Source organism: Sminthopsis crassicaudata, chromosome 6 (assembly GCF_048593235.1).
Source record: "Sminthopsis crassicaudata isolate SCR6 chromosome 6, ASM4859323v1, whole genome shotgun sequence".
In the NCBI taxonomy this organism is placed as follows: Eukaryota; Metazoa; Chordata; class Mammalia; order Dasyuromorphia; family Dasyuridae; genus Sminthopsis; species Sminthopsis crassicaudata.
The window spans coordinates 253,448,722-253,518,046 of NC_133622.1; the positions used below are offsets into that span (position 1 = coordinate 253,448,722).

The 69,325-nt window shown below is 52.8% G+C and overlaps 1 protein-coding gene across 2 annotated transcripts; it reads left to right on the forward strand.

Moving 5' to 3' along the window:
- The first annotated feature begins 13,259 nt into the window (after positions 1-13,259).
- On the forward strand, positions 13,260-43,258 carry TPCN2 (two pore segment channel 2). Of its 2 annotated transcripts, none has more exons than XM_074276690.1 (25): positions 13,260-13,500; positions 19,741-19,805; positions 21,117-21,193; positions 28,185-28,362; positions 30,147-30,263; positions 30,472-30,578; positions 31,061-31,133; positions 31,908-32,007; positions 32,646-32,711; positions 32,913-32,977; positions 33,182-33,279; positions 33,939-34,020; positions 34,378-34,464; positions 34,923-35,042; positions 35,199-35,258; positions 35,747-35,875; positions 36,157-36,206; positions 36,695-36,794; positions 37,339-37,410; positions 38,363-38,439; positions 39,313-39,394; positions 39,486-39,568; positions 40,093-40,174; positions 41,451-41,545; positions 42,082-43,258. In XM_074276690.1, exons 1-25 carry the CDS (start codon positions 13,371-13,373, stop codon positions 42,158-42,160), a joined length of 2,274 nt encoding a protein of 757 aa, XP_074132791.1. In that variant the 5' UTR covers positions 13,260-13,370; the 3' UTR covers positions 42,161-43,258. The 2 variants fall into 2 exon arrangements, with proteins under 2 accessions (XP_074132791.1, XP_074132792.1); XM_074276691.1 differs by having other exon boundaries at positions 13,313-13,500; positions 28,262-28,362.
- The last annotated feature ends 26,067 nt before the right edge of the window (positions 43,259-69,325 follow it).

Sequence of the window (69,325 nt, forward strand, 5' to 3'; positions counted from 1 at the left end):
GAGACTGCATGTCTTCCTTCACAATCAATATGAGACTGTAAAATATGTTTCATAAAATGTATGTTAACTAATTGATTGATAAAGAGATTGCTCAAGTTTAAATAGTCTTGATAAAAGATTAATAATTTAGAAAATTTAAAGGAATTGTTTTGGCTCTGTTTAACTTAAAGAAACAGAGAAGCAGTAATGGAAAGTTGGGAGAATTTTTTTAAATGAATGCATTTTTAAAAAATCTTAGCTAACTAAAAAACAATGGCGCCTTGTGCAAAATGAGGTTTGGTTATTGCACCTAGCCATTATGAATCAAAATTGATTGGGTTGATAATGTTGTAATAGTAATAAATTAGAGAACTAATCAGTTCTTGAATGTACAAAGGGGTTAATAAATATTTATATCTATCTCCCAAGGTTATTGGAAGAAACACACAATTGTGAAGTGTTTAATATAGTGCCTGGTTTGTATAAAGGATGAGCATATTTAAACTTTGTAGGAATGCAATTGAAAAAAATATGCTATGTCTTCTAAGTGCTTTTTTCTAATGGGCATAGAATGTTAACAAAATTGAGAAATTATAAACTGAACATTTAAAGTATTAGTAAAAATGGGCTTAAATAACTTTTAAGACATAGAAAAAGCCTGGCATGTGGTAGGCACTACATAAACTTGAAAATGTCAGGCATAATAAGATAAATTACTTGAGAATGATGATGAAATACTTAGGAAAAAACAAAGCTGGATGGATTTGGAGTACTTTAAATGCGTGACCAAATAAATAGTCATTTGCACAACTATAGCTTAAATAATCTTGTGGGCTCCCTCACATTTTTATCAATAATTTTGATGACTTGTAGTTGACTTGATAAGGAAATGAAGTCAACCCATTCAAGAGGCAGGATGCTTGATCCTAGAATCAGAATACAAAAAAAGATAAGAATGCTACATTCTCATATTTATCAGATCTGCAATCAGGTTCAAGTCACTGAATTATTTTGGTTTTGTTTCCTTTCTTGTTCAATGGGAGGGACAGACTCATTGCATCTTGAGGTACCTTCAAACCTATGATCATATGGATCATATGATCCTATGGACTTTCTAGCTAGAACACTGGATCAATTATTTAAAAAAAAAAAAAACTGAAATTAAAAAGAAATTGATAATTGTCTACTTTTTAGGTATTAGGCCACGAAGGTAAAAGTATACAAGACATTGATGAGGAACTTTCAGTTACTAAGCATATATTAATTCTTTAGTTCTAAGCATGGTACTAACTGTTGGCAACAAAAAGAAAGGCACACGTACATACTACCACACACAGAGTAGATCCTTCTCTTCAGGAGCTCCAAGTCTAATGGTGTTGAAAACATAGGAAAAAAAAAAAAAACTAAGGAAGAAGCTAAAAAGGAATTCAAATATGAGAGGATTTTGTGAGGATCAACAGAGATAACATTTATAAAGCTCTTAATATAGTGTCTGACACATATTAGTCACTTAATAATTCCCATTTTCTTGCCTTCCCTTTTCTTCTTGCCCAGGATCACAGAGCTGGTGGCTCAAGCCAGATCTCATCTCCATTCTTCCCATTCCAGACCTTAGAGCTTTCTCCTTTGTGCTATAGTAGGCACCTGATAAAATGTTTGTTCAAGCCCTAGGTACTCATGCAAGGGAGGTGGGGAGTTCTGCTTTCTCTTCCAAGAAGGTGAGAGGGGGCTGGAGCTAGGCTTGGGGCAGAGGGCTCATTTCAAGGGCTCCCATATATGAATATCTTGGTTCTTAGTCTCACAATGAGGTCTCCTGACCGTTGGTGTGTGTATTGTCCCTCATCCCATCTCCCAACTCTTGCTCATCCCTCAGGGCCTTTGAAGAATCACCCTGAGAGGCTTCCCACCCAATAACTTAAGTCATATTCTGTTTGGGGCAAAAATGAAGTCTCATTTCCATTTCTGTCCATTGCGCTGTCGGTCATAGTCCCATTTCCCATTTGTGGAGAACACTCACGTGGATGTCCCAGCCCATGAAGCCCTGCTCCTCTCAGATGTTCTGGGGGGAAAACAAAGAAGGACAACAAGGGATATTTCCAGATTTACTCCCGTCAAGAAGTAGACTCCTCTTCCCCCCTACCTCTCTCTGGGATGCAATCAAGTGGCGTCATAGCAAAGCTTACTCTGAGCTTCCTGGAAGAAATGAATTGTAATCTAGTCTCACACCCTTAACCAGTGAAAGGATGGTTTAATATGGAACTTTTCCCTATTTCCTCCTTCAGAAACCAGAGCCCTGTAGGTTATTCAGTCAGGCTCTAAAGAACATTGCTGATGGATGAGATTGTCCAGACCTGCAGGTACAGGTCATGGCCAGGGGAAGGGGCATTGGGAGACCCCCCGCCTAACTAGGTCTTACAAAGAGAAGTTTCTGCTGCGACTTCACCACTATTCATGGTTTGACTGGGTAGAGAGGGATGGTTTTGCCCAGGTACCTGATGGCAGCTGAACCTCCTCATGCCCTCTGGACGTGGAGTTCAGGGCCTTCAACCCACCTCCTCGTCCCCCTTCTCCTTCATTGTTAACCAATGAGAACTGATTTCCCAGTCTCAGGCACACCCCCTTCATCTAAAGGCTTTTTAAGCATTCAGTGCTCTCCAAGGAGCATTTTTGGTTTTTAGAAGGGCTGCTGATCTCAATCTATTATTTACTAGTCATAGTTAATAAATTAATCATTAATAACCCAAAAATTATGTCTCCCGGGCTTTTCATCAGTCAACAGCAGCTGTGTGATGCTAGACAAATTAATCACTTAACATCTTTCTCCCTCACGTTCCTCAACTGTAACTGTAACCTGACTCCCGACCAATAATAGCGTCAGCCTCCCAGAGTTCTTGAAAGGATAAAATGATATAATATTTATAAAGCACTTAACATCGTGCTTGGCACATAGTAGGCCTTTAAAATAAAAACTTGCTTCCTTTTCCTCTTCCCCCTTTTCTCTTGTTATTGTGACAGTTATAGAAATGAGTCTTCATGAGAACTTTAGGGGTACACTTGTCTCTCCTTTCTTCTCTGATTACACTCCAACTCACCTATCATTTTTCTCTCTCTTTTCTGCTTCCTTTATTTCATGGGGGATTTGGCTTCCTTATTCAAACCTATATGAACAGGCTTAAGTCTGGACTGAACCACTTCATTCGATGAAATAAGCATTCCAAGAAAAGCCTTCCCTTCCTTCTGGGGACCATATTACAAAGTGCCTGAAGATTGGGGACTGCTCCTTATCTCTAAAAGAAAAGAGAAAATTTCAAAACACAGCAGCAGAAACTACAATGACTCCCATTTTCCAGGACATGGTTTTCCAACTGTGCCCATTGAGCTCAGTGTAAATGTAAATATTCATAACTCAAAGATACACAAGTATATTCATCTGAAAATAGGTTTATGTCCAGATTCCCACATACAGATATAATAATGACATATATTCATAGACATATTACTGCATATATGTATTAATGTACACATGTATTTGCCTCCAGAGAAATCTTCAGGATATCCAAGGATGACAACAGAATTATAAGGGAAAGCTCTAGATGGAGAATTTCCCTTTTTCTCTCCCAGGTTCCTGATGACTCCTAAGCCTGGTCCTGCTGCTGGAGCCTGTACCAGACACTGGGTTCCATTTCCAATTCTTGGAATCCCTGTCAAGACCCAGTTCAAGCACCCCCCCATTTTCTAGAGGTCCCACTTCCCCAAACTATCTTGAGTTCTTTTTTGTAAATATTTCCTAGAGCATGCTGTGTGAACCTGGGCAAGTCACTTAACCCCAATTGCCTCAGAAAAAAAAATTCCTATAGCTACATATGTTTGTGTGTGTGTGTGTATTATATATATATATCTGTGTACATACACATTGATGTATAGACACATATATACATGCGCACACGTTTACTCCATCAGAAAGGAAACTTCTGGATTTTTCTTGTTGTCTTTTTACCCTCAGCACCTAACATAGCACACAGGTGCTTAATAAAGGTTTGTTGATTGATGAATTTTAAGTCTTTGATACTGTCCCTTGGATTGCATGTATGTGTGTGTAGATCTTTGAGCCTAGCCCAGTGCTTGGTACTGGGGACCATTTAGTAAATGTGGAGTCTGGTAGTGAAGAGGAAACCCCCAAACTCTGAAAAACTTCCTTCCACTCTGCCTCAGTGACAGGACTCCACCCCAAGCACAAACAGTTTCATCTTTATCTGGCTCAGTCCAGAAACCCATTGAATTCAATTCAAATTCTAACCCTGGCTGAAACCCAGCCAGGAGCCAACCTGGAACTCCACCCACGAGTCCCCTTCAGCTTGTAGCCAAAGCCCCCTAGTATAAAAGAGCCAGACTGGAGCCCTCTCTTTTCAGAGGTTCCAAAAACGGCAGCCTTACACTTGGCATGCCAAGGATCTCTGCCCACTGGAACCCTGGTTCCGATGCCCTCTTATCTCTACCTTCAACTTTACTAACCAGACTTTAACTTTAACCTCTTTTATCAACCTAGGTTTTGGGGTCTGTAAATTCCTTTACAGGGGACTGTGTGCCCCCACTAGACCTCATTTAACTCCGTATCCTTGTGCTGAATCAAAAGGGGTTGCAGGGGAGCGCTATTTGACTCCCTGTATCCTGAACCTGCCACTAGACCTCAAACCCTAATTTCATTTAGGTACCCCAATTCTAGAACTCATCAGTAGCATGTCCGCTGTCTGAGTTCTAGGACTGGACGGTGGCTGATAGTGAAAGAGCCACAAGACTTCTCATGTGGAATTCTGAAAAACAGCACCTTAGGAAGCGAAAGTTGGCCAGTCAGAATTTGGGCCTGAGGTCTGGAGGGCCTGGGGTCCTAGAACTTCTGGGTCAGAGAGGTGATGTAATATAGCTTCTAAGAGAGAGAGAGGCATGAACAATCCTGTCTGTCAAGAATTGTAGAGGATTAGTAATCCTCAGGCCCTCTGATCTTAGAGTAAGCCTCCTGACCTAGAATATAGTATTTCTTTCCCGAGATTTTGGGAAGATTTATTAGTGATCCTCAGGCCCTCTGACCTAAGAAGTGCTCTTACTCTAATAATCTGCCTGTCAATGATGTCAAAGTCTCCAGGCCTTAGGGTAGTCCTGGGTCTGCTGGTCTGTGATAACCAAACTCCTGAAACCACCCCACAAGTGACACGAAGCTCTAGAAATCTTGCCCTATAAATCCATCTCATGTTCTCAGGTCCCTTGCTAGTCTCTTCTGGGTCCTACCCCGCTACAACTGGTGATACAATTACAATAAAACTTTGGCCCTGATGTGGGTTCAAGCCTGCAAATTCTTTTTCTCCCCTGAGATAATTGGAGTTAAGTGACTTGCCCAGGGTCACACAGCCAGGAAGTGTTAAGTGTCTGAAGTCAGATTTGAACTCAGGTCTTCCTGACTTCAGGGCTGTGCTCTATCCACTGGGCCACCTAGCTGCCCCAAGCCTGCAGATTCTTTCGAGATACCTCACGACAGCAGTCTGACTTCAACCTTTTGGGGTCCCTTTCCCAACCTCAACAGAGGGATGCTTTGGGCTCTCTATTCAAGGAGAGATAAAGAATTAGAGACTCTTAGCCACAGCTAGGGAGTGTGAAACAAGACATGGAAGGTAGATTGGAGTGGAAGAATGGAAGTTGAATCTGGGGACTAGAGGCTGGGCTCAGAGATGTCTCCATTGGCTTCTCTCTTCATCAGAAAAGACCTTGAGAAAAGGTGGGACCCCTTAAATGCATTGTTGAGGATTATTTCACCAGTCCAGAGGCACAAATTCGGACCATTAATCTTAGTTAATGATTGAGCTATGAATAAGCAGATTTGAGTTGGGAAAGGAGGCTGGCTAAGACTATTCTTGGATTCTGCCCTCAGAGACAATCAGCCCTGGGGAAACTTCTCTATCAGCTGGCCTTTCTCTACCTGTTCCAAACACTTCTGAAGGAGGGGCACTGAGTTAGGCCCCAGGGGATATCCCATGGAAGGGATAAGATGGGAAGCTACTACCTCCAAAGCTGCTCTGAAAAGAAAAGATTCTCTTGGTCTGCAATAGCAGCTACCTACCCATCAAAGAGATTTTCATTGATTAATTCTTTCATTCAGACCAATTAAGAGGCTATAGTATAATTGATATACATATATATATATATATATAAAATATAGTTATAGTATAGCTGTAGAATATGTGTTTGTGTATGTGTGTGTATATTAGGCATATATTAATATATGTGTGTATGTATGTATATGCACATATGTGTGTATATGTATATATACATATATATGTGTATATATACATATATATATGTATATATATGTGTGTATATGTGTGTATATATATATATATATAGGATAAGAATCTAGTGGAGAGATGATTAGGGCCCAAACTTGAGCTATGATTGTGTGAGCGAAGAAAAGAATACAAGCGATCGTTTTGGAGGTAAAATTGACAAATCCTGGCACTTTTTGGAATATATTGGGTGAGAAACAACAAGAGGTCCAGTGTGACAGGGCCATGAAAATTAGAGATGGGGGGATGACTGGAAGGATGGTGGTACACTTGGCAGAGACAGGCACAGTAGGAGGAGGGGTGGATTTGGAAAGAGAGTTCATGAGTTCAGTTTTGGACATGTTAAATTTGAGTTGTCTGTGGGACACCTGGTTTAAAAAGTCCAGCAGGAAAACAATTGGAGATGCAGAAGTGGCACTCAAGAGATTAAATGGGGCCATATATATAGGGCTGAGAGTCATCTGCTGAGATGTGATCATTGAATTAGTGACAGTTGATAAGATAGCTAAGGGAATGTAGAGAGAAAAGAGGATTTGGTCCAAGAGTTTGGGGGTTCACCTGGAGTTAGGGGGAGGGATCTGGATAAAACCTAGTGAAGAAGACTGAGAAGATGTGGTCAAGTAGTTGGGAAGAGAATTAATCCAGTCAAGTCAACAAGCATTTATTAAGTGCTGGGGATACAAAAGGAGACAAAGACAAGGAGTTTACAATAGACAACATGCAAACAACTCTGTACAAAGAAGCTTATCCAAAGTAAACTGGATAAACTCATGGGGAAGATACTGGCATTGAGGGAGACCAAAAAAAAAAAAAAAAAAAAAAAAGATTTTCCATAGAAAATAGGATTTTAGCTAAGGCTTGAAGGTGAGCCAGCCATGGGATACAAGTGGTGAGAAGGGAAGAAGTTGGAAAATGGAGTGTTTTCTTCGGGAAATAGTGAGAAGGTCATTGTCCTTGAATTATATTGTATATTGTGGACTGTGAAATTCCAATCTGTAATGAAAGTCATTGAGGACTTATGAAGGAGTACAGGAAATCCTAATTAATTGACTCTAAGTTCTTCCTTATGATCAGGGACACCTCTGCTTAAGGAAAAAAAATGTTTGTATAGCCATTGAGAGAGAACCAAAAATAGAAGGAGGCAGCACAACTTCATGACTGGTCAATTCTAGAAGTGAGGAAATTTATGATTGGCTAAGGATGATGTCCATTAATCAGAATCACTGTCAATAGGCCTTCCACTGGTCATCTCAGGAAGGTCTTTCCAGAGTCCTAAAACCCCTTCAGTGACATCTCAAGGCCTCCCATAAGTCATAAGATCTTAGTGTTTGACCCACAGGAAGTTGTGGGTTTGAAACAAAGGTCACTAGGGAGTAGATGGCAATGATTCATAGGGGTGATGGGATATTGCACCAGCTTGTAAATCTTGTTATGGCATATTACAGTGTGGGGATGGGGGATGAGTAGGTAGTGAACCAATTACACTCTTATTCTATATCTAACTAACAATATGAAGCCATTTGATAAATCAAATACTCTGATCATCAATAAATAGTAGATTAATCATTCATAATTCTTTTCCTAAAAGCATTAACTAACATAATTACCTCAGAATTAATTATTTTCTGCTTAATATATAAATATTGATACTCATCAAATCACAACAAATAAATACTGATTAATTTGAGTAGGGGTATCAAAATTACCACAAATTGGAGGGGAATAAGCTGTAAGAAGATTGAAAAAGTGGGAAAGGATCAAGTTATAAAAGACTTTAAAAGCCAAACACAAGATTGTCTAGCTGACTATGGAGGTAATAGGAAGGCACTGGGGCTTAATAAGTTTGTGGGGAGGGAGGGAGTGGGTAATGAGGTCAGATCAACACTAGCATTTACATAGCACTTTAAGGTTTGCAAAACACTTTTGGAATATCTCATTTGATCCTCCCAAGAACCCAGAACATTTTGTGCCACTATCATTCCCATCTTTAAGGAAGTCTGAGGCAACCAGATTAAGTGACTGGCTTAGGGTCACATGGCTCCATCTAGTTTTTCTTAGGCAGCTCTTTTTGGCAGTTGAAAGGAGAAGGAACGGAAGTCACTAGGCTAATACTGAAAGAGGAACAAGCAATAAAGATAAGAAGGTAATCAGTGGTGTCCAAAATTGCAGGAGTAGCCTGAAGAATGGGAAGTGGGAAAATGACATTGACTCAGCACTTAAGTGATCATGAGTCACTTTTTAAAGATCACTTTTTTCAGTGGCCAAAAATCTATTTTTTTCTCCCTCTATCCTTCCCACCCCTACTGAAAAACAAACACAAAATCCTTGTGATATATATGTAGAGTCAAACAAAACCAAATCTTGCATTGGCCACGTTCAAAATGATTTGCTTTAGTATCTTGGGTCCATCACATCTCTGGCTATCACCTTGTTCAGAGGGCTTATGTCTTCCAAAGTTGGCTTCACAATGTTACTGTTGCTGTGTGGTATGGAAATGGTGAGGGGTCACCATTTAATAAAACAGCTGGAGAGAGCTCTAGAGAAAAGCAAAGTTTATTGTACATTCTCTCGAGAAGGGCGTTCCACCCTTCGAGCAGACCATCAAAGAGAGGAAGCGCCTTCTGTGGGCAGGACAGCCCCTTTAATCCCTAACGCAAAACACCTCTTCCCACCACTGACCCTCATCCTCATTGGCTGAGAGTCTTACATTCTAAACGGGAGATCTGCCCATGAAATTGAACTTGACCAATAAGTACATAGTTGCCCATATTTGGCTGATATAGAGAGGAGATATCATGAGAGGGGAAAGCAATTATGCTCTTGACTCCATGTTCAGAGTCCTTCAGGCCTACTCAAACTCTGAAGTAGATGAAGCCTTACTTGATTTTCACAACTGTTTTGAAAGATCTCACCTCATCTCATTCATTGCTGTATAACAGTTCTCCTACTTCTGCTTACGTCATTCTGCATCAGTTTATATAAAGCACCTCAGGTCTCTCTGAATCCAATAATATTCCACCATATTCAAATGCTTTAATTTGTTTGGCCCATTTCTCAATTAATGGACATCACCTTTAGTTTCTAATTTTTTACCACCACAAAGGGCTTCTATAAATACTTTTGTCCACAGACAAATGTGGGAGAGAGCAGTTTTAGTTGAAGGATGAGTTATAAACTGGATCATGAGGAGTTTAGAAGAGAGAAAGAGAGAGGAAGCAGAGGCAATAAGAATGGACAGCTCTTTTTAGCCATTGGACTATGAAAGGAAAAAGAGCTATAGGCTTCTAGGGAAGCCTATATACTATACACTTTTTATGACAATTTTGGGGACGGAGAGTGGGTGTGTCTGAAAGCAGCTAGGAAGAAACTAGTAGATAAGGATAGATTGGGAAGTAGATGGGAAAGAATGAGATCTAGGGCACATTTGGAATTGATGGTTTTGTAGAGGAAATTATCAATTTCAGTTATCAATTAGTGAGCAGCTCAAGGAGAGAGACTTGGTTTTTAGTTGGGTTTTTTTTTTTTTAATAATACACTATGTCGTACAGTAGGTAATTAATAAATGTTAAATGACTTATCAGAGACTGAAATAAATGAAGAGTAAGCAAGAAATATTGCCAAGGGACTCCAAAGTATGGAGAAGAGGAAAAGTGGGAGTTTTTCACAGGAAGTGGGTTCTTCTATCTTCTCATTAAAGCAGGAAGTCAAGGCCACAGAGGAAAGGTGGAGGCAGGGGAAGTTTGAGGGCAGAAGAAGAGATTTGGAACTTCTGGTGTGGAGGCTGAGATGGAGAGTAACAAAGAAACTGTCTGAGATGGCCAATTCATAACACCACTGATGCTTCCCTGTCCTGTGTGGCTTTTGGATGTGTCTTCCTATTAATCTGTTACCCATCAACTTTTGCTATTATCTGTAAAAATGAGGATATTGCATCTGAGTGGAAGCTGTCCATGCTGAAGGTGTTCAGGGATCAATTTTTAAGAAAACTCAAAAGTAGATATTGATGCTAGGGGGAAATTCCAAAAGAATGGAAATAATTCCATTTAAGAATTTTAAATCTCCTCTATCTAAAAATAGGACAATTAAGAAGGTACCAACAACAATTGAGTAATACACTCCCTTTATTATTTCTATAAAATCTTTACAAGGAAAATCTACACATGCACTGAGGGCCGTCTTGTTGAAATTCAATTCAATTGGTAAAAGTCTCCAGTTCTAGGTCTATGAACCATACTAGGTCAGAGATTGTGGGGTTTAGTTCTAGATCATCATCATAAAGCCAATATCTAAATAACGTGTTCTTCAGTATAAAGTTGTGTTTATTCTATACTGTAGTCTATTAAGGGTGCAACAGTATTATGTCTTAAATTTTCTAAGCACTTGCTATATGTAAGGCCTGTGCTACCGTTCCAAGCACAAAGCCAAAGATGAAAAGTGCTGTCCATTCCACTGGGGGCACATTATAGACACAGGAGAGTAATACCAAATATAAATGTCAGTGGGTGGGAGGAAGCAAAAGGGGGAGTGGGGAAAGCTGAGAAAAGTACTGGAAGAGAGAGAATGTCACAGATTTTCTATAATGGGGTTTAAAATGATGTTTGTCATACAATAGGCATTTAATAAATATTTGTTAAATTGAGACTGGGATTCATAGAAGAAAGGCTACTATATTATTCAATGGATAGAACATCAAGTCAAGAATCAGAAAGAACTGAGTGCAAATCCAGCCCCAGATGCTGTGTGATTCTGGGCAAACCACAGACCACGTCTGCCTCAGTTTCCCCATCTGTAAAATAGAGTTAGACTCAGACTCTCAAAGTCTCCAGTTCTAGGTCTATGAACCATACTAGGTCAGAGATTGTGGGGTTTAGTTCTAGATCATCATCATAAAGCCAATATCTAAATAACGTGTTCTTCAGTATAAAGTTGTGTTTATTCTATACTGTAGTCTATTAAGGATGCAACAGTATTATGTCTTAAAAAACAAATCCAATAGTGTTTTAATTTAAAAAATAATTTATTGCTAAAAAATGCTAATCCACACCTGAGCCTCAGTGAGTCAAAGTTCCTTTGCTGGTGGAGGCTCTTACCCCAGGGTTGATGACTGCTGAGGGTCGGGGGACTAGCAATAGGAGATTGGGGTGACCCGGGCAATTTTTGTCTCCTTGGGCGTGGTACTGGGGGCACCTCTCCCCCATTACAACAGCAACGTCAAAGATCGCTGATCACAGGCCACCATCACGAAAGGCAGAACAGGAACGACAAAGCTCAAAATGTTCCCAGAATTACCAAAACGTGAGAGGAGCTGCACAAGCTGGCGGGAAGACGCTGCTGGGAGACTCACTTCTCGCAGGACTGCCCGATCAGTCTGTAGAAAACACAATATCTGGAAAGTCCAATGGGAGGAGGTCTGCCTGAAGACCAGAAATGCGTCCTCGGAGTTGGTTTGGGCTGATTTAAAAAAAAAAAAAAATTTAATTAAATATTTATTTATTTGGGAGGGGGCTAATTTTTTTAAATTTAGATATTTATTTGGGAGAGGGCTGATTTTTTTAAAATTTTAATTTATTTATTTATTTAGATATTTATTTGGGAGAGGGCTGATTTTTTTAAAATTTTAATTAAATTTTAATTAAATATTTATTTATTTGGGAGGGGGCTGATTTTTTTAAAATTTTAATTAAATATTTATTTATTTGGGAGGGGGCTGATGTTAAAGCAGGCACTAGAAAGGATCAGACTTGGAGAACCCGGAAGGTCTCTTGCCACTCCAAAGCTCTAGCTCTGATTCATCTCTGCCATCCCTAATCTCCAGGCAGGTTCCCCCAGAGAGCAGAGGACTTAAATGTAGCCATAAGGGCAATGGCCGGCATTTATGTCTCGCTTGGAGGTTTGCGAAGTACTCTACAGAGATTATACCACTGGCTCCTCAGTCATCCCGGGAGATGGTGGTTTCTAGGATTCCCATTTTACGGATAAGGAAACTTGAGACGAGCTGAGCAGGGACTTCCACGCGCAGGAGGCGAATTCCGAGTCCGAGGCAACATTCAAACTCAGGCCTTCCTGACTCCAGTAGGCGATCTCTTCTGCCACCTAGCGGGCTATAAGAGCACCTGGGGATGGCCGCTTGCTACTTTCAACAGCAAATGAAGGACACCAGGAAAGACAATCAGCAAAATGTTCCCAGGATGCGATGAACCGTCTCGTTTCCTTTCCCTTTCTTCCTTCTTTTCTCCTTTTCCTTCTCTCTCCCTTCCCTCCTCCCATAAAACTCCAGTGGGTTCCTGTTTAAGGGAGCGCTCCCCGGGGTCACAGCGCCCCCGTATCACGGAAAGCTTGGCCAAGTTTACACCGATCTCATTGGATGCTCAGTTTCCGCGAGGGGCCCGTTCTGAGATCCCGGCGTTTGACACATGGAGAAACTGAGGCAAAGTAAAGTTGAGGCTGGAGTGGCGTGGCTCTGGCAGGGCCCCTCTCCCCGCCCCCCGCACGGAGTTCTGCGCGGAGACCCCGGAGGGTCGGGAAGGACGCCCTCCCCCTTGCCCCATCCCTCCCCTCCCCCCTGGTCCCCATCCCTCCCCTCCCCCTGGTCCCCAGCCCTCCCCCCCCCGTCCCTATCCCTCCCCTCCCCCCAGGTCCCCAGACCTTCCCCCCTGGTCCCCATCCCCCCTCCCCCTTCCGGCCGGCAGTAACTGACTAGTTAGTGAGTTTCCTGATACAGTAACCGGGCCTGACTTTCCCTCTTAGTTGGGTTCAGGGAGGGGGTGGCCCGGTTCCCCCGCCCCAGCTCAGCCTCCAGAGCGCTCCCGCGGGTGGGGGGCTCCAGGGGACCCCTCCCGGCCTGGAGGCGGGGCAAGGCAGCTCCGCCTCCCGGGTCACGGGATTCCCCCCGCGCTCATTGGGCAGCCCGAAGAGGGGAGCCCCTGGCGTCACGGGCTGGCCCCGCCCCAGGCTGGGCCCGGGAGGGCGGCGGAGGCGCAGCCGGGGACGGCGCTCGGGGCGGCGGCGGGGGCCCGGCGGCGAGCACACGCGTGGCGGCTGCCCCGGCTCGGCGGCCCCATGGAGGAGAGCGAACCCCTGCTGTCCGGGGCTCGCAAGCCCCGCGGATCGGGCTCGGGCCCCCCGGATGGGGCGCTAGGTGGCCGCGGCCCCGGCCCTGCGCGCTCCTATGGCGCCCCGGCTGAACCAGGTAAGCAGGGGCGGGGCCCAGGTGGGGCGGGGCGCGGTGGGGACGGGCCCGGCGCGGAGGGGACCCAGGTAGGGCCCGGAGCGGATCTGGGGGCAGCGGGGTCCTGCGCCAGCGCTGGGATCTGAGCTCGAAGTGACTGGGGACTGAGCGGAAGGGCTGCAGCCCCTGGAAGGAGGGGGAGGGGCCGCGGCGGGGGTGGGGCAGGAGGATGAATGGGAGGTGCCGGCTCCTCTGGCGTCCCGCCCTCCTCTCCCCCAGTCCTCCCAGCCCCCACCGGACTCCGACCCAGACCGTCCCGGCTCTCGCCCCAGCCTCGGCCCAAGCTAACCCAAAGTTGGGGGGCGCCTCCTCATCGCCCCTTTAGGGAGCTCCGGCCAGCCCCGAAGTCCAAGCCAGCCCCCCCTTCTCTCTTCTCTGTCCCGAAGCGTCCCCTTCTGTCCGAGGTCCCCGATGTGAAGCCGGGCATCGGGCGCTGCGGTCACGGACCGGGCTGGCAGGGCTCCTGCGCCCCAGCTCGGCCGGCGGCGACCTCTGCAGCTAACCCGGGAGATGCTGCCCCCGGGGGCGGGCCGGGCCGGGCCCCAAATGCCGGGAGGAGCAGCAGGGCAGCCCGGGGCGCCCCGTCCCCCGCGCTCCGGGCCACACTCCCGGGCCACGGCCTCCTCCAGGCTTTGACCTCGGCATCCCCTGCTTCCAAGGCTCCCGGCCCCACTCTTGCCTCGAGTTCCCAGAGGTCTCCGGGCGTCCCTCGCTCCCAGAGCCCGAGGCCGCTTGGAGGGCCCTGTGTCTGCCAGCAAAGGCCAGGTCTCAGCTCTGTGCCTGTGCCCAGCAGGGCCCCGGCTGTCCCTTCTTCCCTGGCCTGCTGACCTCCCCCCTGCCACCCCGACCTCCCTGCTCCCAGGGGGTGGAGCCCCAAAGTCCCTTTCCCCCGATGGTGCAGGGGTTCAAGGGAGCTTAGTGCTCATCTCCCACGACTGGCTTTGGCTTCAGAGGGTGGGACCAGAGCTTGCCTCTGACCCCGGGATGCCCTTTGCCCTCCTTGGGCCTGTCTAACGAGGCAGCAGGATCTGATGATCTGTGCCGGGCCTTTCTCTTCCGGATTCATGACCTTCAATCCCATTGTTAGATCCATCAGTGCAATGTGCATTTATTTCATGCTTACTGTATACTCCTGCTGGCCAAGTGCTTAGGATAGGACCGCCTCATCTAAAGGGTCTTTAGACAACTCTCTGGCGGCTCTGGAGGATGGGAGGCAGGAAGACCAAACAGAAGGCTATTGCCCTGGCCTGGGCTTCAGGTGAAAGGGGGGAGCCCCAGCCTGTGTTTTGGGGGCCCTCCCTTGTAGTCTTGATCTGCCCTGCACTGATTCCTCCGGGATCTCAGAGCTGGAAAGGATTCCATCTGTATCGGAACAAGGATCCTCAATGCAGTAAAGGGAGAGCAACTTGGATACCTCCAACGAGCAGGAAACTCACTCCCTTTCAAGGCCAGCCCATTCCTTTGTTAGCCAGTTCTGCGAGCCTGAATCGGCCTCTGCAGCTCCTTGCCAGTGTTCCGAGTCCCCCTCTGGGGCCGGGCAGAAGCTGGTGTGTGGCTCCCTGCCCCCACTGGCCAGTCAGGAAGTACAGAGAAGGTGACCTCCGTCAGGGGCAGGAGTGTGTCGGGCCCCTCTGAACCTGGGCATCCCAGAGGTCAGGCTCAATGGCAGCCGAGGTTCCTTCCTGCTGGAAGTCTGGGATCCTGAGTCACAAATCCAGGGGGTGCCAGCTCCCAGGATGCTCTGCCTGAATCCCACGGGCTGGCCCATGGTGACTGTCAGAATCCGCAGCCCCAGGTCGGTCCCCTGCTTTCAGCTGGGCTTCGGGGCCCCTTAGGACCGGCCCCATGGATTTCTCTTTTGTGCCCCCGAGGGCCTACCAAGTGCCAGCCTCCCAGTAAGCAGGGAGACGTGTCCTAAAAGTCCGGGTACCCGGGTTCCTCCCTTCTGGCTCCGGCTCTGAGCGGGAGGGTGGCGTGTTCTGGCCTCAGACTTGGGCCTGCTGCCGACCTTCAGGCCAGGTGGCAGATGTCGGGCCACAGCCAGACCCCTCCTGGGTGCCCGTGAAGATCATCTGCCTTTGGCAGCGGGTGCCCGCACCCCCTGCCAGCTGCAGAGACCTCGTCCTCACGCGGGTGCCCGTGCCCCCTGCCAGCTGCAGAGACCTCGTCCTCACGCGGGTGCCCGCGCCCCCTGCCAGCTGCAGAGACCTCGTCCTCATGCACAGGGATGCTGGCTCAGCGTGGCATGCTCGGGCACTTCCTGGCTGGGGGGGAGCCTGGGTAAGCATGTTCCTCAGTTTCCTCCTCTGAGAGATCGGAATCAGCCCCACTTGGCCAGCTTGTCTCGAGAGAAGGGCGTGGGACTGGTGCTATATTTATAAATGTGGGTGGCATGGGGGAGGTGGTCAGTACCTTGCTGTGGGTGGGAGTCCCTTTGAATGGAGGCTCTGGGTGCTTAGTGGGGCTGGTTGGGGGCTGGTCAGTCTGACCCCTGCCCTCGGAGCTGGGGCAAGAGGGCACTTCTCCGTGTGTAAACTGATGAAAATGCATTTAGGAAGCACTGAAGATGCACCAAGCATCAGGTGAGCCTAAGAAGGAGCAAAAGTTATTGCTGCTTCCTTACGTCGGCTCTGGAGTCAGGAAGCCCCGAGTTTGAATGGGGCCTGAGGCATGTGCAGCTGTGTGACCTTGGACAGGTCATCTCCCCCCCCCCCCCCCCCCCCCCGAGCTGCAGTCATCACCGCGGTGTCGGGCAGTCAGGCTTGCCCCTTGCCCTGCCAAGTCTGCTCTTCCGCTCTTCCCGGTCTGGGCACGTGCTCCGGGCACTTCTGATGTGCTCTGGGCCAGAAGCGGCAGCTTCCTCCCGGCTGGGACACCTGACCCAGAGCCCGTCTCCCCTCTCCCTTCTGGCCAGCGATGGGTGTCTGGGCTCTCTCTGTCCTCCCTGGGTCCCGGGCACACACGCTGCAGGCCCTCCTCCCACCAGTGACTAGGGGAGTCTTGGACCCTTCACTCATGTTTTCCCCTCACCCCTTCCCCCGGGGGATTGTGGGCCTCCCCTTCTCATCTCCCCTGCCTCCTGGCCTTTACGGGACAGCCGTGTTCTAGGGGCCCAAGGGGACCGGCCTGCTCCTTGTGGCCTCCGAGTGTTTCTCCTCCGAATGGCATGAGAGGGCAGGACTAAGTGCTCCCTGGGGGTTGGGGCAGGGAGTGGGCTAACAGTATGGCGGGTTTGTGTGTGTGTGTAATTGTATGTATGTGTGAGTGTGTGAGTGCACCTGAGTGTGTCCATGGGTGCGTGTGTGCGTGTGTGTGTGTGTGTGTGTGTGTGTGTGTGTGTGTGTGTGAGTGTGAGTGTGTGTCAGGGGCTGCACCCCACCGTGGGACTTGCTAAAGTCCCGGGGCCCCTCAGGCTTGGGCTTTGGACAAGACGGCCCCTGCCCATATCTATGGGCCATCTCTTCTGTCAGTCGGGCCGTCCCCAGGACTGCGCCTCTGCCCCAACCAGGTTCTTGTTCCACCCTCAGAGGGCCAGGAGCCAGAGGCGGGAGGGGGGCTGAGCAGCCCCCCCCAGTCATCCCCAGCTCCCCTCTCCCTCCTCCCCCACAAACTAGCAAAAGCAAAGCAAAGGGTGGAGTGGTTCAAATACTCCGCCAGCTCCAGACGCCCAGCGCCCAGAGCTGCTCCTGCCCCTGCCCACGCTCTCTGGCAGGAGTTGGTGCCGATTTAGGGTTAGGATTAGCCAGGGCAGCATTTGGCATTTTTTCTCTCGGGGCTGCTGGCCAGCTGGGCCTTCTTCCTCGGGGAACAAGCGCCTCCACATTTCTGCTGAAATGGCGTGCTCCTTGTAGTGCGCAAGGCTCACGTGCTCCACTTCGCCACGCCATTCCCCAGGTGGGGGGCACCTCCTTGCTCCAGTTTGGGGCTCCCCCAGGACTAGCAGTACTTTGGGGCATGACTGCGCGCTTCTTCTTTCCTTGGGCTGCCGTGAGGCCCTGGGCCATGGGTCAGGAAGCATGGGGCACAGTTCGGGAGCTTTCTGGGCAGATCCAAGCTGCTTCCCATAGGCCCCCAGGCCTCTGCCTGTCATTTTCCCTTGCTTTCCTGGTTGAGCTTGTGTGTTTGAGGCAGGACCTCCGAGTTATTTTTATTTTCATTTCTCCACTGTTCTGGAAAGTTTTTTTAAACTGTGGCTGAAGCCTCGGATCGGATCCTCGATCCCTTGAAAAGTGCCCATTTGCCAGGTGTGGTGGAGCCCTCCTGGAGGCTGGGAAGGCTGGTGGACCTCTGGGCTTGGGAGCTCTGAGTGGCAGCGGGGCTGACGGTGGCTGGGCGGGGAGCTCTGAGTGGCAGCGGCTGACGGTGGCTGGGCGGTCACACGCTGGTCATCAGCAGTGGGGGGAGGAGGGAGCATCCAGCCCAGGTCAGAGCTTCTGGGTCAGTCAGCAGGGGTTTGGGGCTGGGAGTGGCCCCTGAGCACCCAGCCTGGGGAGAAAGGGAGAGCCGGGCTCTGAAAAAGGAAGGGAAGGAGGGAGAGAGGGAGGAAAGAAAGGAAGGAAAAAAGTAGAGAGCAATGGAAAGAGGGAAAGAGGAGGGAAGAAGAGAGGCAGGAAGAAGAGAAAAGAAAAAAAGAAAGAGCAAGGGAAAGAGGGAGAATGGGAAAGAAGAGAGAGAAGAAAAAAGGAAAGAAAGCAATGGAAGAAGGGAGAGAGAGAAGAAGAGAAGGAAAAAAGAAAGAGCAATGGAAGGAGGGAGAGAGGAGGGAAGAAAGAAGAGAAAGAAAAAAGGAAAGAGTAAGGGAAGGAGGAAGAGGAGGGAGGGAAGGAAGGGAAGGAGAAAGGAAGGAAGGAAAAAAAGAGCAGTAGAAGGAGGGAGAGGGAAAGAAGAGAAGAAAAAAAGGAAAGAAAGCAATGGAAGGAGGGAGAGAGCAGGGAAGGAAGAAGAGAAGGAAAAAAAAGCAGTGGCAGGAGGGAGAGAAGAAGGAAGGGAAAGAGGCAGCTGGCAGCTGTGTGCTAGTTCATGCCTTGGGGATGGCTCCTTGGTACCCTCCCCCCTTTATCACCAGGTCCTGCTTTGTTTTTTCACCTTCATCAGAGGCTAAAACAACTTTATTCTCTCACACTAAGCGTGCAGTCTGGGGGAGGGGGGGCGCTTTGAAAGGCAGGGCAGAGTCCCTCGGGGACAGTGGAGAGAGGGCCGGCTGGGCCCTTTTCTGCTCCATGCTGAGCCCCGTGGGCCTCCTGTGCTGTGGAGGGGCTGGACCACTGACCTCTGGCTCCCTCTTGCCCCCTTCCTTCCTCTTCCCCCCCTTATCCCCTCTGGGCTCTGGCCCGGGCAGGGCCGCTCCCCAACGGGCTCTGCCAGGTTTTCTGGTAGAGCCGACGCTGCCTGGGAATGAATCATGGCTTTGGGGTAGCGCTGCCAGCCGAGCTCCTCCTGGGCAGGGGTGCCGCTGGGCCGAGGCCTCTGAGAACCCCTCACTCGGCCTGCCCCATGACGCTCCCAGAGGAGTCTGAGAAGAACTCCCCGAAGAGCAAAGGACTCTGGGTCTGCCTCATCTTTATGTCCTACAAAAGCTGGACGGTTGCTGAGAGAACGTCAGCCGAGGGGATGCAGGATGCTCTGGAAGAGCCCTGAGTTCAAGTCCCGCCTCTCCCTCTTAGCAGAGTCAGGCACAACCACAGCAGCCCATGATGCTAAGGATGCTGGTCCAGGGCAGCCAGAGGCCCTGGATTCGAATCCAGCCACGGATGCGTGCTGTTTGTGTGATCTGGGGCAAATAACTGCAGCTCCCAGGTCACTTCAGGCTCTGCATCCGTGATTTTATAGCCTTTCCCCTCTCTAGTACCTCAGTTTCCTCATCTGTAAAAGGGGGTCCCTGAGGTCTCCCCTCAGTTCCAGATCTGTGATTCTTGGGAACATGCCTACCCTATAAAAGCCTTAGAAGCAAGTAGCACAAGTACTATTCACCCCATTTCACAGAAAGGAAAACTGAGCCTCAGAGAGGGAGGGGATGGTCCCAGGTCACTCAGCTAATCTGCAGCCGGGATGCAGACCCGACCCTCCTGCCTCCATTTCCAGCACCCTTTCCACGACGATCCTTTCACTCCTCGGTTTCCCTGTCTGTAAAAGTGGCCGGCTGACCCGCCCCCGTCCTGCAGCTCCCACACTCGGTGACCAGTTTCTCTCCTCTGTGCCCAGGTGCTGACGCCTACCGGGATCTCTGCATCAGCCAGGCAGCCGTGTTCATCGAGGACGCCATCCAGGTAGGCCGCCTAGCGGCCCGGACCCTGCCCCCCGTCTGCCCGTGCCATCCCCTCAGCCCCACGGGGGGCATCTGTCTGCGCGGGGCACGGAGGCCGCTGCTCGGGCCCTGGGCACATGAACTTTTGCGAGTAGTTTTAAGGGCCCAGTGAATCAGGGACATGGGGAAGGAAAGGCCTATGCTCTTGTGGCCTCTGGCTGGGGGGGGGGGTGTGGAGAGGGGCTCCTGTGCCGCATCCCCCGCTTGTGGAGAGAAAAGGAAGGACAGACGGCATTCTGGGAGAGCAGCAGCTCATTCTTTCAGATCTCCCTTTCATTTCTCTGAAGATTCAACTTTTGTAAAATGACTTTATTGAAAATTTAACGTAAATTCTCTTGCTGCCTTTGGTACTTCAAGACTCCCTTTGTTCCGAACCAAACCGGGCCCTCCCAGTGAGCTTGAGCTCCCAGAGTAAAAAAGAGAAGGGAAAAGAATCCAACGCGTTGGCAGGTCCCGAGAGTGTCTGCAGCACTCTGCGCCCATCGCCCCCCACGCGGGCCAGGAGAGGAGCGGGTTCCGCCCCCCTCCAGGTCCAGCTGAAGTCAGTGTGACTCAGTGCCCTAAGCTTTGGAAATGTGGGTTAGGTTAGTGTGAGTGTGAAATATCCCTCCCGGGATTAAATAGCATTTACCCAGCATGATTTAATTTTTTTTTTTTTTTTTTGCTGAGGCCATTGGGGTTAAGTGACTTGCCCAGGGTCACACAGGCGGGAAGTGTTAAATGTCTGAGGGCAGATTTGAACTCGGGTCCTCCTGAACTCAGGGCTGGGGCTCCATCCACAGCGCCCCCTAGCTGCCCAGATTTAATAATTTCTTAGTGATTCTCCTGCCCATAATGTAACTCATCTGTAATATTAACGATAATTAGTTCCAATGATTGCAGACTCCCAATGGCCCTGAATGCCGGGCTCAGTCCTTTGCCCTGCTGGGGCCCGGGACGCCAGACTGCGAGCCTTTGGGGGCTGGCCTTCGCCCACCAGACTTGGGGTCTCTCGTCTCTCCCCTGGCTTTTGTCCGCGGAGGCCCAAGTTTGGCTTTGAGTTTAGCATGGAGGGCGCCGGGGCCGGTTTCTTTCCTGAAGCCCCTGAGAGTTGGGCAGGCCAGCGGGGGCCTGTGTTATTCTAGTCTGTGGGTCCCCCTCCCCACCTGAGTCCCCCAGGCTCTCCCTGGGCACCTCCCATGGGTCACCCCATGCTAAGGGCCATGGTGAGGCACCTCATCCCCAGCACTCCCAGTGTGGGGCGTCTCCTCACCTCATCCTCTTCTCCTTCCAGTATCGCTCCATTTATCACCGCATGGACTCCACATCGCTGGCGCTCTACCGATGGCATTACTCGCGCGTCTGCCAGGGGTGAGAATTCCCGCCCTCGCTTGCGGTTTTCCCAGGGGGCTCTGCTGGATTCTCTCCGGAATCATTGTCTTAAGACCTCTGGGCACTTCTGCCATTGGCCCAGGAGGGCGGCCTGTGCTGCCCATTTTAGAGATGAAGAAACTGAACCTCAGAAGTCTTAAATGACTCGTCCCAGAGCCAAGATTCAAAATGTGGTCCCCACTGACTCCGTACTCGGGGCTCATTCCTCTGAATGATGGATGGCTGGGGCTCCCGGGGCTGAGGCAGGCCACTAGACGGACCTGGGGTACTCCCAGGATTTGGGGTCAGATGCCTCAATGCTCACCCCTTGTGGGACTGCTTTTGGCCACATGATTTATGTCCTCAGACCTCAGTTTCCTTATCTGTGAAATGGACTCAGTGGCCTCTGAGACCTCTTCTAGCTTGATATATGGGACCCCATGTCAGGATCAGCATGGACAGGGGCAGTACGGGACCATGAGGGCAGCTTAGGGACCACCCCCTGCTGGGCCAGACAGGGACGCTCAGGGAAAGGCTCTTAACGGGAGGGGGGTGGGCGCGGCAGGAGCGTGTCCAGGCCTAGGGCAGGATGGGTAAGGTGGGGGTGGCAATAAGGGCTGGGGAGGAAATCTTTGACTTCTCTCTGCTCTGGTGGGGCGGGCCCCAGGCAGACCCCCCATGTCCTTGTCTGCCACATGGGGCTCCAGGGCCTTGTCCGTGCTCCCAGAGCGGGGGTCTTGGCCAGCCGTGTGGGCATCGGGTGTTGAGCCAGTTTATCAAGGATTTCAGAGTTGGAGCAGCTCAGGCCGGCCCCATGACAGCAGCTTGGCAGTTGGTTGGCAGCCAGCTGTCCTCATGGCAGGGTCAGACTCGTGTTTTTTTTTTGTTTTTGGTTTTTAATATGATTTTATTTCCCCCCCAGTTTCATGTCAAGAAAAAATTTTTAAAAAAGAAGCTTTTTATTTTCAAAATCCATGCAAAACTATCATCCCTGCAAAATCTTGTGTCCCACTTTTTTCTCCCTCCCTCCCCTGGATGGCGAGTCAGCCAAAGTGTGCTCGACATGTGCCCTCCTTCGATTCGTATTTCCACATTATCAGAGCATTCATTTTTAGCAGATTTTGAGTTCCAAATTTGTCTCCTTCACTCCTCTGGCTTCTTCCAAAGATGATGAGGTGTCTTGTCATGTAAGACATATTTCCATATTAGTCCCAGTTGTGAAAGAACAAACTGATCAAAAGGGGGACAAAAAATAAGTGGGAAAACCGCATGGGTCCGATTCTAAGCCCATCGGGCCTTCATCCGAACGTGGGCAGCATTTTCCTTTGGGAGTCCGTTGTGTTGTCTCGGCCCATCGTGTCGCTGAGAAGAATGAGACGTTTGGGGTTAATGATCCCACTGCGTGGCCGAGATTGGGTGCCACGTTTCTGGTTCTGCTTATTTCTCTGCGTCAGTCAAGTCTTTCCAAGTGTTTCTGAAACCCGCCTGGGCATCGTTCCTTATTGCACAACAGTGTTCCATCATGTTCGTATACCACGGCTCGTTCATTCCTTCCCCTTCAGCAAATAGCCTGCTCTGATGTTTTTGTGCTTCCGGGCCCTTCCCCGTTTTCGTGATGCCAGATGCAGACCTGGCAGTGTGGCTGGTTCCTGGGGTGTGTATGTTCAGTTGCTTTTTAAGCAGAGTTCCAAATTGCTCTCCAGAATGGCTGTATCAGTTCACAACTCCAGCTGTGCCATTGCGCCCCAGTTTTCCCACATCCTCTCCAACATATCTCACTTTCCTTTTTTGTCACACTGGCCAATCTGCTAGGCATTAAAGGGGCACCTCAGTGTTGTTTTAATTTGGATTTCTCTGTTCAAGATTTAAAGCTTTTCTTCATATGCTTATAGATTTTTTTCATCTGAAAACCACCTTTTGCTATTCTTTAACCATTTGACCAAATGGGAAATGGTCTTTATTCTTATAAAATTAAGTATTCTCTATATTCTAGAGAATTGAGTCCTTTATCAAAGATCTTTGCTATAAAGATGGTTTCCCATCTTTCTGCTTTCCTTCCAATCTTGGTTATATTGCTTTTGTTTGTGCAAAAGTTTTTAAATGTATATCAGAATTATCAATTTTGCATTTTGTAATGCTCTTTATCTCTTGTTTGATCATCACTTTTTCCCCTTCCCATAGATCTGACAGGTATACTATTCTTTGCTCTTCTAATTTGCTCATGATGTCCCCCTTTTATATCTAAATCATTTTGATTTTTTGAATTTATCTTGGTACATGGTGTGAGATGTTAGTCTATACCTAATTTATGTCCTATTATCTTTCAGTTTTTCCAGCAGTTTTTGTCAGATAGTTCCTACCCCCAAAGCTGGGATCAAATATTAGTTTTCTTTTGTCATTAACTAATGTGTTTTGTGTTTCAAGTCCATTGAGCCACCATTCTAGCCAGTACCAGATAATTTTGATTACTCCTTTGATATAATTTGAAATCTAGTATTGCTAGTCCACTTTCTAGTGTATTTTTTTTCATTAATTCTCTTGATATTTTTGACCTTTTTTTCCTTCCATATCAGTTTTGTTATTTTTTTCCTAGCTCTGTCAGATTTTTTTGGTAATTCGATTGATGTGGCACTGAATAAGTAGTATATGAGGGTAGACAGAATTGTGATTTTTTTTTTTTTTATATTGGCTCAGCATAGCTATGAGCAAACTGATATTTTCCAATGGTTTAGATCTGACATTATTTGTGTGAAGAGTGTTTTGTAATTATGTCCACATAGTTCCTAGGTTTGTCTTGGTCAGGTAGGCTCCCAAGTATTTTATATTTTTTACAATTATTTTAAATGAAATATCTTTCTTGCCGCTGATAATTTTCATAAGTTTCTCATATCCTGCAACTTTCCTAAAGTTATTAATTTTAAGTAATTTTTAGTTGATTCTTTAAGACTCTTAAAGTATACCATCACATCAAATGCAAATAGTGATAGTTGTTTCTTCATTGCCTATTCTAATTCAAAGATACAAATAAGATACAAACACCTTTGTATCTTATTTGTAAGATACAAATGCCTTTGTATCTAATAAGATAATAGGGATACAAATTAACATATCCCTATTACAAATAATGTTTACTAATGATTTTATGTAGAGATAGCTTATCATTTTAAGGAATGCTCACTCTATTCCTATGTTCTCTAGTGTTTTTAATAGGAATGGATCCTGTATTTTGTTAAGCTTTTTCAACATCTGTTGAGATAATCATATGATGTCTGTTGGTTTTCTTATTGATATGGTCAATTATGTTAGTTTTCCTAATATTGAACCAACTTTGCATTCTTGGTATAAATCCCATTTAATCATAGTGTACAATCCTTGTGGTATGCCCTTGCTAGTATTTTATTCAGAACTTTTGCATTAATATTCATTATGGAAATTGGTCTATAATTTTTGTTCTCTGTTTTAGCTCTTCCTGATTTAAATATCACTATCATACCTGTGTCATAATTTGGTAGAGGTTCTTCTTTGCTTATTTTTCCAAATAATTTATATAGTACTAGAATTGTTTTTTGAATTTTGGTAGAATTCATTTGTGAACTCATCTGACCCTGAGGATTTTTTCATAGAGAGTTTGTTAATGGCTTATTCAATTTATTTTTCTAAGATAGGGTATTTAGGCATTCTGTTTCCTGATCTGCTTATCTACTTCTTATAAATATTCATCAGTTTTACTCAGATTGCCAAGATTTAATGGACTACAATTGGGCAAAATGCTTCCTAATGATTTTAGTTTTTTCTTCATTGGTGGTGATTTCACCATTTTGATTTTTTGATACTAAAAAAAAAAAAAATTGGTTTTCTTTCTTTTTAAAGTCAAATTAACTAGTGGTTTATCTAGTCTTATTTTTTATTTTTTTTCCCAAAAAATTAACTCCTAGGCTTATATATTGATTCAGTAGTTTTTGCTGTTTTACTTTCAGTCTTATTTTGGTTTTCAGGACTTCCAATTTGCAGTTCAATTGAGGATTTAAAATTTTTTCCCAAGTTTTTTTAGTTGCATATCTAATTCATAGATCTGAGGTTTTTTTTTTTTTTCCATTTTGTGGATATAAGAATTTAGAAAAATAAAATTCCCCTTAAGTACCTCTTTGGCAGCATTCCATAAGTTTTGGTATGTTGTTTTATTGTTGGCATTCTTTTTAATGAAATTATTCTATGCTTTGTTCTTTGATCCACTGATTCGTTAGGATTATATTATTTCTAATTAATTTTTAACATATCATTCCACTGCCCTTTGTTGAATGTAATTTTTATTGCATTATGATCTGAAATTCTGCCTTTTTACATTTGATTTTGAGGGTTTTATGCCATTTTATATGGTCTGTTTTGTATAGGTGCCATGTACTGCTGAGAAAAAGGTATTTCTTTATGTTCCCATTCAATTTTTTCCAAAGGCCTGTCATATTTAATTTTTCTAATATTATACATATCTCCTTGGCTGCTTTTTTTTTTTTTTTTTTTACTTTTAGGTTGAATCTATTGGATTCTGAGAGGGAGCAATTGAGGTCCTCTACTAATATAGTTTTGCTGTTATTTCTTCTTATAATTCATTTAACTTCTTTAAAAATTTGGATGCTTTGGATGCTATGCCATTTGGTGCATATTTTACTTTTTTGTCTATGGTACCTTTTAGCAAGGTTCCTTATCTGTTTTAGTTAGGTCTATTTTTACTTTTGCTTTGTCTAAGATCAGGATTGCTGCCCCTGCTTTTTTTTTTTTTTTTTTTTTTTTAATTTCAGCTAAAGCATAACAGATTCGGTTCTAGCCCCCTTACTTTTACTCTGTGTGTGTCTTTCTGATTCAGATGTGTTTTTTGTAAACAAAATATTATGAGATTCTGGTTTTTAATCCACTCTTTCTATTCATGTTTTATGCAAGAGTTCATTCCATTCACATTTATGATTATGATTACTACCTATGTATTTCCCTCCATTCTATTTTTCCTCCAGGTTGTCCTCTTTTCTGCTTCCATCCTTTCCTTCCTTCCCAGGGTTTGGCTTCTGGTACCATCTCCCCTAATCTGCCCTTCCTTCTATTCCTTCCCCTATTTCCCTGTTGGATAGATAGATTTCTGTACTCGATTGTGTTTACTATTCCTTCCCTCTTTGAGCCAATACAGAAGAGAAGAAGAGTTAAGTGATGTTCATTGCCCACCCTTCCACTCTCCCCTCTGTTCTAATAGGTCTTTTTTTTGCTTCTTTGTGTGAATAATTTATATCATTCTAGCTCTCCCTTCCTTCTGCCATTTTCTCATCACCTAGCATGTTATTCCCCAAATTCACTTGAGAGCCCTACCTTCTGTCTTGTGTGTATTCCTTCTAGCTATACTATTAGTGATACAAGTATTAAGAGTTACAAGTATCATTTTTCTCATGTAGGGATGTAACATTTTAGTTAGATTGAATCCCTTATGTTTTCTTTTCTTTTTCTTTTTTTCCCCCTTTACCTGTTTATGCTGCTCTTGGGTCTTGATATTGGAGAACATATTTTTCATCTTAGGAAAGCTTGAAATCCTTCTCTTTCATTGAACAACTGTTTTTTCTTTTGAAATATTATGCTTAATTTCACAAGTAGGCAATCTTTGGTTGTAGTACTAGTTCATTCAGCTTCTAGATATGTTCCATGACTTCTGATCCTTTCATGTTGCTGCTGCCAGGTCCTGTATAATGTTGATTGAGGCTCCCTGATATTTGAATTGTTTCTTTTTGGCCACTTGTGGTTTTTTTTCCTTGATATGATAGTTCTGAAATTTGGCTCATATCCTTTAGAGTTTTTATTTGGAGATTTCTTTCCTGAGGTGATCAGTGGAGTCTTTCAATACCTGTTTTGTCCTCAGGTTCCAGGACATCAGGACAGTTTTCCTTAATGATTTCTTGGATGATGCTGTCCATGTCCTCCTTTTGATTATGGCCTTCAGATAATCTTATGATTCTTATTATGTCTCTCCTAGATCTATTTTCCAGGGCGATTTTTTTTCCCCATAGGGTATTACATTTTCTTCCATTTTAATCATTCTTTTAATTTTTTGATTGATTCTTGATGTCTCATGGAGGCATTAATTTCCATTTGCTCAATTTTAGCTTGTAAGGTGGTATTTTCCTCAATTAACTTTCATACTTTCTTTTTCATTTGGCCATTTGTACTCTTTAAGCAGTTGTTTTCCTCAGTGGATTTTTTTTGTATCTCCTTTTCTGTTTGGTCAGTTCAACTTTTAAAGTACTTTTCCAAGTTCTTCACTCTTTTTTTCATCATTCTCTTACCTTACTCTCATTTTTTCCCCCAGTTTTTCTTCTGCATCTCTTATATCATCTTTGAGCTTCTTTTTGGGCTCTTCCATGAGTTCTTTCTGGACTCGAGATCCTTCTTGTTTTTCTTTGGGGTTTTGCCCATAAATGTTTTGACATTGTTGTCCTGAGTTTGTGTCTTGGTCTTCCCTGTCATCGTAATTATGTTCTATGATCAGATCCCCCCCTTTTTTTTCTTCTTTAACTCTTTTTCTTTTCTCTGTCTCTTTCTGTCTCTGTTTCTCTGTCTCTGTCTCTCTCCTTCCCTCCCTCCCTCTTCCTTCTTTCCTTTCTTTTAAATGTGAGTTTTTGTTTCCCTGGGGCTATACTGAGGCATGTGCCAGTCTAGCCACTGGTGGATGCCGGTTTGGCCGAGGCTGGAGCACATGGAGGCTCCCCTAGTTTTCCCAAGGCACTGGGTGGGGGGCCTGCTGCACCTCCTGGGGCCCGGGTGAGAAGACCTTCCTGTGGATCCTCCAGGCTTCCTGGGCTAAAAGGTTGCCTCCTCTCCTCCTGGCTGCTGCCCCAGAGCTCTTGGGGCCTAGTCTGTGGCTCCTCAGAGGTGGGCCCAGGAGGGTCATGGCTTCGCTACTTGCTTGGCCATCTGGGCTCGCTGCGGGTGTTTAACAGAGCTTTGGCTCCTCTCCAAGGATTTTGAGTTTCACCATTTTCCTGATCCTGTCTCTGGCCTTCATCGAGATCCCTTCTTCCCTCACGGTCACCTCAGATGTCCGCTACCGCCAGATCCCCTGGGAGCCTCCGTGCGGCCTGACCGAGAGCATCGAGGCCCTCTGCTTCCTGGTCTTCATAGCAGACGTGTCCATGAAGGTGAGCCTGGGGCAGGGGCCTGCCCCAGAGGTGCCCCCTCTGCTGCCCTAGCCCAGGGGCTTGAAATCATTGGGGCAACCCTTGTGTTTGTGCTTTTAAAACAGGCTTCTTGAGATCTTTCGTTATGAAGGTACTTTGCCTCCATCTTACTCCCTCCCGCCTGGTTTTGGTAACAGAGAAGGAAAAAGAGAAAAACTGACATGATAGCCTTTTTTTTTTTTGGTTTTGCTTTATTATATCTTGATTTCACATAAAGTCATTAGTTCCATTTTCTCATTATAATTTTTAAAATTAAAGTTACTTATTTTCAAAAACTTTTCATCATAGATACTTTTCATCATTCACCTTTGCAAAACCTTGTGTTCTATTTTTTCCTTCTCATCCCATCCCCTAGATGGCAAGTAATCCAATATGCTAAATATGTGCAAGTCTTCTATATAATATTTTCATAATTATCATGATGTACAAGAAAAGTCAGATCAAAAGCAGGAAAAAAATGAGAATTAAAACAAAATGCAAGCAAAGAAAAATAAAAAAGGTGAAGGTACTATGCTGTAATCCACATTCTATCCCCACTCTCTCTGGCTCTAGATGGCTCTAGGATAGACCATTGGGACTGTTCTGAATCACCTTGCTGTTGAAAAGACCCACATATGACAGAACTGATTTATATTATATATTATATTATGCATATATATAATACAATAATATTCCATAATATTCTTGTACCATAACTTATTTAGTCATTCTGCAGCTGATGGGAATCCATGCACTTTCCAGTTCCTTGCCGCTACAAAAAAGGGCTGCTACAAACATTTTTGCATATGTGGGTACTTTTCCCTTTTTAAATGATTTTTTTGGGGATATAAGCCATTGCTGGATCAAAAGGTATGCACAATTTGATAGCCCATTGAGCATAATTCCAAATTACTCTTCAGAATGGTTGGATCAATTCACAGTTCAAACACTGAGAAATACAAATTCAGACAACTCTGAAGTACCACGGTACACCTTTCAGATTGGATAGCCTTGTCTTGACAGTGTATCTACTGTTGTATACCTGCAGTTCCCCACCTCTGCAAAGAAGAGATTCAATCTCTTTCCCTTTCCATCTATTTTCTCTGTCTCTTTCTCTCTTTTCTCTCCCTTTCTCTTTTCCTTTTTCTTTTCCTCTCTTCCTCTTTTCCTCTCTCCCTCTCCCCATTCCTTTTTCTCTCTTCCTATCTTTTCTGTGTCCCTCTGTTCCTCTCTTTATCTCCCTTTTATTCTCTCCCTCTCCCTGTTCCTTTTTCTTCCTGTCTTTTCTCTATCCCTCTGTCCTTCTCTCTCTCTCCTTCTCTTTCCCCCGTTCCTTTTTCTTTTCCTTTCTCTTTCCCTCCGTCTCTTCCTTTTTCTTTCCCTTTCTTCCTTCCTCTCTCCCTTCCTTTGCTTTTTCTCTCTTTCTATCTTTTCTGTGTCCCTCTCTTCCTCTCCCTCCCTTTTTTCTCTCCCTCTGTTTCTTGTTCTTTCCCCCTCTTCCTTTCTCTTTCTCTCCCTCTCTCTGTTCTTTTGTCTTTCCCTATCTTCTTTTCCTCTCCCTTCTTCCCATTCTCAGCCCTTTCCCTCTCCTCCCCTGTCTCTTCCCCTCCTTCTGCTTTTCCTGTGACTGGGTCCCACTACACTCATCTGTAATCTGGAATGTGAGCCCTGTCCCCGGGCCTCCCCTGCTGCCTCCTGGGCTGGAGAAAAGTCCAGCTTTCCCTGGAGGTGTCGAGGCCGGCTCAGGACGTGCCTTGGTCTTCTAGAGCTACCTGATTGGCTGGAAAGAATTTCTGAAAAACCCGTGGCTGCTGGCTTACATTGTGGTCCTGGTGGTGTCCGTGGCTGACTGGACCGTGTCCTTGAGCTTCGCCTGTCGGGAGGTGAGGAGGTCGGGGCGGAAGAGAAGGCCAGGGATAGAAGAGGAGGCTGGCCACAGGAGAGGAGGCCGGGGACGGGAGAGGAGGCTGGCTGGCCCTTTAGGATGTTGCTTCCTTCTGTAACTTCCACCCACCACAGCCCCAGGCAGGTCCCACGCTGTCTCTGCCTGTGCCCGAGAGGCTTCGGGACCCACGACCTTCTGTCTTTCAGACGCTGCGAATCCGCCGGGCCCTGCGGCCCTTCTTCCTCCTCCAGAACTCTTCCATGATGAAGAAGACCCTGAAATGCATCAAACGGACGCTGCCTGAGATGGCCAGGTCTGTGGGTGGGAGTGGGAGTGGAGGCTGTGGACACCCCTCTGATTGCCTCAGTTTGTCCACCTGTAAAATGGGGACCAGAGTAACTCTACCTCCCAGGGTGGCCAGGAGGCCCAAATGAGGTCACCCTGATAGAGCACATTGCGACCCTGGGAGCGACGTAAAATCGACAACTCCTAGTTTGTATCTGGGTTCGAGGATGGGGGTGGGAGCATCTTCTGTGCTTGGAAGTCATGGGGACCCAGATATCCAGAGGGGGGTGTCCCGAGGGAATACCCCCCTCCCCAGGGAGTGGGCCCTCACCCGTGCAGAGCGCCGGGGACCTCGGTCTCTCCTTGGCCTTGTCTGGGAGGCCTCCTGGGAGGCTGCTGGTGCCGGGATGCTGCCTGAGGGTCTGGCTTCAGGCCCCTCGGGACAAAGGTTCCCCTGGCCAGGCCGCTCCCCCCCCAGCTGACACGTGTCCCCCGGGCTCTCCCTGACAGTGTGGCGCTGCTGCTGGTCGTGCACCTGTGCCTCTTCACCATGCTGGGGATGCTGCTGTTTATGCGAGAAAAGGTAAGGGGGAAGGATCCTGACTGGGCCCCTGGGGGGAGACCCAGCCCAGAGGGGGCGGGAACCCACCATCCAGGGCGTGGCAAGTCAGCCAGCATTTACGGAGCGCCTACTGTGTGCCAAGAGTGGAGATTAAAAGGAAGGCAAACGCCAGTCCCTGAAGAAGCTCCTGGTCTGAAGGAGGAGGGGCCCTCCTAGAGACAGGATCCGGGGGGGGATCGCTGGGGGGAGGTCCGAGATTTTGGGGAGTCAGGGTGGAATTTGGGGTCTTGGGTCTGGGGTTCTGTGTCCATCTGACCGGGGAAGCCTGGCTGCTCTTCCAGGTTCTTGGAGCGCGGGAGTGAGTGTGAGTGTGTGGCCGCAGGGGGATGACGGTTTTTGGCCAGAGAGGCTGGCAGACGGGGATCGGGGGACCTAGGACTGGGCTGTCTGGCCTCCCCTCTCTTACAAAGGGGGAAACTGAGGCACAGCAGGTCCTGTGTCTCCCACATGCAGGGAGCAGGGCCTCTTTCCCTGGTAGACACAGCTGGGCTCCTCAGCCTCTCGGGCCTTCACTTCCACCAGTGTTTCCTCAGCCCTGGTGTTGGGGGGGGGGCCTGGGCTTTGCACAATCTTAGGGACCCTCAAATTTGTCTCATCCTTGTGGCGGAACTCCCCCCACCCCTGCTCACCCGCCCAGGTGGCTAGAGCTGCCCTCTCACCCCCCACTTCTCTGGGCCAGAGGGGCCGCCCCTGCTCACCTGTCCGGCCACCTAACGCCCCCTTTGGCCCCTCCAGGATGAGCAGAAGGACCAGGAGCGGCGGCTGTATTTCCGGAACCTTCCCGAGTCCCTGACTTCCCTCCTGGTGCTCCTGACCACGGCCAACAACCCTGATGGTGAGTCAGGTGCCCGCTGGCAGAGGCCTCGCTGGGAGGGGGCTCGCGGGAGGGGGCTCGCGGGAGGGGGCTCGCTGGCAGGGGTCTCGCGGGAGGGGGCTCGCGGGAGGGGGCTCGCTGGCAGGGGTCTCGCGGGAGGGGGCTCGCGGGAGGGGGCTCGCTGGCAGGGGTCTCGCGGGAGGGGGCTCGCGGGAGGGGGCTCGCTGGCAGGGGGCTCGCGGGAGGGGGCTCGCTGGGAGGGGGCTCATGGAGGGGGCTCGCTGGGAGGGGGCTCGCTGGGAGGGGGCTCGCGGGAGGGGGCTCATGGAGGGGGCTCGCTGGGAGGGGGCTCGCGGGAGGGGGCTCGCGGGAGGGGGCTCGCTGGGAGGGGGCTCACGGGAGGGGGCTCCGGCCCTTCCCGGGTTTCCTCCCTGGGGGCTCTGGGAATCTCAGAGCTCTAGGACCCTCAGCAAGGCCCCCTTCCCCCCATCCCCTCCAAGGACTGACAGGGGGCCGGCCAGAGCTTATTTTATCCAAAGCCGGCCTCTAGCTTCTCTCCTGTCACGCCCCCTCCCGCCCCCCCCAATACCCCCTAATCTGGAACCTCTGGGGGCTTTGGGGTATTTGGGGTTGGTTCTAATTGGCTCCCCCCCCCCCAGTGATGATTCCCGCCTACTCCAAGCACCGCGCCTACTCCATCTTCTTCATCGTCTTCACCGTGATAGGTGAGTGAGGTCGGGGGCTGCAGGGGCGGCCCCTCCGGGCCGGGCGCCCACCTGGGACATCGCCCCATCTCCCCCTCCAGCTCACCTCCCCTTCACCATAATGGGATGGACTGTGCCCCCCCCAGGTCCTTCCTCACCCCCCTTGGCCACCCCCCATCCCCCGCCTCCAGCTGACCCTCGGCACCCCCTTCCTCCCCGCAGGAAGCCTGTTTCTCATGAACTTACTGACCGCCATCATCTACAACCAGTTCAGGGGCTACCTCATGGTGAGTCGGGGCGGGGCGGCCCCAAGCTCCCTCCTGCCCGAGGGTCCCTGATCCCAGGCTGACTTAGGGGGAAACCGAGGCCGGAGGGCGCGTCCCGGGCTGGCTTGGGCTGGGTCCTTTCTGGGGGTGGAGGGGCCCGAACCTGGGACTCCGTTGGGTGGGATTCCCAGTGCGGGGCCGGACACGGTCACTTCTCCCTGGCAGGAAGCCATCCAGTCCTCGCTCTTTAGGAGGCGATTGGGGATCAGAGCCGCCTTCCAAGTCCTGTGCTCCCTGGAGGGGGCGGAAATCCACCCCCTGGTGTGAGTGCGGGCAGCGCCGGCGCTCCTGGGGGGAGAGCAGGCCCCCATCGCGACCCCGGCTTGCGTGGCTCCTCCCCTTTGGGTTGGACTCCTGAGATTTCCAGTCCTGGCGGGGGGGGAGGGGAAAGGGGGGCTTCTGCTCCCGTGGGGGGAGTCCCATGTGCTGAGAGCCGGCCTGGGAGATCCTTCCCCTGACCCGGCCTTGGGCCTTTCTGTGTCCTGCCCGGCCGCCGCCTTTGGCAGCCTGGTGCCTTCTGGGAATAACGCACTGAAATGCCTCTTGGGTTTGGCCGCAGTTCCAGGATCCATGGGGGAGCCCACCCTCCCCCAGCCCTGGAGAATGGGGCCTTGGGGCCAGGCCCTGGGGAAAAGGGGGGCTGGCTGCTGGGGACCGGGGGGCAGGAGTCCTTTCGCTGGGGTTCGGAAAGGGTCACCCTGCTCCGGTGTGACTCTGGGGAAGCGCGGAGCAGGGGCGGACTTGTCGGACTGGGAGCTCTGCTGTAGTGGCCCGGGCTGCTCAGGAGGCAGTGAGCTCCCCATCCTGGGCGGGCTCTCCGGGCAGGATGCCCACTCCGCGGGATGGCGCATCCTGGCTTCGGGTGCCCGAGGGTGGGCCCAGGCCAGCTTGGGCACAGGCCCTGTCCTCGCTCTCCTCACAGAGTCGGTGTTAAGCCGGAAACGTTCCTCCAGATGATACAGAAAGTGAACATGAACCTTTACCACAAGGAAGCCATCATCCAGGTGAGTGGGCACCCGGCCCCACCCATGCCGGGCTCTGGGGGGCGCCAGCCCTGTCTCTGCCCCCAGTTAGCCGCAGCTTCCCGGGGAGCCGCAGAGAGCATCGTGGTCCGGCGTGGAGCCCCCGGGGAGAAGTCTCGGGGGCCGGTCACCCCGGGCCACTCGGGAACCTCCACGAGCTGCCACGGCGTCATCCTCCCCACTGAGGAGAAGCCGGCCCCTCCCGGCTTGCTGAGCCCACTCACGACGCCCGCTGGCGGCTGGTGCTCCAGGCTCCTCCTCACCCAGCCCCCCCCCCCGCCCGCCCTCGGGAGCAGCCCGGGCTCTTCAGAGGTTCCCCAAGACTCCCTCCCTCCGCAGGCCGTCGGGCCCCACGCGGGGGGGTTGCTGTCGGCCGACCAGTTCCAGGGCGTCTTCAATGAGCTGGACAAAGACGCGGTTAAGGAGGTGGGTCCCCGGGGGCCCTGAGGCGGTGGTCCTGGGGGGCTCTCACGTCAGGGTCTGAGTCCGCTCCGGCCCGGACAGGTGCAAGCCCGAGCGCCTCAAGCCCACGGCGGGCTCCCCGGCTCCCCGTGCTCCTGTCCTGGCTGACTCGGTGCCATGGTTCTGCTCTGCGACCCTCAGGACTCGGGCTCCCTTCTTGTGCGAGAAGCGGCCGAGGGAGCTTTCTTTGAAGAAGCGTCCGAGGATGGGGGGGGCGTGTCTGGGCGTGACCCTGGGGGGGCCCCCCACAGTGCCGGGGCTTGCTCTGTTTGGCCTTAAATTTTCTGCTTTGCCCTCGTGGCGCCTCTTTGCCGCGGCGGAGAGCGGCTCCTTCCCATTGGGGAATCATGCACACCGGCCGGGAGGCCGCCCCGCGCTCTGCCGCAGACTCCGCCCTGTGCATCTGTTCTTGCTCTTCCCAGCATCCTCCTCGGCCCGAGTACCACTCCTCCGTGCTGCGGCGTGCGCAGTCTGTCTTCGGCCATCGCTACTTTGACTACTTGGGGAACTTAGTGGCCTTCGGGAACATCGTGTCCATCTGTGTGAGCATCGGGCGTGGGGGTGGCCGCCATCTTGCTCCTCCCATCTGGCTGCTTGTGGTCTTGTCTCTCCCGGGACGGTCCGGGGCTGGGGATTGTGGCCTTTCTGCGCCTGTGATTGACGGCCCCGGGTGACGCGCTCTCCTCCGTCCTCCCTAGATGTTCCTGGTGATCGACGCGGACAAGCTGCCCAGCGAGCGCGACGACTTCATTCTGGGGGTGAGCTTTGGGGCGCCCCCTGCTGTTTCTGTGCCTTCCGCCTGGCGTCTGGCCCTTCCTCCCTTCCCGGGAGGTGCTCGACACGTGTGTGGGGCTCCCCGGACCCCTCTTGTGTTCTGGGGCCTGGAGCTTCGTGAGCGGCGGGGCTGGACAGAGACGCACGTCCCGATGCCCTTCTCTGTCTCTTAACCGCACGCTCGGTCGCCTCAGCCTCTCGAGGGCTGCGAGACCATCTCTAACGGTGATCTGGTGACCCCCGGACCAGCAAATGAGGGCAAACCCGCCGGCGGGCCGGGGCCAACTTCAGGGTGTCCGTCTTTAAAAGCTGGCAGCCCCCCAGTCTGTATCACCAACTCCCCTTCTGCTCCTGGCCCTTGAGGGCCCCCTGCCTGTGGCTCCCCTCTCTGGGCTCCCCTGCCTGCCATTCCCTCTGTCTGGGCCCCCGCCTCTGGCCCCCCTGACTGGGGGGTCCCCATTTTGTGCCCCAGGTCCTGAACTGCTTCTTCATTCTTTACTACGTGCTGGAGATGCTGCTCAAGGTGTTCGCCCTGGGCCCGAGAGGCTACGGCTCCTTCTTCAGCAACGTCTTTGACGGGGTTCTCACCGTGATCCTGCTGGTAACGGTCACCGGTGGTGGGGAGGGGGGGCAGGCGCCTCTGACTGTATCCCAAGGTCACTGGGGGGGAGGTGCCTCCACTGCCCCGACCGCCTGGGGCTCTGCGCCCCCGCCCCCTGTCCTTACTGCCCCCTCCCCCGGCCTCCCACATGGGGGAGCCTGCCAGAGGCAGAAGCCTTCCTTGGCGGCCTTTTTGGGGCCGCTGATTGGGCGCGGCGAAGTTTTCTCCCCGCAGTCCTGGCGTTATTGGAGCAAGGTCTTCCTTCTCTCTTGTAATTAAAGGTCCTGGAGATCTCCACTCTGGCCGTGTACGGCTTTCCTCATCCGGGCTGGTAGGTGACCGCGGTGGGATGGCACTGGACTGGCGGAGGGCGCGGGTGGGTCAGGCTGGCGCCCTGCTGAAATGGGGGGTCCTGGGCTCGGGAGCCGGGCCCCTCCCTGCCGTCCGGCCGGCCCTGGCTTTGCCTCGGTGGGCTGGGTGGCTCCCCGCCGGCTGCCGGGGCCACTCGTGTCCCACCTCTGAGGACATGAAGCCCCGAGGCCGGAGAGTGTGGATGACCCACACTGAGGGCCACCAGGCTCCTCTCGGGCTGGGCGGGGACCTCTGGCACCCCAAGCCCTCCGGAGCTCAGATTCTGGCTAACATCAGGCTTGGGCGGCTTTGCGTGGGGGTCAGGGAGCCGAGGGCAGGGGCATGGTTGGCGCTGTGGGCCCAGCGGGTCTCGGCTTTGTGCCCAAGCCTCCTCGTACCCGGCACGGCTCTGCCCCGCCTCTCCCCGAGCGCCTCCCGGGCCTCAGCCCCTCCCTCCGTGTCTCCCAGGAAGCCGGAGGTGCTGGGCCTCCTGTCTCTGTGGGACATGGCCAGGCTGGTCAACATGTTCATCGTGTTTCGGTTCTTGAGGATCATCCCCAACATGAAGGTCAGCGGCTGGGCAGGGGCGTGGGTGGTGGGCTGGCATTTCTGCCCTAGATAGCGCTGAGAGCCCTGTCCCGGGCTGGGTACACTAATGGTGGCACCCTGAGAGCCCCGTCCCGGGCTGGTACACTAATGGTGGCACCCTGAGAGCCCCGTCCCGGGCTGGTACACTAATGGCGGCACCCGGAGGAACGCAGACTCCCGAACTTGGGCTGACTCCAGAAGTGGATCCTGAAGGCTCGAGGGAGCCCCCTCCAGTAGCCAGCCCCGGCTTCTTGAGGGAACCGTTGTCCAGGAGGGAGCACCCTGGGGCGTTCCCATCATCAGCTCCTCTTGTTTTAAATGGCTTCCATTTTCCCAGCTCACCCCCCCCCCCCCCCAGGCTTTCCTTGTGACAGTCAGGAAAGGCCGGAAGTCGGCCTGGGGACCCGGGAGGGGCTCACGCGTCCCCTGGTGGTGCAGGGTGGGGGCTGCTGAGCACAGGGGCCGGCGCCCAGGGGCACCGCAGGCCAGAGGAGGCAGGGAAAGGGACTCGCTCTGTTTTTCAGCTGATGTCCTTGGTGGCCGGGACGCTCCTGGATCTGGTCAAAAATATGAGAGCCTTTGCGGGGATCCTGGTGGTAAGTCGGGTCCTTCCGGTGCCCCCGGTCTGGCCCCTCGGCCCCCGGGGAGGCCGCCGAGGCCGGGGCCCGACGGCGGGGGGTTGTTCCAAAGCCCGGGCGGAGACCGGATCAGCTCCAGGGAGGCCGCAGGGCAGGCAGCAGCTGACCGGGCAAGGGCCTGCCCTCCTCCAGCCTGCTCCTCCGGCCTCCCCCTTCCATGAAACCCCTTCTGGCCGTTTGGGGGACGTGGAGACCGTCTTTAACGGGCCGTCTGCCAGCATCATGGGCTCACCCGTCCGGCCGAGAAGGGACCTCAGAGCCCTCAGGGCAACTTTGCCTCTTACGGAGGAGGAAACTGAGGCCCGCCAGGCCTTAAGTTGCACCCAGTAAATCCTTTCCCCCAGACACCCCCAGCGATGGAGCCGTCCCTCCACTGATGAAACAAGGGCTCCTGGTTGTATTGCGGTGGGGGGCCCTGAAGGGGCGGCCAGGTCCAGGGACGCTGGTGACTGGTCCCTACTTTGTCGCCACCTAGTGGCTATTGGCTGAAAGGCTCACCCAGGAGCAGCAGGGTTCCCTTTCTGCTCCAGGTTCTGAGCCACAAAGGAACCTTTGCGGGGTTCCCCAGGCTCTCCCTTGCTCCTTTTCCGAGCCTTTGGTGGAAAATTCCCCAGCCTTGGTCCCAGTCAGGGCCCGGCAGCCTTCCCCACATCTGTCCCCGGCCCTCGCGTCTCTGATCATGTGGAATTCTGGGGAAGAAGAAAGTCCGCGGGCCAGAAAAGTCCCCCACTCAAGGACTGCCCTGGCCTTGAGCCCTCGATATTCGGGTGGCCGCGCCTCTGGGCCTCAGTTTCCCTCTCTGTAAAACGTCAGGGTGGGTGACCTCGGTCCCTTTCCGCTCTCCCATCCGCTGCCCTCCGGAAAGTGGGTCAGGGCTGGCCAAACGCCCCCCTGGCTTTTTCCCTTCCAGGTGGTCTACTACGGCTTCGCCATCGTCGGGATCGGCCTGTTCCAAGGCGCTCTTGGGAACCCTCCCGGAAACCACAGGTTGGCCTGGCTTGGGGTGGTGAGGAGGGGATTTGGGGCCCGCTCCGGCCCTTGCCCTGCCCTGGTGCTGACTCGCGGTGACCCTCTCCCTCGTGGCCCTCCTGGCGCTCTAGGCCCGGCCCCCCGCGGCGACCCCTGGCAGCATTTCTGGGGTCTGAGGCCCTCGGCCTCCTCCTTTGGCCTCCATCCCTCCTGCGCTGGCCCTGCGGGCCCGGGGACGTCCCTGGCAGCGAGAGGCATTTATTGGGTCGCCCCCAGCTCGTGACGTGGCACCCGTCGGTGTGAACCGGATGTAGGCGCTGCCTTGAGCGGCGACGGGGCCCCGGCCTGGGGAGCTGGTACTCCTCCCGTGTGCTTTTTGTCCCGGTCCCTCAGTCAGTGAACACACTTATTAAGTGCTTCCTGTATACGAAGGGCGCGCTGCTGGGCGCTGGGAGCACAAGGCAAGGCGTGACCCCGGCCCCACTGAGGTCACTGTCTGACGTCTGTACTCAAGCTCTTGCTGTGAAGCAGTGGCCGAGGTCCCTGGGAGGAGGAGACCGGTCTGAGGGCCTGAGGGCAGGCCCAGGAGCAAGGGGGAATCGCCCGAGAGGCTGGCGGAGGCGTGGCGTCGGGACGGGGCTCTGGGCCGAGGGGCTTCCAGGGGGTCTGGATCACGGCCTGCCTTCGTGGCTCCATCCCCCAGCACAGCGGCTTCTCAGCCCTGGAACGGCCACGTGTCTCACAGCAGCTCTGCTGCCACCGAGACGCTGTCATTGAGTGTTGTTCAGGTCCCCCGGGCTGGGGCGGGATTTAATCCGAGTCTTCCTGGCCCCTGGCGCTGCCCCCTGAGCCACAGCGCTCCCCGTCCGTTCTCTCATTGTGTTTCTGCAGCCTGGTCTACGCCAACAACACGGCGCCCTGTGGCACCTTCGAGCAGCTGGAGTACTGGCCCAATAACTTTGATGACTTCGCGGTGAGTCCCGCCTGGTTCTGCCCCTGCCCTGGCTCCCTCTCCCCCGCACGCGCTCCCCGTCTCACTGCCTCCGGCCGCCCTCTGTCTGTAGGCTGCCCTGGTGACGCTCTGGAACGTGATGGTCGTCAACAACTGGCAGGTCTTCCTGGACGCCTACTCGCGCTACTCCAGCCCGTAAGTGGGTGGGCCCCCTCCCCCGCCACTTTGAGCCCCCCCCCTGCCATTTCTCTGCCCTGCCACTCAGGACCCGAGCCTGGCAGCTTGGGAGTGATGTGGACAGGAGGGGTCCTGAGGAGGGGGCGTCAGAGTGGGTGGGAGGCCCTGGGGCTGGGGGGGACTGCTCAGGAGGACGAGCACCCGGAGGGCCGCCCCTGGGGGGGTTAGTTTAGTTCTGGGCTCTTGACCAGGGGGCAGAGCCCGGAGCAGTGAGGGGGAAGGGTGCAGCCCAGAAGGCTCTGGGTTAGCCCAGCTTGGGGTGGTGGGGATAGGATTTGGGGAGCCTCGGGGCTGTCCCATGGCGGGATGGAACTCCTTGGCAGGTAGTGAGCTCCCCGTCCCCGGAGGTCTTCAGGCAGGTCCCTTCTAGCCTTGAGCCTGCGTGTCTAGACTGGTGACGGAGCGGGCCGGGGGTCTCGGGGCGGGCCGGTGGGGGGCGGCTCTGGGGCCGGGGTCCCAGGAGGCTGTGGCCCCTTCCGCAGGTGGTCGAAGCTCTACTTCGTGGCCTGGTGGCTGGTGTCCTCCGTGATCTGGATGAACCTCTTCGTGGCTGTGATTCTGGAGGTAGGGGGGCGCCGGGCGCCCTGTCCCCCGGGGGTCCCAGCACGCCTTGGACCCTGTGTCCTTTGTCTGCCCGAGGCTGCCTCGAGGGCTCAGCTGCCTCTTCATGGAGGAGCGGCCAGAGGGGCCGGACGGGAGTCGGGCAGCAAAGGCGCGGCCGCTGGGCCGGAGCGAGAGGGATACGCAGATCCCGGGCTTCTACATGCGTGTGTGCCCCCACGGGTCCCTGCGCGTGTACGGGATCTCCCCGCCCCGGGGTGAGCCCGGGCCAGGAGCGGGGCTTAGGGTTACAGATGGCAGGGGAGAAGGACCTCAGTTTCCCCATCTGTAATGTGTGGGGGCTGGGCCCCTTCAAGTCCTCCCACAGAATTGTCAGCAGCCAAGAGGGGCAGGGGGAGGAGGAGCCAGAGGGGAGGAGGAGCCAAATGGAAGGAGGGGCCAGAAGGGAGGAGGAGCCAGAGGGGAAGGAGGGGCCAGATGGGAGGATGAGCCAGAGGGGAAGGAGCCAAACGGAAGGAGGGGCCAGAGGGGAGGAGGAGCCAAATGGAAGGAGGGGCCAGATGGGAGGATGAGCCAGAGGGGAAGGAGGGGTCAGGGGGAGGAGGAGCCAAATGGAAGGAGGGGCCAGAGGGGAGGAGGAGCCAGAGGGGAAGGAGGAGCCAAATGGAAGGAGGGGCCAGATGGGAGGAGGAGTCAAACGGAAGGAGGGGCCAGAGGGGAGGAGGAGCCAAATGGAAGGAGGGGCCAGAGGGGAGGAGGAGCCAGGGGGAAGGAGGAGCCAAATGGGAGGAGGAGCCAAACGGAAGGAGGGGCCAGAGGGGAGGAGGAGCCAGGGGGAAGGAGGGGCCAGATGGGAGGAGGAGCCAGAGGGGAAGGAGGGGCCAGACGGGAGGATGGAGCCAGGGGGAAGGAGGAGCCAGAGGGAGAGGAGGAGCCAGGGGAGGAGGAGCCAAATGGAAGGAGGGGCCAGATGGGAGGAGGAGCCAGAGAGGAAGGAGGGGCCAGACGGGAGGAGGGGCCAGACGGGAGGATGGAGCCAGGGGGAAGGAGGAGCCAGAGGGAGAGGAGGAGCCAAATGGAAGGAGGGGCCAGGGGGAAGGAGGAGCCAAATGGAAGGAGGGGCCAGATGGGAGGAGGAGCCAGAGGGGAAGGAGGGGCCAGAGGGAGAGGAGGAGCCAGGGGAGGAGGAGCCAAATGGAAGGAGGGGCCAGAAGGGAGGAGGAGCCAGAGGGGAAGGCCTTTGGCTCAGGCACAGACCTCCCCTCCCCTCCCACCCCAGAACTTCATTCACAAGTGGGACCGCCGAGGCCAGCAGCAGCCCGTCCCTGGGGCGTGCCAGGCTCCCTACCAGATGACGGTGGAGCTCATGTTCAGGTGAGCGGGGATGGGGCACCGGGGCCAGCCGCCCCCTGCTCCCGAAGGCCTCTGGTGGGGAGCACATGGGGGTCCCAGGGTCAAAGAAGGCCCTTTGGAGTGTTAGGGGGCGAGCCTGGGGGGCTCTAGCTCCCACCCCCTTTGGATCCAAGAGTGCGCAGGGAGGGGAAGCGGGAGTCGGCCTTCCTTTCCGCGCCCCTGGGATCAGTTGACATATAAAATGCCTACTCTGTGCCAGGCGGGCGCTGGGAGGGGGTTGGGCCGCCGGGTTCCAGGGTTGGCGGAAAGCCAGCTTCCTGCCCGAGGAGAGAAAGGGGGCGTGTCAGGGGGCTTGGCTTCCCGCGGCCAGAGGCGCTTCTCTGGGGGCCTCCGGGCTAATTCAGCAAACATTCACTAAAGTGCCTACTGTGTGCCAGGCCGGAGGGCCCAGACCTTGCGTCCCGCAGGCCCCAAGCCCGGCACACAGTAGGTGCTCGCTTGGTGAGGGCTGGGGGGGAGGGCTCCAGGGACCGCTGACCCTCTGCCCCTTCCCGCAGGGATGTCCTGGAGGAACCGACGGAAGAAGAGCTGGTGGAGAAGCTGACCCAGCATCCTCACCTCCACCTCTGCAGGTGACAGAGGGGCCCCTGCCCGCGGCCTCCCCAGGAGAGACGGCTCGGCCTCCGGTGTCGTCTGCGGGGCCCTCCCAGGAAGAGGGGGGACCGGGCCCCCGCCCTAGAGTTGTTTCCATCCCCCCACCCACTGGCGCCCGTCTGTGCGGAGGGAGGAGCGGCTGCCCCCGGGAGGACGGCTCCGGACACCTGCGGGAGGCCTCTCCCCTCCGCCCTCCCTGTCACTTTTCACCTAGCGAGTCCTTAGGAGCACGAGGGGGCGCAAGGGAGGGGCCTGAGACCCCGGTGGGGGCCGGAGCGGGGCGGTCTCCCACTGTGCCTTGGGAGGCTCTGGGGCCCTGGGCATTGCCCATGCAGAAGAACCAGCGTTATTTTTTAGCTTGAATGGCGTCGCTAGCCGGGCCGTGCCGCCTCTAATAGGCGTTAATCGAGGTCGGGTCTGTGGCAGGAGGAGATCGGATGTTCCGGTTCTGGGCGTGGCGCTGCAGGCCCCTCCCTGGTCTTCCCTGATCTCTTAGAAATAGCGCCAGGACTGGGGTAGCCCCTGATGGGGCGCCGCTGGGATGAGGGGCTGGGACGAGAACCGCCTCCCGGAGCCTGGGCGCCCCGCGGAACTGAGGAGAGGCGGTGCTTGCCGGGCCGCCCTGGGCGGGCTTCCTCCGCCGTCCTCCCCCCCCAGCGCACCTGTGCTCCTTCCTTCAGCACCGGGAGGGCCAGAGCCTTGGTCCCAGAGAAGGTGCAACCACTGTGTTCCACTGTATGCACCGTTCTGCACCCGCAGTCCCAAGAAGTGGATGATTTCAGTGCTTCTAGAGGCCTAGCGGCTTAGCTTCCCCCCCCCAACCCGAGAACCCGCCTTGTTTGGTGCCCCGGGGAGGGGGGAGGGGAGTCATCCTAGTCCCTTCGGATGGGGGTCGTTTTTCTGCAATGGGGGGCGCCCCCAACTGCGCCCTCAGGGACGGAGACGGGACCGGGATTTTTAAAAAAGATACAAAGAGTCATCAATCAATGCAAATAATCGCCCCCCTGGGCCCGGCTCCCGCCTAGAACCCGAGCTTGGACCGAGAACGTTTTGAATAAAGAGGAAAAACAATACAAAATGTCCATGAATCTGCTCCAAGTCGTCGCCCCGTTGTCTGTTCTGGCAGCGAGTGTGAGAGAGTGTGAGTGTGACAGACAGAGATGAGAGCGCGGGGGGGGGGGGGGGGGGGGGGGGGGGGGGCAAAGGGGCTCAGAAACCGCTCGGGAGCCGCGGGAGGCTAAAGGTCATGGGGGCGGTACCTGCCTGCAGGAGGCGGGCTTACTGAAGCCTGAAGGAAGCTGGGGAGGTCAGAGGTCAGAGCCCGGGGGTTGGCCGGACCACATGCCCGGAGGTGGGAGCGGAGGGGCTTCTTCCTGGGGCCACTGGACGAAGAGGGTGTTTTGGGGAAACTGAGGCAGGGGCAGGTTGGGGCGTGAGGGCTTGTCTGGGGTCACGTGGCTGAGAAGTGTCTGAGGTCAGGTTGGAACTCTGGACTCCCTGGTGTCCCCTGGTGGTGCCTCCTGGTGGTGCCCCCTGCTGGTGCCTCCTGGTGGTGCCTCCTGCTGGTGCCCCCTGGTGATGCCCCCTGGTAGTGCCTCCTGCTGGTGCCCCCTGGTGGCGGCCTCGCTTCACAAAATCCCAAGCTATCTTTAGACGGCAAAGAGGCCTGGGGTGGGGAGCATCCTGTGGGGATAAAGAACCATCCCAGCGGGGGACAAGCCCCCAACTCAGCCCTTTAGGCTTAAAATAGTGGCGTCCTGATTGCATCAACAAGAAAAGACCGTAATAATTGGGAACCACAGGACTCCAAACTGGATCTAATTAAAATTAAATTAAATTAATTATAAATAAAAAAAATAAAAAAAAAAAGAAATGCCCTTTCCTCTACTATTCAAACAAAGAGCCGGAGCTGGCCGTGCCCCGCCCCCACAGCCCCTCTCCACCTCCCAGATCGCCGGAGACGTCACGTGCCCCAGGCCGGTCTCAGCCGGAAACGGCAGGTTCTGCGGAGATACCAAAGGATTCCTGGTCCCCTCCCCCCCACTCCGCGGCTCCCTGTGGCCTCGGGGGTCCCACATCCGGGCCCTCTCCTCCCTCCGCTCCCCCTCCCCTCAGGCCCGCTGAGCTTCTGTCCCAGGAATAACCCCCCCCCTCCGGGACAGCGGCCCCTCCCTCACTGACCACCGGCCTCCCCCGCTTAATTCCGGTCGGGCCGCGGCCCTTCTATCCTGGGTGCACATCCCTTATTGTCTCCTCCTTATGGGCAGGACTTGTCCTTTGCACAGTGCCTGGTACACAGTAGGGGCTCGATAAATGCTTGGGGACGGCTCCCTCTCGCCTTGTGATGGGCGGCAGAAGCCTCCTCGGGACCAGCCCGAGCTGGGACCAGAATTCTGCCGGCTTCTGTGCCGGGATCCAGGGCAGAACGGAGCCCTCCTGGGGGCAGCGCCGCCTTGTGCCCCGTATACAGTGGCCGGCTTAAATGCTTCATGACTTGGACCCTCGGGAGCCTCGGTCCCTGGAGAGAAGTGACTGTAAGAGGAGACAGGTGTCGGAATTTGTACGGGTTCTGCCTTGGGGGCCCGGGGACCTTGCTTTCTGCTGGGTCAGTGTGGGGGGTGGGGAGAAGAAGCACTTATTAAGCGCCTACTATGTGCGGGCATCGGACCAAGTGCTTTATGGGGATGGCGCCACTTGGTGGACAGCTGGCAGGAGAGAGCCTCGCCGGAGAAGTCAGGGAGGGGTCCGGTGTCTCAGGAAGGGGCCCCTGGGAGAGAGCTCGGGGCATTCCCTCGGGGAGCGGGCCCTGGGCAGAGGGGGTGATCGGGAGCTGGTCGGGGGTCGCTGGGCCCGGGCTCGGGGCAGCCCTGCTTTGGGGGGCGGCTCCGGTCCCGCTCTGGGGCCTCTGTGGGGGGCGGGAGTGTGTCCGGGCGCTCCCGTGCACGTCCCTGGGCCCCTCGGAGCCGGCCCGCAGATCGCTCGGCGCCGAATGGCGGGGCTCAGGCTGCCCTCTGTCCTTTCTCCCGTCCAGAACCCCTGGGGCTGCTGGGATCGAGGGTCCGGCCGCACTTCCACATGGAACACGCTCTCCCGTCCTGGAGAAAACTCTCACTTCCAAACAATGGGGTCCCCCGGTTACTGCTCCTCCTCCTCCTCCTCCTGCCCGGTGGGTTCCGGGGCTGTGGGGGTTTGGCTGCCACTGCTGGGCTGGAAAGGAGCTTCTCCCAGCCCTGCAAATTTCCTCCCTGGCGGTGATGGGGGACAGGGGCTGGCAGGGCTCGTTTTGTTCTTTTTTGTTTTTGTATGTCCTGATTTTTTCCCTTTATTGAAAAACCTCTGTGTGGACAATTCTGCAGCATCAGCCCCTGCAGACCCTGGTGTTCCAGCCCCCCTCCCCCACCCCTTCCCTTAGACAACCACCAGCCCCATACATGTTAAACATGGTACAGATCTAGGTCAAACCCACGCACACCTAGTTTGTGCCCCGTTTCACAAAGCCGGAAACAGCCGGGGCGGGTAGCTGGAGCGAGAAAAGCCCCTTTCCCACAGCTCGGAGTCTCTGAGCTAGAAAGGGCCCCCAGCCAGCATGGTGCCCGGAGCTCCGTTTGAACGGCTTGTGAACCTCTCCGAGGGACCGGCCCAAGAACAAGCGAACGACCGCGCCCCGGACACTCGCGCTCTCGGATGGCGGCGGGGGTTTGGGCCTGGAAGGCCCCTCTGAGCCATCGGGTCCCTCCTATTACAGCCCAGAGAGATCAAGGGCTCCCAGGATCCCAGCGTCAGATTCTCTACGACGTCTGGACTCGGGCCTGGAGCGAAAAAAAAAGGGTGGATAACTGCTTAGCAACAGAGATTGTTTCTTTCACGTTTCCAGGTCTTTTATGGCTTGAAAAACAGGATTCCGAGAAGGACCCCCCAGATTTCACCGATGGGATCCAGTGACGTAAAAACCCTCCAGTCTCAGGCAACGGCTTCATTTCACACACGAGGGATTTGAGGCCCTGCCTGGGTGGAGCGACTTCTAAGCCTAAGAAACGGGGAAGGTCCCTTAGAAATGATCTCATCCTCGCGGAGTGCCGGAAGCAGGAAATCTGAGTTCGAATGCTGCCCCGGCGTTTCTCCGCGAGCCCCTGCCTCGTGTCAGATGGAGACAATGGCCCTGGTCTCTCAGGGGCTTGTGAAGATAACAGAAGTATTTAGAGCGTGTTTCACAAACCATGAAGAGGAAGGAAGAGGTGGGTGAAATTTGGACTCAGAATAGAGCATCGTTTCCGTTCAGAGCCCCACTCGGACCAAGTTCCCCCCGTTCAGCTCCTTCTTCTTGGAGGGAGATGGGCTTCGGATGTGGGAGAGGAGGTTTGGGGGCTTTCCATTACGCTGCTCCCCTTCCCAAGAGAGGGGGCTGCCAGCCCTGGGCTGAGAGAGGCGGGGTGCCCAGTGAGCATCGGGAGGGAAGATCCCGGGGGAGGACGGTCATGGAGGGTGGTCCGTCCGAGTCCTCGGAGAACTGGAGGAGGACTCAGAGTGTCCCCCCAGTGGGAGGGCTGTGGGTTACCCCGGGCCTAGCTGTCCAGGCTGTTCCCAGCCCACTCGGACCCTCTGGCCCTCCTTCGGCCCGATGCGCCCAGCTGTCGGCAGTGCTCTCCGACCCGGCTCCGCCAGGTCAATCGTGAGTCTTTCATGTGGTCCGTGACCCTTCACATGCAGCAGAGAATAATCTTCCCTTTCACCTGTATTCGGTTTCCCCCATGGATGATAATTGCTGGTTCCAGTAAGAGGCTAGAATAATCCCAGGCTATAAAAATGAAAAGGGGGCCGGGGGGCGTGTGAAGAGAACCCAAGCCGCAGAGCTGGGGATTGAAAGGCGGAGGTGTGGCCCTCAGATCAAAGTGGCCAGCGTCAGATGGTCCGGCCGCCCGGCAGATCGGCCTCTGCGCCTGGCCACCTCCTGGGATGGGCCGCCGCCCCGGCTCCGGCCCTCCTCGGGTTTCAAGAAAATGGGGCTCTTCTGTCAGGAGGTAACTCGATCGGGGGGCCCTGGGCGGGCTGGGGGCGAGTGCACCTGCCAGCCCGGCTCTGCTGGTGGCGGGATGCTGGGTTCCGGCAGCAGTTGGCTAATCCAGCGCCCCGGCCGGGCCCCAGCAACACCTGTCAACCAGGTGAGCTTGTCACTTTATTGCTGTCTCAAGTGGGACCACTGCTGGGGGCTCGCGCTTCTTAAAGGGAAAAAGTGAAAAAGGAAACACGAGGGAAAGAAAGGTCCGCGGTGAGCCAAGGCCGACCCCGGGTAGGAAGAGCCGGGCCCCGGTTTCTTGGCAGAAGCCTCTGGCCCCTTGGGATGGCAGTTGCTAAAGAGGCTCAGGGGCCCCAGGAGGGAAGGACTGATGGAGACGGGGGCTCATTGCTCACGTGCCCTTGGCCCCTGTCAAGGCTCCCTGGGGAACAGAGGCTGCTCCCTGTCTCTGAAAAGTGAGACCTCGGCCGTTCTCGGTGCTGATGGAGCCCTGAAACCTGGCGTTCTCTGTTCTGGCGTGCTCTCTCTGTTCTAAGGCCCTTTCCTAGGTCTGACATCCTGTGTTCCCTGTTCTAAGGCCCCTTCCCAGCGCTGACATTCTACTTTCTCTCTTCTGAGGGCCCTCCCCAGCTCTGATGTCCTGAGTTCCCTGCTCTAAGACCCCTCCCAGCTCCGACATTCTCTGTCAGATGTTCAGAGTCCTCCATTCGTGTTCCTGGACACATAATCCGGCTCTGGCTGAGCCTGCTAAATGGCCTCCCAGCCTGGCCAGCTGTCCCGTGTCTCCCCTGGGTCCCGCTCCTTGCACCACCCCGGGGTTGAGCTCTGGGACCCTTCGGCACGCAGAGGGCGGCCGCATTGTCAGGCCTGACTTTGCTGCCCAAGACGCCCCGTGCCCCTCACCCGTTGCCGAATGTTGGGGGAGCTCCACTTGGGCCAAATTGCTCGGCTGTGCTGGCCTGGCTCTGGTGTCCCCGGGGCCCGGCAGGCCCAGAGCCTGATAGATGGTAAAAGTGTAATCCTCAGTGCCTGTGAGTGACTGACTGTGGAGAATGCTTCCCACCACAAAATGAGGGGGACCTTGGTGGGGGCCCCCCAGTCACAGAATAGTCTAGATTGTACCTTTGGGATGCTCGGGCAAGGGGGCTGGAGCGAGGGGAAGGATTTGGGGGGGCTATAGCTCCTGGGCTTATTGGGGGCTTTGCCACTGGAGGATTGTGGGTATTACATTGTCATCGGGCACTTTTCTGAAATGGGATCATTCCTCCTTGGTGAAGCTGAGGGTTATGGACAATTCAGTGTGAGCTCATCTGTGTAATGTCCACTCCGAAGACACCCAAGGGCTCTTTGAAAAGGATGAGTGTGCTGACTTGCTTAGGACCTTTCTCAGGGCCACCCGGGAAGCCCTCCAATGCAGACTTCCTACTTCCCAGATATGACCTGGGCACCCTCCGAACGAGATGCAAACCTGCTTCAATGGCAGTTATCATTATTTCATACACCCGGCAGTAATTCCTAGGGACCCAGCTCCGTGCCCGACGCTCTTGGAGAGAATAGGAATAGCAGATATCTCACTTGCCCTCAAGGACCTCACCCTCTGATCTCGTGTGTGACGTGGATTTACTTTGGAAATAAAAAAGGAGCATCTTGTGAGTGTGCTTTATGCCAGAGGTTCCTAGAAGCTGGATGACTGGGTCACCTTTCTCCTCTGGGCATGTCAGCGATTGTTGAGAAGTTCTGAGGGTCCCTTGGTTATAATAATACACTTAGGTGAATTATTATAACATGTCCTACATCTTACTGTTCACATTTTACAGATGAAAGTATTGAGGCACTAAGAGGGGAAGGGATGTTCCCCATGATCGCATGTCTAGTCAGTGTCTGAGGTGATGTTTTAGCTTATTTCTCCAAGTTCAGATTTAACCCATCATCCCATGCTGCTTCCCATGGTTGTGGCAACTGAGACCTAAAAAGGGGACCCTTTCTTGGACAGAATCCACAATCTCATCAGTTCTGGCAGATGGCAGTGCCTGCATTTTTCCTTGCTGCCCTCGCCTCTCTCCTGAGCTCCTGGACCACTTGGCCAATGGTCCTGCTGGCTGCCTCCACTTGGCTATTCCATCCCATCTCGAGCCTGACGTGCCTTTGGCTGGTCCAGTCTCCTTCAAACATCCCCTTCGCCAAGTTTCCTTTTTCCTTGGGAGGGCTCCTCTGTCATTCCTCAGAGCCAGCTTTCATGCCTTCTTCCTCAGCCTCTCCAATTCAGATTCTTTTTTATTTTTATTTTGTATACAACCTTCTATTTTCAAAACATATGCACGGATAATTTGACAACATTGACCCTTGCATAGCCTTGTGCTTCAGATTTTCTCCTCCTTTCTGACCCCCTCCCCTAGATGGCAAGCAGTCCAATATATGTTAAACGTGTAAAATATATGTTAAATCCAATATGTATAAACATATTTATACAATTCTCTTACTGCACAAGAGAAATCAGATCAAAAAAAAGAAAGCAAATGAGTAAGAAAACAAAATGCAAAAGAACAACAGAGAGAGTGAAAACACTATGTTGTGGTCCACACTCAGTTCCCAGGGTTCTCTCTCTGGGTGGATATGGCTCTCTTCATCACTGAACAAGTGGAACTGATTTGGATCCTCTCATGGTTGGAGAGGGCCACGTCCATCAGAATTGATCATCATACACTATTGTTGTTGCCGTGTATAATGATCTCCTGGTTCTGCTCACTTCCCTCAGCATCAGTTCCTGTCAGTCTCTCCAGGCCCCTCTGACATCATCCTCTGATCATTTCTTACAGAACAATAATATCCCATCACATTCATATACTTATTCAGCCATTCCCCAACTGATGGGCCGCTGCTCAGTTTCCAATTTCTTGCCACCACAAAAAGGGTGGCCACAAACATTTTCCAATTCAGAATCTCTGGGTTGTCTCCACAATGGCTCCTCTCTTTCCCAGAAAACAGCCTTCTAGTTGGTTTTGCCACTGATAGACCTATCTAGCCAATCTAATCAAGAGGTCAGTGAACTTGCTTCTTAAATATTTGGACCACCCCATTTCCACAGAATTGCTTTTCTCTGTGATCCACTGCATGCATTTTATTTTATGCATTTGGAAACATTTCTGAGAGGGACCCACAGGCTTCATCAGGCAGCCCGAGGGGCCCATGAAGAACCATTGTTTAATTCATCTACCAAAATCATCTTTCTAATGCTCAGGTCTGACTGACCAAGTCACCCCTTCACTTAATGAACTATCTCCCTGCTTCCTCCAGGAAAGAATACAAATTCTTCAGCTTTGCATTTCAACTTCTTCACAGTTCGGCTCCCCTCCCTTCACTGAGATTCCAGAGGTACTCTATTTGGGGTTGGGATAATTTTTAAAATTAATCACAAATTTGGAACTAGAGGAGAGTTATGGGACAGTGGCAAGAGCCCAGTGGCTCTGGAATAAGAACCAACATCCAGACCCTCCTCGGATACTTGCTATTTGTATTACTCTGGGGAAATAATTTGTTCTTCCTTTATTGATCTAGTGAGAGGCAGTCTGGTAAAGCTGGTTGGGTCTCAGACTTGGACTCAGGGGACCTGGGTTTTAATTTCATCTGCATCACTTACTGACTGAATGATCCTAGATAAGTCACTAAAGCTCTCTGAACCTTGATTCCTCATTTGCAAAATGGGGGTCATCATAACTCTGGCACCAAAACATAGACAGATAGTGTCCTAGAGGGATACTAAAGTCGGAAGAGAGTTGAGAGGCCATCAAACTTAGATAATTTAAGAAACTGAGGCCCAGGAAGATTGAGTGATTGTACAACTCATCCTAATGTTAGTCAGGAGGTGAATATCAGAGGCAGAGAGCATTTGAACCCAGACCCTATACATTCAGAGCCAGATTCTCACAGCTGGTTATGAGGAAGGTGATTTTTTTTTTAAAATTAAAACCTATTGAAATAGAAGCTTTTAAGCACCTTTAATCATGCTTTATCTGGTCAGAAATGTTTTACCCAAGATGGCCCAGGATATGGAATAGAGATCAAAAATTCTACCAAGTAACTTGGGTCAGCCTGAAAATTGGCCCTTGAAGATCTGACAGCTGCTAGAGAAGGAGTCAGTGAATATGGGGAGATGTTAACATTTTATAGGCATTATTCAGTTATACTATAAATATGAGATAGACCATGTTCAAGAGGTAATGTTGGGGCTGGTCTATAGGGCTGGCTTCCTGATGCATTCTAGCTTTGATAGCCTGGAAAACTTTCTTTAGTGTCTCCAAAGCATTCTTGGTTAATGAATTCTATCTTTTCTCTTTTGGAATATCTTGTTCCATGTTCTCCTTTTCTTTAAAGAGCGATGTTGTTAAATCTTGTGTGAGCTTATTGTGGTCCATGGCATTTGAGCTCTTCTCATCTGTTGGAGATACTATTTATTTTGCCTGGAAGCTATGTATTTTGGCCATGGCATTCCTGGGAACTTTCACTGGGGGCTTTCTCTCAGGAGGTGACCAGTGGGTTATTTCTATTTTCATTTTGTCCTCTTGTTCTAATATTTCTGGGCAATTTTTAAAATGATGTCTTGAAAAATGATACCCAGGTTCTTTTATGGTCATGGATTTTAGATAATTCTGTGATTCCTAAGTTATCTCTTCCTGATCTATTTTCCACATCAACTTTTTTGATTTGAAATACTGGTTTTAAAAAGGGCTTTTATTTATCTTTTGCTCTCTCTCTTCCCTAACTCCACCTCTTTTGAATTTAATCTCAGACCCCCTAGAATTAGATTTGAATTAATGTGGATCCATGTAGCCTTTGGGAAAATTTTATTTGGAAATTTGATTATGGACATATAATTGGGCTAATATAGGGGTAAATGTAAGATATGTTAGACTCTCTTCATGACCCACGATGAGGAGGGAGTTCTTTGATGGCATATTGAGGAAGCAAAGAATTAAGGAAGGAAGGAAGGAAGGAAGGAAGGAAGGAAGGAAGGAAGGAAGGAAGGAAGGAAAGAAGGAAGGAAAGAAGGAAGGAAGGAAGGAAAGAAGGAAGGAAAGAAGGAAGGAAGGAAAGAAGGAAGGAAAGAAGGAAGGAAGGAAGGAAAGAAGGAAGGAAAGAAGGAAGGAAGGAAGGAAAGAAGGAAGGAAGGAAGGAAGGAAGGAAGAAAGGAAGGAAGAAAGAAGGAAAGAAGGAAGGAAGGAAGGAAGGAAAGAAGGAAGGAAGGAAGGAAGGAAGGAAGGAAGGAAGAAAAACATGTATCATGTCTTCATATTAAAATACAAATAGTTTATCCTTGTTTAATTACCAGTCCTGGCAGCTGGTACTGACTTAATGAATGCTTGCTAACTGATGTTCAAGATGAGAGTCTCCAAGATTTTTATTGGACAGAGAACTGGTCTTGGAGTTGGGAAGACCTGACTGGTCAAGCCTGATTTCAGACTTGCTGTGTGACTCCGAGAAAGACCTGGACATTTTCAATGTTCTAGGAAACTCTCTAAGGTACTAGATTGTAAGAGAGATATCCATTTGTAATAATGGAGTTTCCTCACTGGGAGATCCATTATTTTTTAAGGGAATTAGAATGTTAGAGACAGAGACAGAGAGAGGGAGAAGAAATAAAAGCTATCTAAGAAAGAATTGGAAAGGGAACTAACAATGTGACAAAAAAGGTACAAAACCTTGCCCAGGGAACAAAGCATCTTCTTGGTCCATGGAGCACACAGCTCCTAATGCTTTTCCTCAGGCTTTCTCTTTCTATTATCTATGTATCTTGTGTTTTCCTAGCTACTTACATGGAGTTTCCTCCATTAGAATGGAAGCTCTTTGAGGCACGGACTATCTATAATTTTTCTGTTTGTAATCCTAATTTTTAGTACAGTGTCTGGAATATAGTAGGTACTTAATAGATGTTTATTAAATTGAACTGAAAATGTCCAAGATTTAAAAAAAGAAAGGGAAGAGAACAGGGTGGGCAAACCATAGGCTGTGAGACTTGACTTGAATGCCTAACAGTCTGTTAGACCTTTTATTTGCGGGGGAGACTAGCAGAGCTGGGGGGGGGAGATGGGAGTGGTGGAAAACAGAATCTCCGAGAGCCCTTGGTGATTCATTGAAATGACAGCTCCCGTGATGGTTCAGGAGAGGTACATGTTGGCGATAGTGTATGAGCAGAAGGTGATCTTTTAACCCTAAATCAGTACTATCCTGGGACATCCAAAGAAACTTGGCAATACCATTGTCCCCCAAACCAGCCAACATTGAGGAAAAAATGTTTGTAGAAAAAGGGCCCAGATTCCTCCTTATCAAGAGCAATAATTGCTGATAGCAATAACAATAAACAGATAAATGTGTATATAAATAAATTAAAAACCTGCCTCAAACAAGCAAATAAGCATGAAAGCTCCAAGACTAGCATCTCCTCGGCGCCTCTCCAGATTCCCAGTCCTATTTCTAGTGGAATACTTACAGCCACAATCCCAGGAAACAAGTCCTGTGAAGAAGGGCCCGGCATCTCCACTAACTAACAAGTACCTCTCACAAGACAGGCCAGCCAGTCAGGAACCGTGAGGGAGAGACAGGGCTGCGGGTGCCAAGAGCACGAATTAAGCACCTGGAGCCCCATCTTCCCTCAGGCCCTGATGGAAATAGCCCAGAAGGTTGATCCATATCAGTTCTTGCAAGTTTTCTCAGGTTTCTCTGTCCCTGTCATCATTTTTGGCAGCACAATAGAGTCCCCCACAATCATACTGTGATTTCTTAAGCCATTCCCCAAATACCAGGCACTTCCCTGAGGTTCCAGTTCTTTCCCACTGCAGGCGGAGCGTCCAGAAATGCTGTTGTACATGAGACCCGTTCTGGTTCACTCAATGCCTTTGTTTTGAACTCACTGTATCCCCTGGCTGACTAGTAAAAGTAAACACACTCACAGGGGCACCTGAGCAGCTGGAACTAGGGTGATGAACAAGTGGCAGTCTCTGTCGAAGAAGAAGACAAAGAAGAAGAAGTAAGAGGAGGAGGAGGAAGAAGAGAAGGAGAAGGAAGAAGAGGAGGAGGAGAAGGAGAAAGAGGAGGAGAAGGAGGAGGAGAAGAAGAAAGAGGAGGACGAGGAGGAGGGGAAGGAAGAGAAAGAAGAGAAGGAGGAGGAGGAGAAGAAGGAGGAGGATGAGGAGGAGGAGAAAGAAGAGAAGGAGGAGAGGAGGAGAAGGAGAAAGAGGAGGAGAAGAAGGAGGAGGAGAAGAAAGAGGAGGACGAGGAGGAGGAGAAAGAAGAGGAGGAGGAGGAGGAGGAGGAGGAGGAGGAGGAGAAAGAAGAGAAGGAGGAGAGGAGGAGGAGGAGAAGGAGAAAGAGGAGAGAAGGAGGAGGAGAAGAAGAAAGAGGAGGACGAGGAGGAGGGGAAGGAAGAGAAAGAAGAGAAGGAGGAGGAGGATGAGGAGGAGGAGAAAGAAGAGAAGGAGGAGAGGAGGAAGAGGAGAAGGAGAAAGAGGAGGAGAAGGAGGAGGAGAAGAAGAAAGAGGAGGACGAAGAGGAGGGGAAGGAAGAGAAAGAAGAGAAGGAGGAGGAGGAGAAGAAGGAGGAGGACGAGGAGGAGGAGAAAGAAGAGAAGGAGGAGGACGAAGAGGAGGGGAAGGAAGAGAAAGAAGAGAAGGAGGAGGAGAAGAAGAAGGAGGAGGACGAGGAGGAGGAGAAAGAAGAGAAGGAGGAGGAGGAGGAGGAGGAAGAGGAGGAGGAGGAGGAGGAGGAGGAGGAGGAGGAGGAGGAGGAGGAGGAGGAGGAGGAGGAGAAGGAGAAAGAGGAGGAGAAGGAGAAGGAGAAGGAGGAGGAGAAGGAGGAGGAGGAGGAGGAGAAAGAAGAGAAGGAGGAGAGGAGGAGAAGGAGAAAGAGGAGGAGAAGAAGGAGGAGGAGAAGGAGGAGGAGGAGGAGGAGAAAGAAGAGAAGGAGGAGAGGAGGAGAAGGAGAAAGAGGAGGAGAAGAAGGAGGAGGAGAAGAAAGAGGAGGACGAGGAGGAGGGGAAGGAAGAGAAAGAAGAGAAGGAGAAGGAGAAGAAGAAGGAGGAGGATGAGGAGGAGAAAGAAGAGAAGGAGGAGAGGAGGAGGAGGAGAAGGAGAAAGAGGAGGAGAAGGAGGAGGAGAAGAAGAAGGAGGAGGACGAGGAGAAGGAGAAAGAAGAGAAGGAGGAGGAGGAGGAGGAAGAGGAGGAGGAGGAGGAGGAGGAGGAGGAGGAGGAGGAGGAGGAGGAGGAGGAGGAGGAGGAGGAGGAGGAGGAGGAGAAGAAGGAGGAGGAGAAGGAGGAGGAGGATTTTCAGAGATAATAAAAACCTTAAAAGCAATATCCTACACTCTCCTAATCCCAACAAAGTGAACCTGAAAGATAGTGTTTCCAAGTGAAAGCCAAGGAGACACAAATAGAAGAGTCACAGAGAGAAGCCACAATGTAGTCAAGTGACATCAACAAACATGTATTAACTGTCTACTATGTATTTCTACCAATAAACATTTATTAAGTGCTTACTGTGTGCAATGCACTGAACACTGGGGATAAAAAGAAAAGAAAAGAAACAAACAGTCCCTGCTCTTGAGGAGCTTCTATTCCAATGGGGTAGACAACAGGTAAGCATTATAAACAAGCAAGAGACTCATGGGGTAAATTGAGAGTAATCTTAGAGGGAGCCACTAGCCTTGTGAAGGAGAGAGAAGGGCCCTTTGTAAGCAGGAAGAAAGGCCACCGGGACACTCAGAAGCTCAAAAGGACAAAATCCAGGAAAGGAGAATGTTTGACCTCAAATATCCATCTACAAATTTGCAAAGTTTAGGTAACTTTGTAAGAGAGGTGCCAGGTCAGGGAAGTATTACCCAGGGACAGCCAGATGGTGCAGTGGATAAAGCACCAGCCCTGGAGCTGCAGGGCCGGAATTCAAATCTGTCCTCAGGCATTTAATACTTCATAGCTGTGAGATCCTGGGTCAGTCACTTAATCACATCTGCCTCACAAAAAAGAAAAGAAAAGAGAAGGAAAGGGAAAGGGAAAGGGAAAGGAAAGGGATAGGGAAAGGGATAGGGAAAGGGAAAGGGAAAGGGAAAGGGAAAGGAAAGGGATAGGGAAAGGGATAGGGAAAGGGATAGGGAAAGGGAAAGGGAAAGGGATAGGGAAAGGGATAGGGAAAGGGAAAGGGATAGGGAAAGGGATAGGGAAAGGGAAAGGGATAGGGAAAGGGATAGGGAAAGGGATAGGGAAAGGGAAAGGGAAAGGGAAAGGGAAAGGAAAGGGATAGGGAAAGGGATAGGGAAAGGGAAAGGGAAAGGGAAAGGGAAAGGGATAGGGAAAGGGATAGGGAAAGGGAAAGGGATAGGGAAAGGGATAGGGAAAGGGATAGGGAAAGGGAAAGGGATAGGGAAAGGGATAGGGAAAGGGATAGGGAAAGGGAAAGGGATAGGGAAAGGGATAGGGAAAGGGAAAGGGATAGGGAAAGGGATAGGGAAAGGGAAAGGGAAAGGGATAGGGAAAGGGATAAGGAAAGGGAAAAGGATAGGGAAAGGGAAAGGGATAGGGAAAGGGAAAGGGATAGGGAAAGGGATAGGGAAAGGGATAGGGAAAGGGATAGGGAAAGGGAAAGGGATAGGGAAAAGAAAAAGGGATAGGAAAAGGGATAGGGATAGGGAAAGGGAAAGGGAAAGGGATAGGGGAAAGGGATAGGGAAAGGGATAGGGAAAAGGGAAAGGGAAAAGGGAAAGGGAAAGGGATAGGGATAGAGAAAGGGAAAGGGATAAGGATAGGGAAAGGGAAAGGGAAGTATTGCTGAGATTGAGTGGAACAATCAAAGGGGTAGGTGGGGGGTGGTTGGCTCTTTCTCCAGATGATCAGATAGGCAAGCTGGGAACTTTCAAGGGGATGTAGAATAGGAGTATTTGCATAAACCTCAATGGAGAGACACAGAAACATTTTATCATCAGCATATATTATAGACAACTTGGAAAGGACAGCTGCAAAATTAGAGAGAGAATACTGGAGACAGGAAGATGTGACAAATCCTGTCTCTGACACTTACTACTTGTGCCCCACTGGGCAAGTCACTTAATCTGTCTCTGCTTCAGTTTACTCACCTGTAAAATGGGATGCTAATAATAAATCCAGGGTTGTAAGGATCAGGTGAGACAATATTTGTTTTGCAAACTTTAGTACACTATATAAATGCTTTTTGTTATCATACTAGCCTGAAACAAAGGAGTGATGTAGTTGCAATGGGAGATTACACTTATATGACTACTTCTGGAAGCTTTCTGGAGGAAAAAAAAAAAAAAAAAAAAAAAAAAAAGCAGAGTCACAATAATCACTTGTCTTGCTTTTATAATAATTTCATCCTCCCAAAAGTTGGATGAACCAACGAGGGTGGGGTGGGGGGAGGGATTCCCTCCTGGATCTGATCCTCACTCAGCAGGAAGGGGGCTGCTTGGGAGAACTGACGGGTGGGTGATCGTTCCTTCCTGGAGTCTGTGACTGAGGAGAGAAAACTGGTATAACTCACGTGTAGCCGAGATTTTGGAGAGAATATTTCAGATGATTTGAAGGCTCTAAGAATCACCATTCTGCAGGGGAAGGCAGCTGAGGAAGGATGAGAAAGCAGTAATTAAATTCTGAGGACAACTAGGAAAACGATTCTAATGAGGAGAGAAGATGGGATCTGTTTGAAGAGACTGATTTGTTGCCAGGGGAAATCACCAACTCAGCTTTACAAAGCCATGGACGGAAGAGAGAAGAAGGGAAGGTAACAGGGTGAATGAAAAGCGTGTTCAGGATCATCTCAGAAGAGAACAAGGATGGAACGAGCTGCAGCTATTGACCAAAGCCCGGGAGGAAAAAAGAAGATCCCGGAAGTAATAAGACCTTTTGGGGCCTTAATGGGATGGGCTGGAATGGGATACAACAACTGGGATGGAAAAGAGCAGTAAGGGATTCTGGTGCGTGGGGTTTTGTCCCATCGACAAGCCAAAGGAACCTGCTTTTCCCTATGCTTCCCATCGAAACCTCCCGGCCGGGCGATATGTGGTTCCGAGGTACAGATGTGCCCTTTCCAAGGCCAGACTCCCAGCCAGATCTCTGATCCCAGCAGCCTTTGCTTCAGATAGAGGAGGCAGGAAGAAAGAAGAAATGCTCGATCCGAGTTTTCCTTCTCTTTTCTCCGATGAGGAAAATGACTTGGAGAGAACAGAACAAAATGGCGCGTGGGAATTGAAACTCAAGATAAATGAGCAAGGAGACAATAAGAGAACATCCGGAGGAATCCAAGTCACCAGATCCAGACGAACTGTCCCATTGAGTCCTGGAAAAAACGATGGGACGCAATTGCTGAATAACCGACAGTGATATTTGGGAAACCCTAGAGAAGCCGAGAGGAGAACAGACACTGAAAAATGAAGAGAACGGATTAATAAAAGTTATGGGCAAGTCGGTAATCTCTGGGAGAATTCTAGAAGGGAATGCAAGAGGTGGCTGGTGAGAATCTAGAAAAAAAAGCAGCCAGTGTAAAGAGCCAACCTGGTGACTAATAGTTATTCAGAAACTCAATATTATTAACTTGAGCCAATAACTGTTATTAATATTTAATATATTATCAATATATAAGAACAAATCATTATTATTAATACTCTAATAAGGTGAAATTTAAGAATGTTGGGTCAATCTTGTACACAAATATAATACGGAGGAGACTCGGTTATACGATTGTTGGTCTGGAAAAGATCTGAGGGTTTGAGTGGACTACAAGCTCAGGGCAAGTCCGTCAAGAGCAGGTCCTCCTCCCTCTGTCCTCGGCCCTCTTCAGACTGGCGGGGACTGTTGGGCCTCAGTGTTCTAGGAAGGGCATTGGGAGCGTCTGGGAGACAACCAAGGGAGGAGGAGGGCCAGCCACGTCACGTGAGGACCTGTTGAAGGGACAAGGCGCGTTTAGAGTGTGTGTCCGTGGGCGTGCCCACGTGTGTCTGTGCGGGGCCGTGCCTGTGAGTGGTTCAAGGGTCATGGGGGCAGGGTCAGCATGTCCTTTTCCACCCGGGAGAGCCCAACTGGGAAATGTGTGGGGAGGAAGGATGAGGCCGAGTGCAAAGGTCTGGTCTAGCTCCTCTTGTCGGGATAAGCAAAAGTCCTTGCCCCACGTTGGGCGCCAAATGTAGCGAGCTGTCATTTCTAGAAGCTGCCGGATCGCTCTCTGGGAAGAGATCTGCTGTGTCTACTCAAATCTTTAAGACAGATTCTTCTTCCTGTAGTGAACCGTTGTCTCCAGGCAGTTGCTGTTAACTCTTGTCCTTAGAAGTTACTTCCCTTCCTGCAGAGAGCCCCGTCAGGCCTGATGTAATGCAGAGACTTCTCTTATCTCTGGAGTGGTGTCCTCTTTTATCCTCCCAGAGAATGGGCGTGGGATAATGCAAGGGCTTCTGGGAAGAACCACCCCAGCCAATGAGCTTGCCCCCTCTATCAAGTCAACCTGAGTTCTCACCTTGTAATTGTCCAGAAAACCTGAATTCTCACCTTGTCACTATCCAGACAACCTGAGTTCTCACTTAGTAATCCTAACAGCCAAGTCCGGACAAAATTCCCAGAAGTGGGAGCGGCCCCCGCGGCGCAGGGGCTGCTGGGGGAGCTGGGCAGTCCCTGTGCCTGGAAGCCTTGCAGAGGGGCCGGACGGGCTTTCTAGCCGGGCACGTTAGAGAGCGGGCTCTTCCTCATCTCTGAGCTCTGGGGCTGCGAGGTCCCTTCCACGCGCAGCGGCCCTTCCGAGAGACTGGAGGAGCAGCCGTGGCTCAGGGCGTCTGGATCGGCTCCCTGGGGAGAAGAAAGGCTGCCGGGAGCAGAGACCCGGCTGGGGTCCGGCCCGGAAAGGGCGCGTCTGCAGCTCGGAACCGCACGTCGCCCGGCCGGAGGTTTCCATGGGACGCGCAAGGAAAAGCAGGTTCCTATGGCTTATCGATGGGACAAAGCCCCACGCACAGAGTCCCTTAATGCTCTTTCCATCCTAGTATTCCATCCCTCCCTCCCCCCCCCTCCCACACCCCCCTCCCATCCCCCAATTACCCCCCTCCCGCCCCCCCTCCTGTCCTCCCCTCCCACCCCCCCTCCCACATCCCCCCTCCCATCCCCCTCCCCCTCCCGTCCTCCCCTCCCAGGCCAGCCCGGAGACTTTAGAGGGAGCACCTTTCCTGAGTGCAGACTGAGCCAGACCCTTACTGGCTGTGTGCCCTTGGGGAGATCACTTGCCCTCTCTGGGCCTGTTTCCTCTCCTGTAGGATGAAGGGACCGGAGGGGGGGAGGGGAGAAACTTCCAGCTCGGATTCTTGGACCCCCTGAAGGGGGACTATTTGGACGGCCGACCAGCAGTACCCAGCAATGGCCAGGAGATGGCAGCAAAGCGCCGTCTGCGGGCTCAGGGCTGCTGGGGGGGGGGTGCTGGGAGAGGGTGGGGCTTTGGCCGGGCCCTGGGCTGGGGCAGCGTGGGGCAGGGGCCCCGTCCTTAGAATCAGGATCTAAGTTCAAATCCAGCTCCGGACGGGCCTCCACGTCCGGCTCTGGGAAGCCGGGGCCCCGCGAGGCCGGGCTGCCTTCCCTGTGGATCTGGGCCGGGCTGTCCCGGGGCAGGAACGGTCCGAGCGCTCTGGGCCGAGCACGAGGGCGGCCAGGGACGCCGCGGCCGCGCTCTAATGGCGGACGCTCAGAGCCGCACAGCGCCCGGCCTCTCGGTTCTCCTCTCCCAGGCGGGCCGACCCCCGCGCCCCGTGCTTCTGTAGCCTCGAGGCTGCCCCGAGGCCCTCCGCTCCGTCCTGGACTTCGGGCCGAGGGGCCGCGGGCCTTTGTCCGCGCTCTGAGCTCCTTGGAGGCGGAACCCTGGGACTTCCAGGGGCGCTGCGGGGACGCCCGGCACGAGGTGGGCCCCCTCCGGCCTGGGGGACAGGCGAAGGCCGCGGGGCCGGGCCTGGGCCCTCACTGCCGGGACCTCGGGAGCCTTTGTCCGGCAGAACTCCCTCAGCACCGAAGGCTGGCTCTGTGCGGGCCCAGGAGCTCCGGCGGTGCCGGTTCTTCCAGCCGGGTCGGGCCGGCTCTGCCGAGCGCTCTTCCCCCCATCCCAGTTTGAGGCCCGATCCCGACCTCTGGGGCGAGTGTTCTCCTCTGTAAGATGGGGGTGGGGGAGGGGGTCCTTGGGACCTCGGAGCCCCTGCTGGCTCGGAGCTGGCCCGTGGCGCCCCGGGGCCAACCCCGCCCACCCCCATTTCCCGAGAGCTCCCCCCCACACCGGCTGCATCCGGCTCCTCCCCCTCCGTGTCCCCCGCACTCAGAACCTGAAGTGGGACCTCGTCCCTGGGAAGCCCCCGCCGCAGTCCTGTCCAGGGGCCACCGGCCCCCTCCGGAGGCAGCTGGCTCCACCTGGCGGCTCGGCCGGCGGGCCTGATTCTGCCTCGGGCGGCCCCGCTGGCTCCCCGGCGCGGGCCCTCCAAGCAGCCCTTGAGACATTTGGGGCAGCCACCAGGACCCCTGCTCTTCCCCCTCATTTCCCCTCAGGATCCAGGTGGCACCGGGCAGGGCGGCCTCCTCCGGCGCTCCTCCGTTTATCAGTGTCTTTGTTAAATTGTGGCCCCCAGGAAGGAGCCCCCCCCAAGTACTGCGGGCCTCTCACCCCTCCTCCTGGAAGTGTCGCCCCCCCCTCCCCGCAGCCCCAGGCGGCCGCGCTGGCAGGGCTGATGTCTGACGTGGGGTCCTGCACCCCCTCCCACCCCCTTCTCCCCATCCCCCTCTGCCCCTTGTTCTCTGAACACTGGGGGCCTTCCTGGCCATCGGTCTCCTCTACATGGACAGAGCACCTCAAGCCTAGAGACACTTATAGCTGCATGACCCGGTGCAAGTCTTTGCTTGCCTCGGTTTCCTCACCTGTGAAATGGGAACATTGGCATGTGCTTTTGAAACTTTGTAGAAACACGAGTTAGAATTACCCTTCAGGTCAGAAGCCCGCCGAAAGATGGGTGAAATGTGGCTTGGGGGGCTGGCCTGAGGCCCCCCCTCAGCTCCAGGGCCAGCTTCGGTGGGTCTCCTGGCCCTGAGAGGGGCGTTTCCTCGCCCCGGCCCCTCTGATCTCCGACCTGACACAGCCAGAACCGGGGGCGGCCGTTCCGGGGGCTTTGGCCCTCAGGGTGGGTGCCGGCCCGGTTCCATCTCCTGGGTAGCCCGGCTTCTCCCACGGGGGGAGGCTCACGTGCCCTCCCAGGGGGCTCCTTCCCTTCTGGCACGTGAATGGAGTCCCGGGTTCCAGTCTCCAGCTGCCCGTGTGCCCTCCCTGTGCGCCCGGGCCCTCCTCCGGTGCGTGTGAAGCTGGTGGCCATGCCCGGCGGCCCCTTCCCCTCCCACGGAGGAGCAGCGCGCTCCAAGAAAGGAGCGTTTGATGTCCTGGGACGGCAGCCTCTTGCCAAGGGCCCCCAGACTTTCCTGTCTGGCCGGGGCCCAAACCAAACTCCCAGGGGGCGAGCCCCGGAGAAAAATGCCCAGAGAGGCGCATTGACAAATGGGCGCGGAGGCGCCTCCCCCCGGGCCGGGCTGGGCTGGGCTGGGAGGCTGGGCAGGCTCGCCCCGGGACGCTTCTGTCGCTGGCAGTCTGGGCCAAACCGGAGCGGAGCGGGCCCCAGAGACATATGGCGTGTCGGCGAGGCCCCGTGCCAAGCGCCCGTCCTGGCGCGGCGGCCTCTGCCATCTGACGGGCCCGGGCTCAGTTTCCCTGGGTCTCGCTCTGCGAGGATGGAGCCTGACCCAGCTGGGCCCAGCCGGCTCTTGGGGCCTCGTTCCCCGGTGGCCGCTTTACGCTTGGGGGCTGGGGGGCCGGTTCCCAGGGGGCCTGGCCCGAGCCAAGAGCTCCAGAGCCTGTTCCAGGGTCCCTCCCATCACCAGCCTCTGGGGCCCAGACTTTGCCCGGCCCCCATTGAGATGGGAAGCCCCCCCAATAAAGGAGGCCGATTCTCTTCAGCAGAGACCTCCAGCGCTTTCTCCTTTGAAGGCAATGTTTGCGCATTAAGCATTTTCCCACAGCGGGGAGACAATGTCCCGGCCTCTGCCAAAGATCACATGCGCCCGGCCTCGTCGCTCCCGCGGCTGAAGGTGAATTTGGAGGCCGGCCAGGGAGGGCCTGCCAAGGCCCGTCATTGATCATGATCAGGACTCTGATTAATATCTGGGGCCCGAGAGGCGCGTTTGTGCTCCCGGGGGCCGCGGGGGCCTCGGGGACGGGGAGACCTCCCTGGCCCGGCAGGCCCGGCCCGGGGAGCGGGGGCCGTGTGAACGGCGGCCCGGCTCCTGCTCGCCACGGCTGCTTTGAAGTCCTTCCAGTGTGCCGGGCAGATGATGCGCCGTGTGCTCTCCTTTCCGTTTCCAGTTTGACGAGATTCAGCGGGCAGAGCCCAATGACCCGCTCTCGGGGTGGCCCCGGGGCACCGGGGAGGAGGACTTGGCCCCTGACCAGTCCCCGTGGGTCTGCCGGAGCCGCTCTCCTGAGGGGAGCCTGGGCTCTCGGGACCCAGTCGAGTTGTCGGTTCCCAGGGTCCTCTGGCCCACGGAGCCGTCGCCCTTCCCCCTCCTCCCTCTAGCCTGGGTCCCCCGTGTCACTCCTCCCCCCGCCCCCGGGCATGGCCCCAACTGCGACGTCCGGCTCTGGGGCACCTTAACCAGAGAATGTTCTGTGCAGGTCGAAAATGGCGCCTTTGGATCCTCTCCAGGGCCAGGACTTCTGGGCTGGAAGGGCTTCCGGAGCTCCGAGGGGTCTGGCACAAGATGGGTGAACACCAGGAAAAGGGGCAAGCGGGAGAGAGGGTCCCAATTCTGTCCCCCAGAAAATAGAGGTGCCAGGGGAGGGGCTGCCCAGAGGGCACTCAGTGGGGACAACTTAGGGCTCATGAGACTCAATGATGAAACAAAGCAAAACGGGCTTCTTGGGTCACTGCTGTGTGCACAGCCGAGCTGGGGGGCCGCATTCCCCCGTCCCTGCCCTTGGGGGGCTCCCGGTCAGGAAGGGAAGAGAACGTGAACAGCTTCTCCAAAGGGGTCACTGGGCTGGGGGCAGGGAATCATGTGATTGGCTCATTTTACCCATGAGGGAACTAAAGCTGAGGATGTGGGGGGGATGACTGTGAGAGAGAGGGAGAGACAGAGACAGAGACAGAGAGAGACAGAGTCAGAGAGAGACACAGAGACAGAGAGAGATACAGAGAGACAACAGAGAGAGACAGAGTCAGAGAGACAGAGAGACAGAGACCGAGACAGAGAGAGAGAGAGACAGACAGAGAGACAGAGACAGAGACAGAGAGAGATACAAAGAGACAACAAAGAGAGAGAGAGAGATACAGAGAGACAACAAAGAGAGACAGAGAGAGAGAGAGATGGTCAAAGGGCATGGAACTTTTATTTTTGGTCCTTGTATTCTTGGTGTCTAGAATACTGTAAGTTCTTAATTAGTGCTTGTTGCTGGAACCAACGAATGACTGAATGACTGGGGAAGCTGCTCACAGGAAGTGGCCGCTGAGCTGGACCTTTTCCGGACCTTGGGCCCAGGCGCTGTGAGACCACAGAACAAGCGATGGGGGTAAGCGCCTTGGCGGCCATGCTACGGAGTTAGATGGATTTGGAGCTTCCGGGGCCTTAGGGTTCACCAAGTACAATCTGCTCATTTCCCAAGTGGGGAAACAGGCCCAGAGGGACGACTAGCTGGTGAAGAAGGTGTTGGGGGCCAGCTGTCTTAAGTTTTTTTTTTGTTTTTTTTTTTCCTTCCAGATCTTTCCCGAGGGCGCAGAGGAGGCCATGCTGGAGTCTTGGATCTTGTGGCTGCTTGTGCGTTCTTCCTGGGGGGGCTTTGGACTACTTGGGTGGGGCCTGCGCCAGGGCCTCCCGAGCTCATATGGGTCTGGCTGGCCACGGTCAGACCCCTGAACCTCGATCCCAATACGGTGACATCACTTGGGCCCTCTGAGGACGATAACCAAACTCACCCATTCTTCCTCCGGGAACGTCTGCCGGCACTTGCACATCTGGGAGCAGCTCCGTTGAGTGGAATAAGAGAGGCAGTCCAGAGTGGCCCCCTGACCAGGAGAGTCTGGCTTCCTGCCCCTCCCGCTCTGCTGATGGCTGAAGCACAGCCCCGGGGCTCCGGGAGGTGCAGGTGCCAACCTGGGAGGGGCAATGGGGGATCCCCGTGGGCAGATTAAATCATAAACTCAGAAAACATTCTTAATAAGGAACGGTTTTCCCTTGGTTAGAGGTCTCTCTAGTGGAGGTGCATTCCCCCTGGTTGGACATTCTCATGCAGAGAAAAACTCTCTCGGAGCCTTTGATCCCCCTGGAGAACGGGGCCCACGGCCTGCTGGCAGCGCCCCCTCCCTGCCCTTGGGCCCATCTTAGTTGGCTCTCCCGCCCATGCCCACTGAGCGTCTTGCTCTCTGTTGCTTTTCCCCTGGAAACGCGCTGATGTTCCCCTGATTTGTCCAGTTAGTTTCACTGCTGTGTCTGTCTGGGCTCCGGCGGCCGTAGCTGCCCCTGGGATCACCCGTTCTAGTCTCTCCATCCCTTGCTTAGCGTCTGCCCCACTGGCCATTCTCCTCCTCGGCCGAAGACTCGGAGCGTGAACGTCCGGGGCCAGGCCGTGCTCCACCGGCCGCTGTCCCAGAAGTCCCCGCGCGAGGCTTTCCCGCCTTTGAGAGGGCTGCTCCCCCGTGGCCCCGGCTGGAGCCCCCCCGCCCCCCCGCATCCTCCCACCGGCCATTTGGACATTCTCGGCTCCTGCAGGGGCTTCCTCCTTCCCCTGCTGTAGTTGGAATCAGAGTGAGCACAAGAGATACCATTTGGACCATGGAACATCAAAATCAAAAGGAAGGAAAGCCCAGCAAATCTCCTCAGTTAGAAAATGTTTCCAACCCCCAGAGGGAGCTTTACTCTGGCTGACAACGTCCCAGTGGAGCAACCAATGAATCAATAAACACATATTAAGCACCTACTGTGTGCCAGCCTCTGTGCTAAGCGCTGGAGACACAACGAGGCAAAAATCAGCCCCTGCTCGCAAGGATCTCGCAGTCTGACGTCGTGGCTGTTGACAACCGATACAATGGTGGACTTTCAGACGAGAGCCTGGCGCTTGCTCCGCTGCTAATGGAGAGTGTGGGCAACTTGAGGGCAGGAAGCATTTCGGGTTTTGTGTTTGTCCCAGAGCCTGGCACACAGTAGGTGCTTAATACATGCCTACTCCCTGACCTCAGCCCCCTGAGGGCCGGAAGCATTTCAGTTCTCACCCTTAGTTACGTAATGTAATATTTCCTTGTATTTGCTGCATATGTATCGTTATCAGTTTTTAATCTGCAGCCTCTGAGCCAGCACAGTGCCCCCAAGCCCACAGTAACGTTCTCGTCTCTAGAGTAATGTTCTCTTGGGCAGGTTTCTTGGGGGGCTTCTGGAGGCAGCCTGAGTTTCCGTTCAGTTTAATAATCCCAAAATGCAGCCAGGAGCTAACGTCCGGGTGCTTTATTGTCTCCTTTCCTGGGCCCGGTGACTTTCCCAGAGGCCTCTCTCTCCTTGGTTCCGAGAGCTCCCTCCCAGTGTCTCCAGCCAGCGCCGAGGTGGACGTGGCAGTGAATCTTCTCCGCCTCCCAGAGAGTCCCCGGGCTTGTGGGAGCTCCTTAAAAGTGTGCTCTCTTATCTGGAACCATGCCCCAAAAGTGATCAAACTGGGCATCCCCTTTGACCCAGCAGGGCTACTCCTGGGCTTATACCCCAAGGAACTACTAGAGAAGGGAAAGGGACCTGTATGTGCCAGAATGTTTGTGGCAGCCCTTTTTGTAGTGGCCAGAAACTGGAAACTATGTGGATGTCCATCAATTGGAGAATGGTTGGGTAAATTATGGTATATGAAGGTTATGGAATATTATTGCTCTGTAAGAAATGACCAGCAGGAGGAATACAGAGAGGCTTGGAGAGACTTACATCAACTGATGCTGAGTGAAACGAGCAGAACCAGAAGATCACTGTACACTTCAACAACAATACTGTATGAGGATGTATTCTGAGGGAAGTGGAAATCTTCAACATAAAGAAGATCCAACTCACTTCCAGCTGATCAATGATGGACAGAAACAACTACACCCAGAGAAGGAACACTGGGAAATGAGTGTCAACTGTGAGCATTGTTTGTTTTTCTTCAAGTTATTTTTACCCTCCAAATCCAATTCTTCCTTTGCAACAACAACAACAACAACAACAAAATTCGGTTCTGCACATATATATTGTACCTAGGATATACGATAAGATATTTAATATGTATGGGAATGTCTGTCATCTAGGGGAGGGGGCGGAGGGAAGGAGGGGAAAATTCAGAACAGAAGGGATAATGCTATAAAAAGTTACCTATGCATATGTCCTGTCAAAATGTTATAATTATAAAATTAATAAAAAAATTTTTTCCCTGGCAAAAAACAAAAAGTGTGCTCTCTTGAAGGTGTGAATCTTGTGAAGTTCTAGTAAGTACCTTCCTGAGCTAGAGAACTGTTCAGTAGCACGCTACATTAGATAGTGACTGTCTCTATCCATTCCTGAGACTTAGCGCCTGGTAAGAATCCTCACAGAGTCAAGCACTTTAAAGTGACCTCATTGGTCGGCTCAAAGCTGCTCCATTTCCCTGATTCGGGAAGGGGAGGGGGAAGATAGCCACGGGGGGGGGGGGGGAGTGAGGAACACCCACTCTGTTACCGGCAAGAACTCCGGACTGGAATTTTGGGGGAAACCCAGCAGGGGCCGAGCCAGGAGGGTCTTTCCCAGGGCGGTCTTCCGGCACAGCACAGAGGGCTGCTTTCAGCGACGCTCCCGGTCACTGTGCCCCCCAGACTGTGCCCAGAGAGGGGGAGGCCGGCCCCCAACTTGGAGCCCTTTTTGTCAACTCATAAACCAAGTCTGGGAGGTGCCAGCCCCCTAAACCGAGTCCTTTGGGGGGCAGTGGGTACAGCTCTGCAGCCTGGCAAAGGAAGCAACCGACTGAATCTGAGCGCTAACTGGGTGACCCTGGGGGAGTCATTGAATTCAGTTTCCTCAGTTTCCTTCTCTGTAAAATGGAGATAAGCTCAATGGCCCCTCCCAGGCTTGCTGTGAGAACCCATGGATCATCTTTTCCAGTGCCACATAACCACCCCTTATTATTGCTATTGTTATTTTTCCACGCCCTCCCCCCTGAGTTTGCCTTGATGTAAAATGAATGGATTGGACAAGACGCCTCCAAGGTCTCTCCCACCTCCACGTCCGTGATCCTTTATTTCGAATAGCATCTGCACTCAGATCCAGTTCTTTACGGGCTGCCAAGTGGGGGCCCAGCACGCGACGGGAGCTCGGGGCCATCGAGTCCGAAGCCTTCATTTCCAGAGAAGGAGATGCGGTGGGGACGGCGTGGCCCGGTCCCGATGGAGGGCACCTGCTGCCTGTGACGATGGAGGGCACCTGCTGCCTGTGACGATGGAGGGCACCTGCTGCCTGTGACGATGGAGGGCACCTGCTGCCTGTGACGATGGAGGGCACCTGCTGCCTGTGACGATGGAGGGCACCTGCTGCCTGTGACAGGCCAGAAGAAGCTCCTGAGCAGGAGCCGGCTCTCTGGAGCCTGTGTTTGCACCCCCCCCCCCCCAGAACAGAGGGTCAGAGGGAGCCCGGGCGAGGCCCATCCCCCGTGGGCCTCTCCGTCTCTCTGGAGGGCCTGCTTTGGGCCTGTTTGGGGCCTTCTCCAGGAGGGAGCTGGACTTGCCCGATTTTCCCGGCACAGACAAAGCTCTGGGCTGCTCTTGTTTCTGCTCCTGAGCCCCCATGTGGCAGGACGGTTGGGGCTTTTCTCCTGAAGTTGGCCGTCTCGTCATTCTGGGTTAGTTCAAAGGCGGCCGGCTCAAGGTCAAGATGGGCACCGGGGAGGAATTTTCTGTGGCCAGTCAGCTGCGGGAGCACGTGGGCCCGCCTCGGGCCCCTGCCCCCTTCCTGATCTCCTGGGCGCCTGAGTGCCCGCTCATGGCAGCGCCGGGGCAGACCTTTGAAACATTCCCCAGCACCGCAGTCCCTCATGGGGAGGGGGGAGCACTTCTGGCATT

Coding starts and splice junctions, on each gene's coding strand:
- TPCN2 (XM_074276690.1), top strand. CDS start 13,371: ATGGAGGAGAGCGAACCCCTGCTGTCCGGGGCTCGCAAGCCCCGCGGA. Junction 28,363..30,146: donor TAGCAGACGTGTCCATGAAG/GTGAGCCTGGGG, acceptor TTGGTCTTCTAG/AGCTACCTGATTGGCTGGAA. Junction 39,569..40,092: donor TACTCGCGCTACTCCAGCCC/GTAAGTGGGTGG, acceptor CCCCTTCCGCAG/GTGGTCGAAGCTCTACTTCG.